This window comes from Podarcis vaucheri, assembly GCF_965113315.1.
Source record: "Podarcis vaucheri genome assembly, chromosome: 8".
Classification (NCBI taxonomy): domain Eukaryota; kingdom Metazoa; phylum Chordata; class Lepidosauria; order Squamata; family Lacertidae; genus Podarcis; species Podarcis vaucheri.
In genome coordinates, this window is record NC_138766.1 from 56,980,023 (window position 1) to 57,040,989 (window position 60,967).

General features: G+C 41.5%; 2 protein-coding genes across 6 annotated transcripts; one reads left to right on the plus strand and one right to left on the minus strand.

The window, feature by feature from the left end:
• The first annotated feature begins 11,610 nt into the window (after positions 1-11,610).
• UBXN2B (UBX domain protein 2B) lies at positions 11,611-28,643 on the plus strand. 5 transcript variants are annotated; one of them, XM_082233924.1, is made up of 10 exons: positions 12,408-12,489; positions 12,529-12,573; positions 14,742-14,845; positions 15,402-15,452; positions 17,828-17,993; positions 20,885-20,971; positions 22,541-22,650; positions 24,399-24,536; positions 26,843-27,004; positions 27,174-28,643. In XM_082233924.1, the coding sequence occupies exons 3-10, from the start codon at positions 14,772-14,774 to the stop codon at positions 27,334-27,336; spliced, it is 951 nt and encodes a 316-aa protein (XP_082090050.1). In that variant the 5' UTR covers positions 12,408-12,489; positions 12,529-12,573; positions 14,742-14,771; the 3' UTR covers positions 27,337-28,643. The 5 variants fall into 5 exon arrangements, with proteins under 5 accessions (XP_082090046.1, XP_082090048.1, XP_082090047.1 ...); XM_082233920.1 differs by lacking the exons at positions 12,408-12,489; positions 12,529-12,573 and adding an exon at positions 11,611-12,322; XM_082233922.1 differs by lacking the exons at positions 12,408-12,489; positions 12,529-12,573 and adding an exon at positions 11,614-12,251.
• Positions 28,644-38,304: 9,661 nt separating this feature from the next.
• Positions 38,305-46,191, minus strand: CYP7A1 (cytochrome P450 family 7 subfamily A member 1). The gene is made up of 6 exons (XM_082233859.1): positions 46,058-46,191; positions 44,162-44,402; positions 41,284-41,900; positions 40,168-40,298; positions 39,617-39,792; positions 38,305-39,062 (listed from the first exon to the last, which is right to left on the minus strand). The coding sequence occupies exons 1-6, from the start codon at positions 46,135-46,137 to the stop codon at positions 38,763-38,765; spliced, it is 1,545 nt and encodes a 514-aa protein (XP_082089985.1). The 5' UTR covers positions 46,138-46,191; the 3' UTR covers positions 38,305-38,762.
• Positions 46,192-60,967: the final 14,776 nt, after the last annotated feature.

The window sequence follows — 60,967 nt, forward strand, 5'->3', positions numbered from 1 at the left end:
ATTAGTAATGGATATGAGCTCCACTATTTTTAAGCAGCATTTGAACATGGTTTGGCATGGAGTCTACTTGTTTCGAACAGTCACTGTTGATTTTTGGATCCTTGGACCACACTTGATCCAGCCCACCTAGCAGTTTGAAAGCACGTCAAAGTGCAAGTAGATAAATAGGTACCACTCCGGCGGGAAGGTAAATGGTGTTTCAATGCGCTGCTCTGGTTCGCCAGAAGCGGCTTAGTCATGCTGGCCACATGACCCGGAAGCTGTACGCCAGCTCCCTCGGCCAATAAAGCGAGATGAGCGTCACAACCCCAGAGTCGGCCACGACTGGACCTCATGGTCAGAGGTCCCTTTACCTTTACCACACTTGAATCAGCGCCTGAATGAGCTTCTCCATAGTCGTACAGTCTACAGCACGGAGGCGACTTTTGCATATAGCCCACAAGTTCTCAATGGGATTCACGTCCAGGGAATTCCCTGGCCAATCAAGTATCTGTATTTGCTGCTCTGTCATGAATTTCTTCACCACTTTCGATGTATGACAGGGGCCTAGGTCCTGCTACAATATCCCAGTACCATCAGGACACCTCTTTTCCAGCTCTGGAATAACTCTTTTTTCGTAGAAACTCAATATATTGTGGCGAGCACATCGTTCCTTCTATTGGCTGCAGGCTTCCAACACCATAATGATCAACTGACTTTTCGTGTTTGTTTTGAGTACAGGATTATGAGTAAGATAGAAAACATGCTTTGTTTCAATTAATTTGCACAAGGGTGTAGGCAACCCTATATAAGTATACTTACAATCCACAAATTACTTCTGAACAGAACAGTTGAGTGATTTCATATGATTATTCATTTGATTGGATTCTGTATTTACTTGTGTTCTGCATAATTGTGTGATACACCTACAGCTATCTCTGGCATTGCTTGACCTTTTTGCCTCCATACACACATATGCTGATCACACACACACACACACACACACGGATAGTGCTAGCTATAAACAAGAAATAAATCACACTTAACAATGTTACATTTCACCTAAGACTAAAAGCAAAACTATTTCAGTGATCATAAAGTGCTTATGTAATACAACATCCAATTATAGAAGTTTAACTTTTGTAGTCTCTATTGCAATTATTGCCTTATGGCCTTTGTTCTCCATTGTGCACCATTCATTTTTAGATGTGAATGTTGTAAATTAATACAAAGTACGCTGTCTGAATTTGTGATGTGCTAGTTTGGTAGATCAGTTTTTCATGGCTATTACCCTAAGAAACTCATGCCAAACTTCCAGGTGCCTGTTTCCTTTAAGACACCAACATTGGCAATAACCCCAAGAGACCTAGCCAATGGAAAGGAAACAGAAGAGTTTCCTCTGGTGCACATGATGAAGAATTGGCAGTCAGCTATTAAAGATTTTGCAGAGCATACTGTAATACTTCTAACCTGTGCTGTGAGCAGCTTTTTATTGGAAACCCATCACAACCAGAGATCAAGAACACCCCATCTCTGCTGTCAGGTTTCAATGTTGTCAAACATCCAATGATGCTTTTACACTGAAGAGTGAAAGCCAAGAATGGATAGATTCTAGATTGTTGTTGTTTGTTGTTTAGTCGTTTAGTCGTGTCCGACTCTTCGTGACCCCATGGACCAGAGCACGCCAGGCACTTCTGTCCTCCACTGCCTCCCGCAGTTTGATCAAACTCATGCTGGTAGCTTCAAGAACACCATCCAACCATCTCATTCTCTGTCGTCCCCTTCTCCTTGTGCCCTCCATCTTTCCCAACATCAGGGTCTTTTCCAGTGAGTCTTCTCTTCTCATGAGGTGGCCAAAGTATTGGAGCCTCAGTTTCACGATCTGTCCTTCCAGTGAGCGCTCAGGGCTGATTTCCTTCAGAATGGAGAGGTTTGATCTTCTTGCAGTCCATGGGACTCTCAAGAGTCTCCTCCAGCACCATAATTCAAAAGCATCAATTCTTCGGCGATCAGCCTTCTTTATGGTCCAGCTCTCACTTCCATACATCACTACTGGGAAAACCATGGCTTTTACTATACGGACCTTTGTTGGCAAGGTGATGTCTCTGCTTTTTAAGATGTTGTCTAGGTTTGCCATCGCCTTTCTCCCAAGGAGCAGGTGTCTTTTAATTTCGTGACTGCTGTCACCATCTGCACTGATCATGGAGCCCAAGAAAGTAAAATCTCTCACTGCCTCCATTTCTTCCCCTTCTATTTGCCAGGAGGTGATGGGCCCAGTGGCCATGATCTTCGTTTTTTTGATGTTGAGCTTCAGACCATATTTTGCGCTCTCCTCTTTCACCCTCATTAAAAGGTTCTTTAATTCCTCTTCACTTTCTGCCATCAAGGTTGTGTCATCTGCATTCTAGATTAATGACCTGGAAATGTGAATCCTGGGAATCTTCTATAATTAGTTCCCCAAACCCCAAGCAGTCAGAGCCTCTGTGTTACAATAGCTACATGGAGATTGCTTTAAACAGCCTACTCATTGGTACTGCTTCATGTGGCAACTAAGACATGTGCAATGTTTCAGTACATGGACTGTTCTCCATCAGAAGGAGAACCTTTTGGTGGGGGCTGTAAGTGGCATACAAATGCCGCTGTACCCAAGGGGGTCAAGTCAGGAAGATGCTCAGCCTGTTAAAGCAGCTTCCATACCAAAACCATTTCAGAGGTTATCCATGTGGCCTTAAACAATAAGGAAACTTGTCCTGGAGGGCCATGCATGTTATATAGTTAGAGGCTGCTGGAATGATGTCTACAGCAGCATTGTGTATATCCTTATTCCTTTTCATCCTTTAGCACTGCTAATTTTATGGTCCAATGTGTGCCTTTGTGTTTTCTTCAGATTGTGCCAGTATGTCATTTAATGCAGCTGTTAATAATTGAATTTGCCCTGATATATCTGTGATCAAGAAAGTGCTACTTGATTGGGGAGAGTTTAGTGAAGTTGGTTACTTTTGCAAATCCTTGATTTCTTGATATGAAATAGAAATGTTTCATTTCCATCATGTTTTTTGGCTGTGCTGTGCACTGTGACTTCATTCTGCCTTCATCAACATTATTGATATTTTTGGATACATCTTGCTTTGCGATGCTGACTAGCTAGTAGTGACTTAATCATCCTGGCTTCCACCAACTGTTTTCTGTCTGCTAATACTGTTGCCCAACAGAACTAATGATAACATTTTCTACAGTCATCTCAGCAGAGACTGCTCCATTGCACATAAGTCTGCTCAGTATATAAAACTCCCTGACATATTCTTGGAAAGGAACAGAACAGATTACTGTATATCTTTTCTTCCTTTGGTGAATGAGGATCACTGACAGAGGAAGAGGAGTGCGGGGGAAGCGCACCGCCCCCGGCAACGCGATCTTGGTGGGGTGCCATCACGGCTGTCCCCCACCCGCGCTGGGCACCATCCCCTGCAGGTGGTGTGCCATGTCCCCAGGGCGCATGCCAGCCCCTCCCCCACCTGTTCTCTGCCCCTCCCCCTGGTGCCGGAGCATGAAGCTCTGCCATTGATGAGGATATGAGTATTTACCGGTAGGTGCAGAGAAACAAACAAGTTTGGCTAGAATTCTGGGTATGCAAAAATCGGCAATTTGTTCAGAGTTCCATGCAATCTTGTTGCCTTGTTTATAGGGTTCTTCATCCATGAGTTGGCTCATAAATGCATGGCATTTGGATGCCAGTAGTATGGCTGCGTTCTGGCTACTCACTGGTATGTAAAAGCTGCATGAGTAACAGAGGCCCATTGTATGAGATGCAGGACTGCACAGTGGTACCTCGGGTCACGTACGCTTCAGGTTACATACGCTTCAGGTTACAGACTCCACTAACCCAGAAATAGTGCTTCAGGTTAAGAACTTTGCTTCAGGATAAGAACAGAAATCGTTCTCCGGCGGCGCGGCGGCAGCGGGAGGCCCCACTAACTGAAGTGGTGCTTCAGGTTAAGAACAGTTTCAGGTTAAGAACGAACCTCCAGAATGAATTAAGTACTTAACCCAAGGTATCACTGTATGAGACACTACTTATTATTTTATATCCCACTCTTCCTCAGAAGACTCCAGCGTGGGTAGCACTCAAAAAACCAGAACATTAAAAACAAATAGCACAAATTTAAAAAGCTCTATTCAATTTGTACACATTAGTGTACAAGCCATTTGTTTTAAACATTTAGGTGGCCATTCAGAAGAGGAGGCAAGTTTTCAGCTGGAAGTGAAAGATGGGAAATGTTGGCACAAGCCAGCATAAGTGATAGGACACTAGAAAACACACACATATAAAGCTTTGAAAAACAGCAACAAAAATACTATGAGCATGTGCAGTTTCAAATTTTAAAAACTTACTTTACTCATCATTGGTCTTGCTCTTAGGGCCTTGGTCCAGTCAGTAACTTTCAGCATAACTAGAAGGAGCAAGGGCTGCAAAAGGGGACTTGGTCCTTGTACTGTAAACATCAAATTCTACTTCCTTTAACCAGACTGATGCATCTTTGTTCCATGTTTTTCTGTTCCCTACCCCCACAAAAAACAACTTCAATCAATCTTACCAGAATCCTATACCCAATTTAACTAAATCAAAGCAAGCCCCATTAAAGATAAAGTGACTTCCTTCCGAGTAGACATATATGTTACTGTACTGTACTATAAGTTAACTGCCTGGACTTTATCCATGTAGAGTTTTTTGCATTTGCCATGAAGGGGGGCATTCTTAAACAACCACCCACATGTTGTAGAATCTTAGAATTGTAACGTTGTATGGGAATCCGAGGGTCACTTAGTCCAACCCCCTGCAATGAAGGAATCTCAACTAAAGCATCCAAGACAGATGGCCTTCCAACCTCTGCTTAAAAGCCTCCAAGGAAGGAGAGCCCACAACTTCCCAAGGAAGACCATTCCACCAGCAAACAGCTATTAATATCAGAAAGTTCTTCCCAATGTTTAGTTGGAATCTCTGTTCTTGTAACTTGAATCCATTGATTGCTATGAAGAAAGGAAAGGCAATGGAGTGGGGGTAAGGAAATCTCTTTGGAGATTGTAAGCAGATACGAAGGGGGGGGGGAGCAAGAAGCCTGTTGTTAGGACTCAGGGATTCCTGTCACCTGGTGTCCAAAGCAGTTCACTCATCACTGCCTTGTTCATTCATTCACCAAAGACATGCAGAAGGAATGGCCAGCATATACTTTGAAGTTTTTCTGGACATGATTTCCTTTTTTTCCCTTTACTCTCCAGAGACAGAATAGCTTGCTTTTGTTTTTAAACAAAAGCTCAGAGTCCAGCAGTCTACCACGGGCCATGAGTCAAACCACTGAAACACTGTGGCTCCAACTCCCATTTCACAGAGTCATTCCAGTCCAAGAAGATATCAAAAGCTGCATAGAAATCAAGCAGATTTATCAAGCTGTCCTTTCCCTGACACAGGTTATCAATCTGGGCAAGAAAAACGGTTCAGAAACCACCCCTGCCTGAAGCCAGAATGACATTGGTCTAGGGAACTGGCTTCTGTTTACAATGCCAACTAACATTTTCAAAGTTCTGTCATTTTGTATATGAAGCAAATCTTTTGTGTTCAATTCAAATTCAACCCACTCTCTTTTAACATCGACAAGTGAAATAGAACTTTATCCTTTGCTGTAGGAAGAGCCATTGTGAAAAGATATTGAGACAGCTAAACTGGCTTAAATTCAAGGTAGAATTCTCGGTAGGTCTTCAATGCTGAGTGTTTCTGAAAAGTCAATCCCTCAAATACTGTCAAGAACAGAATTTTCTGCCATTTGTAAGTATAATATATTATATGCCATCTCTGGTAGTGAGAAATCAACAATTTTTCCAAAGGTCTGAAAAGCAGTGTTATCTACAGAATACATGTTTATGAATTTAACACATAAGTTGAGGTTTTTAAATGACCACCGATGCAACAGAGAAACAACATCCTGTTTGTGAAACAATCTCCAAATAGACTTGTGCAAGTGCCCCCGTATTTCTGGGTTAGGTTATTTCTCTTCCAATAATATCAGTAGCCAATGTGTACATAGCCTTGCCAATCTATGCCTCAAAACCTGCTTCACTATGCAGTTCATACAAATATATTTAGTATGTATTTAGCGTACATTCTGAACACCACAAGCTAAGGCTCCTTTTCATATGTTATATTTCTAAAAATCAGCTACACTGCTCAGAAATAGTCACTTCAGCAGTAGACTGTATATATGATTTGGCTATATTTCTAAATATACTGTTCATAGTATCTATTGGGAAGCTCTTTCGATTCTAGTTCTATAGTGAGCCTTGAAACAGCTTTAGAAATAAAATTGTTTCATTTCATTCAAACCCAATGAATGTTTAGTGGCTTGATTGAGCAAGTCAAACCTGTAGTGATTTAAACAAAACTATTAATTCTCTCCTTTATGAATAAGTTAATTTTCCCACAAAGGTCCAAATGTACCTCTTTATTTGGTGATTTTGTCTGATTAAAACAGCTAACGGCTTCTTTCCACCCAAACAAGATTTATACCCATTTGATTCTATTAAACCACAACAGGCACATCAATCCAAAGTAATTCTAGTTAATTTACATGTCCCTGCCCACTGGTCTAGAAAACTTTACTTTCTGTACAGAAAACCTCGACTTCCAAATTGAATCCTAATGCAAACTTCCAAGGTTCACACCAAGGCCACAATAGATTGCTTTGTAATTGATTGCATTATTTAGTTCAGAAGCTGTCTCAGTATCAAATGTATTACTTTGGAGATAAGCACACACTCAGCTGTGTTCAAATCTATTTTATTGCCTTGCTTTCTGAATTTGCATGCTGTCTATGCAGTCCTCCCTCCCTCCCCTATTCCTCCTCCTTCAACGGGACTAAAAATGCCTTAAACCTGAGTTCCTTGTTTTAAAAGATTGGTAGTAAGAGCTATCTTCTCTGTATCTCACTTATTCAGGTCACATCTTTGGATCATTAGAATATGACTTATGTTTTTATATATGCTGAAAGCTACCCAGAATGCCAGGGGAAACCCAGACAGATGGGCAGGGTATAAATAAAATCATCATCATCATCACTAGGTTCATATCTCACAATGCTTATTGATAAGTTTCTGGTGTTCAGGAACTATGGTGATGTAGCTACTAGGATGGTGTGCACTGAATATAAATGGTCAGGCATTTGTATTTTATTGTTTGATAGCTCCCTGATTGAAAAATGATACTACATTTGTGTGAATATGAAATAATGAGTCCTGATCAGAGACACGTTTGGCAGTAGATATATCAATTTTAACATAAAATATACTTGCTAAGAAATGGTTTTCTCCCACATGAAATCCAAAACTATTTGCAGCATTAACACTCAAAAATGAATTTCTGACAGTGCTGAGCTGATCAGAGTCATACTTTTTGAATGATGGTTCAATTTCTAGAGCCAGAAAGAGAGAGAGAGAGAGAGAGAGAGAGAGAGAGAGAGAGAGAGAAAGGTCTTCGGTGTTACTGAAGGATTGTACAAAATTCAAATAACTTAGATGAGTAGGTTATAGATTCCAACTATCACAGTAAATCCCTTGTTCTATCAGTTCCCATAAAAAGGTTTCTTTGATTGGGTGATTCAGCACTGCACATGTTAATGTGAGCCCACTGAATAGCTCATGAATATATCCCAACCCCATTCAGGGCTTTACTCTGAGACTTGTTTTACTTAATAATGACCCAATATACAAGTTTGGGATATTTGAGTCCCCACCACTCCTTTTATTAAGGACAATTTTGCTCTACTGCAAACTGAAAATTATGACATAGATGCTGACTTGTTTAAATTATATTATTACATCTGAAGACTTTACTTTCACCCTTTAAACCTCACATGTACACAAACATAATGAATGACGTCTGACCTGTCTAATTTATTCAGCCTTATAATACAGCTTTGCATAAGATGTTCAGATCAAATATTAGCTTTGTTTAGCAACTCTAGACCATGTTGGAGTACATTTTCATTGTTTTAAGATTTAAACAATTTTGCCAGGGGCACAGAAACTTCTCGATCTCGGATAGATCAGTTGTATTTTTGCCATCTTGAATTACGTCATTTCAGATGTTAAGGACAAATTTTAACTCACAAAATTTACAAATTATGCAAATTGGGAAGAAATGTACAGATATGGGGAAAATTTAGCTGTATCGTATTATAATTAAAAACAATCTTGACAATTGAAATCAACAAAACAAAATCCAGGCTAGATAGATACTGTTCCGATTTTATTCCCATTACATACCAGGCAGAGGGCTTTCTTGGCAGTGGCACCCACCCTGTGGAACGTCCTTCCACCAGATGTCAAGGAAATAAACAACTATCTGACTTTTAGAAGACATCTGAAGGCAGCCCTGTTTAGGGAGCTTTGTAATGTTTGATTTTTTGTGTGTGTGTTTTAATACCCTGTTGGAAGCCGCCCAGAGTGGCTGGGGAGGTCTGGCCAGATGGGCGGGGTATAAGTAAGAAATTTATTATTATTATTATTATTATTATTATTATTATTATTATTATTATTACACAAAGGAAGAGCCAAATGTGCATTTATAAAATAGGGAGAGAAAGTAGGGGCCAGTGGCGTAGCGTGGGGGGTGCCAGGGGTGCCGGCCGCACCGGGCGCAACATCTGGGGGGGGCGCGCTCGCTCCTCCGGAGTCGCCGAAGAGCCTCGGGCGCAGGCTGTAGCGGAGCCGCATTCTCGCGGAACCGACGAGCTGTGCGCGCGTCCGGGCTGAAGGCGCCCGGCAGGCAGCGGCTCTCAGCGCTCGCCGCGGAGGACGCGCCAGGCAGCCCCTCCTCACAGCCCCGCCTCCGCCGGTGCTGCTGCAGCTGCTGGACCGTTGCATTTTCCTCGCCTCTCTGCCCCCTCCTCCTCCGGGCAAGCGGCGTCGTTTGGGCGGCAGCGCCAGCGGCAACTCGCAGGTTAGGGGTTGGGGGGGGTGCAAATTACTTGCCTTGCCCCAGGTTAGGGGGCGCAAATTACTTGCGTTGCCCCGGGTGCTGACAACTCACGCTACGCTGCTGGTAGGGGCAGATGGGGGCGTGGCACACCGGGCATCAGGGGGGATCTCAGGGTGGTATGGGGGGCTGTAGGGCAGCACGGTGCTGCAAGGGGTGGAGCCACTGCCTGTCCCTCAAAACACCAGCTACGGAAGTTTTGGCAGCTCTGCTAAAAATAGCACAAGAACTTTGGTGGCTCCCCTAAAACAAATTTGGTCCGACCCAGGCGCTAACAGGGGTTGCTATGCCACTGCAAGCTGAAAAGGATTCCCCACCCCTAATCTAGAGTGTGCAACAGATTCCAAACTGAATTTAGACCAGGAGTGTGACATTGTTGCCACTAATGCCATGACAGGGCTGGTGCAAAATCCAGTCACACACAGACACAGTTTACATGACTGAATGCAACAACCTTAGTGCATGGGAAGAAAGTAGCAGAGTAGCCGATGCATCTGGTCCATCTGCCATGCAGAGTTCCAAAGTAAAACACACACGGCGGCAGAATTCTTCAGTAACAGTTTGCTGAGGTTTAAAAGTGTACAGGTCTTACTGGATCCCCAGGAAGGTTCACAAACTTCAGCTCCTAAGAGCATGTCCAGTTACAGAAGCAAAGAACAGGAAAACAGAAAGAAAAAAAACCTGACTGATAAACTGAGCTCAGAGGCAGGAGATATATTACCCACCGCTGGGTATATGACCTTGAGTCTCACATGACTGGCCAGATTAGTGACCCATAAAGCTCACAATCCTTAACATACCAATCCTTAAGAACCCCACTGTTTCTTCTCAAGCGTGCGTGTGTGTGTGTGTGTGTGTGTGTGTGTGTGTGTGTGTAGACTTTGCAGCTGGCTCTGGAGGAAGGGAGGGCAGGTACATTTAGCCAATGGGGCCAGACATCTCCCCCGACCTAAAGAAGACCCCTGGGAATGATGCTATGTCATGACAGAGCCCTCAAGATCCCACCAATTCTGGCAGTGGTGGAAAGAAGAAAAAAGAAAGAAGAGCAGCTCAGCGCACTGGTGGGGATGTGAACTGCCCTCACTGGTCATGAAATTGATTGTTTGAAGAGTGGGTGATAGTTACCTATTCCTGAGTAGATCTGCTTGGATCAAATGAGGGCTGGGTGGCTGTGCCATGCGTGTGTGTGCATGTATCATAGCCACTTCAGTTGCTCACACACAGCCTTGGAGGGTTGCCCAAGTGTAAATTCAGCCCTTATGACAAGAAATGTTCACTACCCCAGCTTAGTTTTAGCATGGTCCATTTATGGGCATCATCTGCTATAAAGGAGCCTTCACAGTTTTTAATTGTTCATTTCAGCCTGAAGTGTCTGGAACATCTTTTTCCAACCCTATTGGGTAAGCTCTAAGTAACAGAGTCTGCAGTCTGAAATATTTGCTATTTAGCACCTTTGTAATATTCCACATAGAGTTCATATTTCACTTGAACCCGATCACAAATCTTGGCATTCTTAGGGGTAGATGTGGTCCATGGAGATCACATAGGAATGTCTAACTAAAAGATGAAATAATCAAAGCATCTGGTAGCCAGGGATGAACAAAATCGTTGACAAAATAATCCAGAACTGTACTGTGCCTTATGTGATAAATTTCAGGTGATGTTCACAACCCCATTAATTCCATTAATTCCAACAAACCGTGGGAAATATTAGCTTAAGATATAATGGGACACTTTCATGACCAAGCTGCAAAACAAAGATGTATTATTGTGATGGTGATTTACTATTACAAAAGGGCAGAAGTTTCATTTTCTGACAAAACTGCTAGACGTAATTAAGTTTATGTCTGCAGTCTTTCCAAAGAAGGTCCTCTCAAGGAATTAGTGTCTGGCAAAGGTCGACAGCTTATCTCATTTGAAATGGGATACACTTCTGCAACAATGAAATAAAACACAGAACTCTTTTTATGTCTGAAATGTGTGCCCATGCTAGTAGTATCAGCAAAGACTTATGGGAAATCAGCTATCAGTTATTTGCAATACAGGATCCACTATTTTGGGCTAATTTCCTCTGGGTTTCTCTGTCCCAATAATTAAACGCCTCTCTGTGAAACACACCCTTTCCCCTTTGCAATGTGTCCCTTACAGTCCAAGATAGCAGTAAAATGTCAATTTATTTTAGGAACGGAAGCCTCCATAACCTGTTGGGTGCCTATCTGAAATTATTCAGTGAGTACTAACAACATCTATAGTACAAACAGACCAGAACCAACATGGTGTATAATTCTGAAGCAGCCTTCTGGTACTGAACCACCAAGAATTTGATCTGGCAAATATGTGTTCTTATTTTCAATGAGCCATAGGAAAAACAAACATGGTAAAGAAAAAAGTAAAATGGGTCAACACCATCAGCCATTTAAGTGCTATTTCAGCACCACCTAGTGGCAAACCGTTTCTCTGTAAAAAGGGTTTTAAAAAGATACAGTAGATGAAAGATATTTTATTGGAGAGAAATGATAGCAGTTTACAAAAAACAGCAAAGTTATCAATAAAAACAGTTAAAAATAACAATATAAAACATTTGCAAAACTAATTAAAATCAACGATCAGCTAAAAACCAGTTTATAGCACCTGCCAACATTCTGTATGTCTGAATAGACTTGCCTAAACAAAAATCTTTTCAGCAGGCACCGAATACAGTGACAGCAGCTGCCGCACGTCAATAGTCAAGGGAGTTCTAAAGCGTGGGCGCCGTCACACTAAAAGATTAATTTCTTACAAGTGCATCACGAATATTCTGTGGCACCTGCAGCAGTGCCAGTTTCGCAGATCGGGGTTATGAGGCGAAAGAATAATAAATATCATTATCCCTTAACCGGAAGCAAGATTGGCCGCTGCACCCTTTTTTTTTTCTGGCACCACCTGACCCGATGGAGAGGGACGGGGCAACGAACGCAGACTGCGCGTGCGCACACTGAACGGAATGGGGCCAGAGTTCGAGGCTTAGCGAGGGGCGCGCGAAGAATTGGTCCAGCTCCTGAGATCTCGTTGCCATAGCTACACGCGCTGCCGGAAGTGCTCCTCCATGGTCCCGCCCAGCTCCCCGAGCCTCTCCGTAGCGCAGAACTCGGGCTCCTGGGAGAGACTTCTTGGCCGCTGAAGATGGCGGACGGCGGGGCGAGCGCCGAGCAGGAGGAGCAGCAGCAGCAGCAGCAAGAGAAGGCGGAGGACGAGGATACGGGACCCGGCACGAGCGGGATGCGGCGGGAGAAAGGGCCCCGTGGAAGCGGGCGGCCCCCTACCGTCAGGGACCTGCAGGTACGGGGAGCGGAGTGGGGCGGGCGACGCAGCCGTCGGTGTCGCCTCCCCTTCCTGGGAGTCGCTCCGCCTCGTAAACCGAGGGTGGAGGTGCTCCAGAATGGCCAGCCAGGGTGGTGTAAGAGAGCAAGCTGGGAGCTGTCGCTTTCTGGGAGAGTTTATAGCAAGCAGGCATTATTTCTTGGCAGCCGCCGTGTGCTGTCCCCGCACCTTCTTTTCCTCGCAACTGATGGCGACACGCCTTGCCTTAGGTAAAACCTCCGCCGAGCTCACCGTGTTGCCAAACACGGGTTGTACCGGGGGGGGGGTGGCTGTTAAATATAGGTTAAGAGCTGGAAATGTCGTTTCCTCATCAGTCTCTAGTGAAATGAAATGGCATGGGGAAACTGCTCTGACAGTGCATTCCTCTGCATGCCTTTTCAAAAGTAAGCATCGCTGAGCTCAGTGGGGCTTGCTCCCGGTAAGAGAGTGCATATGGTTTTGGCTGGAGATATTTGCCTCAGCGATTCAAGTTTGTGTCTGCTTTTTTTGCACACCAGGCCAGACACCAGGAACGATTTTCCGAAATAAATCAAAGTAACCATATAGAGTTGCCTGTTGATGTCAGAATCTCTTATCTAAAGTCTCAAACTGTGATATGTTATTTGTGGCTTCGCAATTCTATGGAGCATTAAAATGTTTATGAAAAACATGTTCTTGCCCTAAATTTTGTGCCCTCGCCCTGAAGCAGCTTGTCATTGAAATGGCATCTGGCCCTCTTCATAGAAATGATGTTGTTTCTAATCCAGATTTTAAAAATACATTGCAGTGAAACATCAATACTCAGGGAAACAAAATTAAACTATAATACTTTAGGTTTTCAGTGTAGAAACAAACCATATAGCAGAATTTACTTTAATTTTTGCTTCTTATTCTTTGGGCCACTTAATTGATATTAATAAGATCTATTATGTAAATTACATGCAGCTTTTTTACTCTCACATCTTTGCCAAGTGCAAACCCACATCCACCATTCATTGAAAACAACAGAGAGGGCAAAAAATACACATGCAAAAATACAGCATGGACATCTCTGTGTACTTTAATAATCATGAAGTTAATCTTCATAGGCTTTAAATCAAAAAGTATTTTGATAATTGCCTAGTTCGTGAGCTGAGATAGCTCAGTCAGTAGAGCATGAGACTCTTAATCTCAGGGTTGTGGATTCGAGCCCCACATTAGGTGAAAGATTCCTGCATTGCAGGGGGTTGGACTAGATTACCCTTGTTGTCTCTCCCAACTGCAATTTTATGATTCTATATAGCAAAGCTCATAATATTTCTGCCTCTTGCTTGGACTTCAGTATATATTCTGTAATAATTGCTTAGACATATCATTAACCTCCACTGTGTCTACAGCAAGAAATGAAACCTGTGGCCCTCAGATATTGTTGGACCATTGGCCCCACCCAGCATAGCCAATGGTCATGGAAGATGAGAGCTGTAGTCCCCAGTTCCTGGTCTAGAAGTCAGTAGAAGTTGGCCTAATTTGCTTGTCATGTTAAACCATAGTTTAAAACAAACTATGCTGAAAACAAACCATAAGCCCAATGTTAGACAGCACCACACTTGTGGTCAGCAGGAGTTAGAAGAAGCACCATGCACCAACATGCTTCTCTTTCATTTATATTAAATTAAAAATGGTTTTATGTAATACAGTGGTGCCCCGCAAGACGGAAAACTCGCAAGACGGAAAACTCGCTAGACGAAAGAGTTTTCTGTTTTGGAGGTGCTTCGCAAAACGAATTTCCTATGGGCTTGCTTCGCAAGACGACAATGTCTTGCGAGTTCCTGCTGGTTTTTTCCCCTCCCCCCCTTTTCTAAGCCGCTAAGCAGCTTATCAGCTGATCCGATCAGCAGATAAGCCGCTAATAGCGCTAATCCGCTAATCCTTCAATGGGCTTGCTTCGCAAGATGAAAAAACCGCTAGACGAAAAGAATCACAGAACAGATTCTTTTCGCCTTGCGAGGCACCACTGTATGTGAGCTAGATCATTGTGTCTAAGCACATGCTTCTTGTTCACTTATTACATTATCCTTACTATACTGTTTTATTCTGAAAGTAAAATCATGTTCAGTCATATAAGGAAAGGATTTATAGCTGTCATGAAGAAATGTTATTAATTGTTGTGCTATCAAGTGTTGCTCTTTTGTGACATTAGTAATTTTTACTTGGCAAACAGCTGTTCTTTCAGCATGTGATTGGGAAAAAAGGTTATTTTTTTAAAAATAGTTCTCATAACCATGCCTGCCCAGTGATCTGCATATCTGACCGGTATGAATTAGTCACCTCTCTTTTAAAAGAGAACTACATGTAGAATACATGTAGTTAGTTTTTTGGGTCTGTAGACATTGACTAAAGCATCTGGTGTTTGGTATAGCTGGCATTGGCTGGATTGTATGAAGATGAAATGAAAAGACAACCGTCTCATTCTGAGAAACCAACAGCTACAGTAAGCAGTCATCCGAGATTACCAGTGCAAAGGTAAATAAGGGCTTTTATTATTTTTATATGACACTGTCAAACAGTTCAAATTAACTGTGATAGTTCCTATAAGTGTGCATTTCAAAAATGCAAATATTAAGCAAGCATTTTAAAAATGTAAAGGAGTCTCTTCCTAAATCCCTGAAGACGCAATCCTATGTACACTTGTATGGGAGTAAATTCCATTGTGCACAGTGGTACTTACTTCCAAGAAAATGTGCATTGGATTGCAGTGTGAGTTGCTGTCTTTCATCAGGGAACCAAAGGGCCATGGAGAACCTTCTACATAAGCTCTACTGAAATGCATGAAAGTTGATGAGCAGCACTGGGGCAAGGTGATTATAATATAAAATTTGTTGTAGACTGGTTCTTGTACAGCATTTGCATGCTATTCCTTTATTATAACAAGAGTCTTCTAACTTAGATTTGACTGTCACAACCTATGAACTCTACAGAGGTTGGATATCACAAATTAATTTTCAATATAAAAAAATTAAGATTGGTGGTGTAAAATTAATGGAAGTTTAAATGAATATTTCTTGGCTGACTTCTTCAGAAGCTTGCGAAAACCAGAAAGAAGTATGAGTGATGACAAGGATAACAAAAGGTACCATAAAATAAGCATTTAATTGATTTATAATATTCATAAATAGTGTGTTTAAGTTTTTATGTTCCTTTCCCCCTTGAACTTTTCTTGTCTTTTTATTATTGTTGTCATCATCCCCAGCGGTAATAATACAGTGGTACCTCGGGTTACATATGCTTCAGGTTACAGACTCCGCTAACCCAGAAATAGTGCTTCAGGTTAAGAACTTTGCTTCAGGATGAGAACAGAAATCGTGCTCCGGTGGCGGGCAGCAGTGGGAGGCTCCATTAGCTAAAGTGGTGCTTCAGGTTAAGAACAGTTTCAGGTTAAGTACAGACCTCCGGAACGAATTAAGTACTTAACCCGAGGTACCACTGCAGTTGTCATCCTCAATTGTTGCGGATCCTCTCACGTTGAACGTGGGGTTAATATCATAAGCTAACATGAGAAGAGACAGTGGAGGTATAATGGCTTTGAGGGCCTCCACAAATTAGTCTAATCCTCTTCTAAAGTCATCTAAGTTGGCAGCCATCACTACCTCTTGTTTGAGTGAATTCCACAGTTTAACTGTGCTGTGTGGAAAAAGTACTGTCTTTTGTCTATCCTGAGTCTTCCAGCATTCAGCTTCATTGAATGGCTGAGTTTTCATAAATCATGCACAATTTTATGCCCACCCACTCCCGGCTTATTTGACTATTTTTCTTGAAAACAAAACAAAAGTCCCCAATGCTGTAACCTTTCATCATGGAGTTGTTACTCTTAAGTTTGACTGGGTGCCCTGCAAGACACCCTTCCAACTCCTTTGATTCTAAACGATGATGCTTTTTCGTTAGTAGGAAATAATGACAGGATAGGTGGTTGTTGGCATCTGTCTGTGTTGAAAGACAATGGAGTTCTTGTCCAGGGGTGAAATCAAATCACTGGAGAATCGCAGCGCCCGCTGTGGCTGCAGAGACTGGTAACTTGTAACTGCTGCCTCTTGCATTGTTTTTGCTGAGTTAGCAAGCCTGGGCAGTGTGTATGGAGAGCCAGGGCTGCCCAGACAGCAAGGCCTCCCTCTCAGCCTCACTAATGTAGTCCAAAGGAAAGCAGAGCAATACATTTGGTACCAGCTTGGCTGCAGGGGTTGCTAGAAGGAGGCGTACAAGATGCCATCCAACTATCCCTAAGACATTCCAATTTTTTTTAGCGTTTACTCCTTAGCCTGTTCTTCCTCTGAAGATGCCCCATAAGGTAGCAGGTAGAATAGGTTATACACTCAGCCTTTATTTCTAAAATATGCTTCTTTAAACCAACGTCCAATATAAGATGCACATCTTACATGTTGGAGGTATAAAATCAAAATATGAAATAATTCGTCTAATTTTTCACCTTTCTTCAGTGTTTTGGTTTTGTGTGGTTTTCGTCTCTTCGTCCCTGGGGAAGTTTTTTCAAGGGCATGTCTGTGGGCCATAAATGATATCTCAATTGCATCTTGGAACCTTACACAGGTGCAAACACCCAGTCGTGATTTTTGCATGCTGTCAGATTTCTCCAGTTCTTCAGCAGCAACCTGTGCCCAATCACTTAGTGTTGCTGAGGATCTTCTGGTCTTCAGAAAACTTTAAGGACGGATGGGGTTCAGGGAATTCCCTTGTGTGAAACTCCCTTCTATTTGCATCAGGGTTGTGTGAGAGTAGTCCTGCTGAATCACAGCAAAAATGTATCCAGTGCAGCATTCTGTTTCCACAGTGGCCAGGCAGATGCCTGTTAGAATCCCAGAAGTAGAACACGCAATAGCCCTCTCCCATTTATTGTCCCCAGCAACTCAGATTCAAAGGCATATTGAATGCACCCTATTATTTTTTATGAATATCTGGACATCTTAAAGAAGTACAGATAAATTTGGAGTTCCTGACTGTGTCAAAACTCTCTCAATCTTTTAACAGCACATAAGCAGTAATGTGGTTCTAATCAGAATATGAAATAGTCAGGAAATTAAATAGTATGGGAGGGTGGCTTTTCTTAAAATGAAGATATTAACCAGAATAATATTTTTTCCTAACATTACCTGGTAAGGTTCTTCCAAAAATATTGATTCCAGCATGAAGTAAAAATAATTCCAATATAAGGCATTAAAGGGATTAGATATTGTACGTAAAAATAAAAACTTAATTTCTAAATTTAAAACTATATTTACTTGTTGAAGTTATTAAATGTCTATCTTGCCCTTTCTTCCAAAGGAAGTTCCCGACTTAGAGAGCTTACAGTCAAAAGCAGGGTGGAACAGCCACTTTCCCTTCTGAAACAGAGTGCTGTTTCTGGCACTGCACAAACTAATGGACTTCTGTTTGAAAATTTCTTAATACTTATGACCAACAAATGCTGTTTGCTTTCTTTATTTTTTTTAAAAAAAGATTTTATTCAGGTGATTCAGAATACAGAGGGCTCAGTGTTGTTGCCTCATCCAATAATATAGCATCCAGTAAAATTGTCGCTGAACTTTTCAAAGAAGCAAAAGAACATGGGGCAGTCCCGTTAGATGAAGTATCAAGAGCATCGGGGGATTGTCATAAAGCTAAAGTAAGTACATGCAATCATTTTTTTATGGGTAAAGCACAATTGTTTTAATGCAAAAGTGCTTTTATTTAACAAGTATAGCACTTGATTCCTTTTTAAAAATTACTTTTGATTACTTTCATTACAAAACGTGAGCTGAATTTAGAGAGGCAGCGGGTAAAGTGTACTCCAATTCATAATATTTGCCTGCTTTAAACCGCTTTTCTGCCAGACAGGAATTTACGGCAATTAACGCTAGATGGGTGGCGCTGTGGGTTAAACCACATAGCCTAGGGCTTGCCGATCAGAAAGTCGGCGGTTCAAATCCCTGTGGCAGGGTGAGCTCCCATTGCTCAGTCCCTGCTCCTGCCAACCTAGCAGTTCAAAAGCACATCAAAGTGCAAGTAGATAAATAGGTACCGCTCCGACGGGAAGGTAAACAGCCTTTCTGTGCACTGCTCTGGTTCACCAGAAGTGGCTTAGTCATGCTGGCCACATGACCCAGAAGCTGTACGCCGGCTTCCTTGGCCAATAAAGCGAGATGAGTGCCGCAACCACAGAGTCGGCCACGACTGAACCTAATGGTCAGGGGTCCCTTTACCTTTACCTAAAGCTAGATGCTGGTGTCCCAGGTTGGGAGGTTATGGGAGAGGGTCATGTGAAAGAAAAGGTGCGGCTCCAGTATCCTTTGTATGAAAATAGTATGGAAACACTGCCTACAATTGAATACAAAGTCTAAACTAGTCCACATGATATGGTAAATATCTCCTTAGCAACTACTAGCCATTTCATTACATTGAACAAAATGAAAGCCACCGGATGTAGTAGATGGTGACCACCCCCAGGTTCATGTTCAAACAGTGTGTGCTGGCACATGTCCCTGACAACTACTTTTCATACTTTGCCTGACTTGAGCCATTGCACCAGCCCATACTATATGCTAACCATTATTTAGAACTCAAACCAGGTTGTGGATTTGATTCCTCCTACGGGCCATCTACTTCAACACCGCATTGCAGCAGTGTTGGACTAGATGATCCTCAGGGCCCCTTCCAATTCTGCTATTCTATGATTTATTAATTTCCAGATACCCAACAAACAAGCCATAGTTTAGAGCTGCTTGACTGCTTTTTGTTTTCTGTCTGCTTGTTGTTTAGTCGTTTAGTCGTGTCCGACTCTTCGTGACCCCATGGACCAGAGCACGCCAGGCACTTCTGTCCTCCACTGCCTCCCGCAGTTTGATCAAACTCATGCTAGTAGCTTCAAGAACACCATCCAACCATCTCATTCTCTGTCGTCCCCTTCTCCTTGTGCCCTCCATCTTTCCCAACATCAGGGTCTTTTCCAGGGAGTCCTCTCTTCTCATGAGGTGGCCAAAGTATTGGAGCCTCAGCTTCACGATCTGTCCTTCCAGTGAGCACTCAGGGCTGATTTCCTTCAGAATGGAGAGGTTTGATCTTCTTGCAGTCCATGGGACTCTCAAGAGTCTCCTCCAGCACCATAATTCAAAAGCATCAATTCTTCGGCGATCAGCCTTCTTTATGGTCCAGCTCTCACTTCCATACATCACTACTGGGAAAACCATGGCTTTTACTATACGGACCTTTGTTGGCAAGGTGATGTCTCTGCTTTTTAAGATGTTGTCTAGGTTTGCCATCGCCTTTCTCCCAAGGAGCAGGCGTCTTTTAATTTCGTAACTGCTGTCACCATCTGCAGTGATCATGGAGCCCAAGAAAGTAAAATCTCTCACTGCCTCCATTTCTTCCCCATCTATTTGCCAGGAGGTGATGGGCCCAGTGGCCATGATCTTCGTTTTTTTGATGTTGAGCTTCAGACCATATTTTGCGCTCTCCTCTTTCACCCTCATTAAAAGGTTCTTTAATTCCTCTTCACTTTCTGCCATCAAGGTTGTGTCGTCTGCATATCTGAGGTTGTTGATATTTCTTCCGGCAATCTTAATTCCGGCTTGGGATTCATCCAGCCCAGCCTTTCGCATGATGAATTCTGCATATAAGTTAAATAAGCAGGGAGACAATATACAGCCTTGCCGTACTCCTTTCCCAATTTGGAACCAATCAGTTGTTCCATATCCAGTTCTAACTGTAGCTTCTTGTCCCACATAGAGATTTCGCAGGAGACAGATGAGGTGATCAGGCACTCCCATTTCTTTAAGAACTTGCCATAGTTTGCTGTGGTCAACACAGTCAAAGGCTTTTGCATAGTCAATGAAGCAGAAGTAGATGTCTTTCTGGAACTCTCTGGCTTTCTCCATAATCCAGCGCATGTTTGCAATTTGGTCTCTGGTTCCTCTGCCTCTTCGAAATCCAGCTTGCACTTCTGGGAGTTCTCGGTCCACATACTGCTTGAGCCTTCCTTGTAGAATTTTAAGCATAACCTTGCTAGCATGTGAAATGTCTGCTTAGCACTTATTAAATCTACTCCTATTTCTGTGGAACAGGAACTTCTGGAGGTGGAGTTGACAGCTGGGACACTGGTTTGCTTTTCAATTTGAGCATCATGCCAGTGCATACTTTGCAATCCAACTTCAAACTATGCTTTCAGATCCTGTTTTACTGGTTGATCAAAACAACATCATTTGGCATGCTTGAGTTTTTCTGTGTACTATAGGAAATTACTTTCTGCTCACCAGAAGAGAAGAGTGTCACTATCTATAAAAATATTGTTTTGAGTTGCTTATTACTTAATTGTGTGATTAAACCAGTTGTCACTGACTTTTGCCAAATCTTCCCCCCTGTGAAGACTTTCTTTCTAAGCTGCAGGGTGCATTTTTTACAAAGTATTTACTTAACTAAACAGTGATCTGTTAATATTACTAGTAGTCAGTTGGTTTAAAATAAATTCAAGTAGTTACTGCAGCTCTGTAACTCAGACCTGTATTTTAAATATTTTATTAGTCATTTTCTGGTGGTGGATACAGATTGGGGAAGTCAACTATGAAGCGCTCTGAATATATCTATGGAGAAAATCAGTTTGGACAAGATGTAAGTATAAATACGATGAACATAATTTCCTGTTACATGCAAGAGATAATTAACTTTAGGAACCCTGTGTGCGTAACATATGACATACCCAACTGCAAGAGAAATTCCTGATAGCTTGTTCCTTATATCATCAATATATACCTAGATAATTTTATAGAACCATAAGTTACATTTGACAATAATAATTTTTTGAACTCCAGTGATGCAAAAACAAATATTTTAAAGGGAATGTAATTATTTCTGTACTAGGGACTCAGAGTGAGTTTTAGAGCGAGTTAGGCGAAAGGAATCAAGGTGCTTCTCTTATTGATCAGAGCTCCTATTTGAATAAAAGCTTCACTTTAAGTGATATGTCCAAAACATAAGATCTTAGTCCTTAAGCCAATGTATATGAAGTGAAAGATACAAAGTGATAACCTCTAACTCAGGGGTCAGCAAACTTTTTTAGCAGGGGGCTGGTCCACTGTCCCTCAGACCTTGTGGGGGGCAGGACTATATTGGGGGGGGGAGATGAACGAATTCCTGTGCCCCACAAATAACCCAGAGATGCATTTTAAATAAAAGGATACATTCTACTCATGTAAAAACACGTCCATTCCCGAACCATCCGTGGGTTGGATTTAGAAGGTGATTGGGCCGGATCTAGCCCCCGAGCCTTAGTTTGCCTCCCCATGCTCTAACTAGACAGCATGCCGTATTTGTGGTTTCTTCTGAATGAACAATAGAATACATTACCATGTGTTGCCTGACCACATCATGGTTGGCACTAGCAAATACCATCCCATTGCCGTCCTTGTTGGTTAGTGTTCCACAAGGGCAGTGTGGATTCATGTGTGAGAATTCCCATGCAGTGAAGAGAGTGAGGCAGTCCTTTCTCATAAAGAGCTACAGAGGCACAGCAGAGCCCTTCTGGACACTGAGTTGGAGCTAATGTGTCTTTGATTACATTCTGATGGCATAAATTCATAGGCAAATGCAACACATTCCTTTTAGACTGTGGGTTGTACCCAATGTTAGTTCTACACATAGTACGCATAGTAGATGCATTGAAATTAATGGACATAACTCACTTGGGTCCATTACTTTTAATGGGTCTGCTCTTTGAAGGCAGCCCTGTTTAGGGAAGCTTTTAGTGTTTGATGGACTATTATATTTTAATATTTTGTTGGAAGCCGCCCAACAATATTATTATTATTACAGTGGTACCTTGGGATGCAAACGGGATCCGTTCCGGAGCCCTGTTCGCATCCCGAACGGAATGCAAGACGCGACAGCACGTGTGCGTGGGTCTCATTTCGCCGCTTCTGTGCATGCGTGTGACGTCATTTTGAGCGTCTGCGCATATGCGAGCGACGAAACCCGGAAGTAATGCGCTCCGTTACTTCCGGGTTGCTGCGGAGCGCAACTCGAACACGCTCAACCCAAAGCACGTTCAACTCGAGGTATGACTGTATAGCTGAATAGAATGTTTAGTATTGTAATACTGGAAAACAAACCAAGATGAATATAATGATCAAACATCTGGTGTTACTTTTTTACATTTTCAAAGTGCATCTGATTTATTCATAGGTTCAAATTTTACTTAAACTGTGGAGGAACGGTTTTAGTTTAGATGATGGAGAGCTGAGATCATACACGGATCCAGTGAATGCAGAGTTTCTTGAGTCTGTTAAAAGAGGGTAAGTTTATGGTATTTGTGGCTATAGGAACACATTGCTTCCAGTGCAGTGGAAGAAACTGCAGCTGGGGAGGAAATCCAAAAAGCCTCAGTAGCTAAGTAGAAGTCCTAGGATCAATTAAAGAGATGCTGCTTGGTTTGGAATACTCCCTTTTCCACAAGGTCTTCTGTTTTAAGTGATGGCCTTAGCAGTACCTAGGCAAGGCGTCAGTGGTACCCTAGACAGATCCATGCAGAAATCAGGCTAGATCATAAGACCTGAGCTCAGATATTGTTTCAGCAACCAAGTCTCAAATAGAGCTACAGCTTCTATTTTGTCTGCCTTTGAAGAGAGGAGCATCTTTACTGTAGTAGTAATTGACTCTGATGGAGCGTAGGAGGCTGTGGGTCCACTAGGGCAGAGGTTGGGAAACCTCAAGCCCAGGGGCTGAACGTGGCCCTCCAGGCCTCTGTCTCCATCACCATCACCAGGCCATGCCCCATACCAGCCCCATTCCTCGCCGTCCTCAAGTACTTTCTCCTGGTTGAAATGTGGCCTTAAACTATGATAATGCATCCTGCTTACCTGGATAAAGAGATAAGCCTCTTAGCTGCAATATAGCCTACTCTACAAAGGTGAGAGCCGCATCTGTTTTTTCCAGCCTCACCCACAACTGGGATGCAGCTCCTTCAAGGTTGCCCATGAGGCAATGAAGCTGTAAAACGTTCCCCATTCCTGCACTAGGTCTTCTGAACTGAGTCTGAGGAAGGCAACATGGTGTCCTCACACCCCGTAGAGGTATTGGCACAACCAGCTCTTCTGGTGAAGTGTTTCTGTTTGGCTGTTTACATCTTGAACTGGGAGCAATTCTCTCCCCAAATCTCCAGCTGAACTGCTTGAAGAAGAGTTGTTTTTTTAAGAGTGAGAGATTGGTCTCAGGATCAGAGGGTTTAGCATTTGGAGCACTGGTCCAGTTATCGTCAAGAGAACGGTTCTAACTTATGAGAAAATGTAGGCTGCAATAGACCATTTTGATAAGGAAAGGATAAATATTTAGGGAAGGGATGGTAATTTGCAACCAGCTGGCACCAAAAACAGCTGTTTCTAGATCAAGGAAATAGATCACAATTACTAGAGAAGTCTATATATCCCATAAATGACATGTGAGGAAGCTTGTTTATTATATATGTTGCTTTATGGAAAGGTTGGTTTTGATAGAGGACTTTTTTATTAAAAATGTACCAAAAAGGATATTCTGTTACTAGGGGCTGTATCATCCTCAACCACTGAATAGGATATGAATACCCAGCCCTGTAACATGGTGATGACTCTTCTAGACAGTCGTTTATTTTCAGCCTGCGGCTTCAACATGTAGCAAGTGAAGTACATATAATTTTGCCTTTCTCCCCCCGCCCCTTCCTGACCATAATTTTGCCTGTAGCATTTCTTATGTAAGCCCGATTAACAGCACAATACTATACATGTCTACTGAAATTAAGTCTCTTTGGTTCTTATTCTGTGGTAAGCGTGTATAGGATTATATATTAAACAAGCCATTTTATCTGCATTGTGGAATGTATGTGCTGATAACAGAGAAGACTAGTGCATAGTGGATCTGAACTATTGTTGTTATCATTATTTCATATTTTAATGACGTGATCCAGACAAGATTGAATACTTTTCAGTTTCATCACTTGCTCTTTATGCTCTTGCATAAATCAATAAAACTGCTTAAATTGGATATTTTCCCTTTTGTTTCTGCTGTTAAGAGAGATTCCTGCAGAACTTCAACGTTTGGTGCATGGAGGCCAAGTTAATCTGGATATGGAAGACCACCAGGAGCAGGAATATGTAAGGCCTAGATTGAGATTCAAAGCTTTCAGTGGAGAAGGCCAGAAACTTGGAAGGTTAATTTTTTTTTTCAAAATCCTTGGTTTATAAAAATACAATTATTTTGTATTCTTGCCATTGATACAGTTGATGATTGGAATATAAAATACCAAAGGCCATTCTATTATCTTCCCCACCCCGCTGCTGAAAACCGCATTAACTCAGAAATCTATTGGGGACTTTATACCAGTAGTGAACAGGGCTCAGAGCTGCAGTCAAACCTCAGTTCCCATACTCCTCCCTTTTGGAACGTTTCGGCTCCCGAACGCCGAAAACCCAGAAGTAAGAGTTCTGGTTTTCGACCGTTTTTCAGAAGCTGAACGTCCGACGGGGCTTCCGCTTGAGTTCAGGAAGCTCCTGTGGCCAATCAGAAGCCGTGCCTCAGTTGTCAAACCTTTCGGAAGCCGAACAGGCTTCCGGAATGGATTACGTTTGACAACCAAGGTTTGACTGTATTTCCCTCTTGCTCATGCAGACCCATGTCTGACATGCATTCATTCCATTTTCTTTTGCCCCTCATTTATCTGTGTCTCTCTTCCCCAACTACATCCTCCTTCTCACCTCTTGTTACCCCATGCAGAAATTAGACTGGAAAAATAGCTTCCACTGGCAGCTATGAAACCTTAACTCTCTCCTCATTGTGTCTTCTCACAAAAGTCTCCCCCCACCCAACAAACACCCATTGCTGAGTGGAAGGGGAGGCAGGATGAAAGTGTAGGCCCTGCTGGCCACATCTGGCCTACAGGCTGCAGCTGCCCCACCCCTGCTATAGGTCTTCTGCATGCTATGCCAACTATATGCTTCTCACTTGCCACCCCATTCCAACAGTTTGTTTTAATCTTTTAAGTTAATCTTAGCATTTGAGTTTGGTTACTCTACAAAAGCAATTAGACTAAGGATGCTCAGTGGGACTGAGTAAACATGCATAAGATTGGGCTGTTCCTCATTTGGAGCTTTTTTTCCTCCAAGCTAATGGTAATTATATGCCTGGTATTGCTAAGTGAAATACATTTCAATTGCTCTGCTGTTTTTCCTTTATTATTGAAGGCTGGCAAGTTATGGATGTTGGGTTGGATCTAGATTTCCCTGGAGCAGAGTTCTGCTTCAAGGACGCTCTGCTGGAGGAAAGGGACTAGGAATTTATTTTGTCAATTTCTTCTTCCTCTTGAAAAACTGTTCCAGAGGATTGGGGGACCCTCTGGAACTATGTTGTAAGTATAGTGGTACGTCAGGTTACGAAGTTAATTCATTCCGGAGGTCCGTTCTTAACCTGAAACCGTTTTTAACCTGAGGTACCACTTTAGCTAATGGGGTCTCACACTGCCGCCGCGCTGCCACTGCACGATTTCTGTTCTCATCCTGGGGCAAAGTTTTTAACCTGAGGTACTACTTCCAGGTTAGCGGAGTTTGTAACCCAAAGTGTTTGTAACCCGAGGTGTTTGTAACCCAAGGTACTACTGTAGTTCTTGGAGCTGAAGAGGGAATTGATGAAAATTGGCTTCCCTCTGCTGGAATGGTAGTTCTTCCATTAACAGACAGAGCCTTTTTTCTGTTTGCAGAAGGGCATGTCTGAACATCTTTTTATGGCTGTTGGAAGTTTACATATACTGGTCCAGAATATGCAATAGCACTATGTTCTCTTTGACTGCATTCTGTCAGTGTTGAGATTTCTTACTGCTTTCTGACATATTATACAATAATTGACACTGTGCTTAATTACAAAATGCAATGTTAGAAGTGTGGAGAGGTGCAAAGAAGAGCTAATTTGTCCATGGCTAGGGGCACAATTTGGACGGGGCGCAAGATCACCTAGCTATGGGTCTGGTGGTAGAGCATCTGCTCTGCATCCAGGACATCCCTGATTCAGCATCTCAGGGTACTGCTGGCAAAGGCTACTGGTTTGAAACCCTAGAAAGCAGCTGTATATCAGTGTACACAGTACTGAGCTAGACGGACCAGTGGTCTGACTTGGCATAACAAGACAGTTATGTATGTTCTTATTTTATTTTATATTTTGTGAGTGTAGATTTACTTATAACCAGTCCCTTAAGCGACTGAAATGTTTTTAACATCCAGTTCAAATCCTTTTCTTTGTATTAAACTAATACAAAAGCACAAAATTTAACTAATTATGTTTTGTTGAATTGTATGAGGTACTGAGGAAGGCAAGAGAGCATTTTTAGAAGGCACCCTTGCACTCTCTTTGTAGACACATTCATTTGCAAGTAAGCCCCATTGACTTCAGTGGTACTGGTTGGCTTGTAGATAAAGTCTTTAACATTTCAGCTGTCTTTCAGCTGTTTCACTTGTTTCTTAATTTTAGCCTTACGCCTGAGATTGTCAGTACACCATCTTCCCCAGAGGAAGAAGAAAAATCCTTCCTTGATGCTGTGGTTCTGATCGATGACGCTGTGCCAACAACTAAGATTCAGATTAGGCTAGCAGATGGAAGTCGTTTAATACAAAGATTTAATCATACCCATAGGTAAGCTTAACTGTACTGAAACATTGGATCTTAGTTCCAGATTATCATAACTTGTCATCTGAAGGTTATTGCCAGTATTTGGAGCTGATGAGTGGTTTGTTTTTAAAGTGCACAGCATATTGTATTGATCCAAAGACTAAAATATACATTGTTATACTTTTGTCAATAGGATTATAGATATTCGGAACTTTATTATCCAGTCTCGCCCTTTGTTTGCCACCACTGACTTTGTGCTTCTGACTACATTTCCACACAAAGAGCTTACAGATGAAAGCCTGACACTACAAGAATCAGATATTCTGAACACTGTGATTCTTCAGCAACTAAAGTAAATCTTGAGCCTTTCAGTGCAATATCGCTTCTGTGAATGGATAATGTTGCATATTGTTCCTCAAAAATGCTTCCAAGGAGAAAGGGGGGGAAATGACAGAGAGAAACTAACCGTTTCCCACTTTAATGGATCAATTGGCATTTAGTGCTGTTCTGTCTTCCAGCGATAATTCGTCTGAATTGGAATTCAGAGATATGCTAATAAATATTAATTGATTTTTGTATTCTTTCAAAACAGCCTGTATAAACTGGTGTGAATTCAAGTACTTCTTTTATTGGGTGGGGGTGAGGTGAGGGTTGGGGGTAATTTATAAGGGTGCAGAAGCCATTTTCGTAGAAAGAGAAAGGGCCTCTTTTCTGGTAAGACTTGAACTGTGGAAGAATTTTATGCTGCATCAGCCAACAGCCATTAAGAATTTAGGGTTGCAATCCTATGCTCCTTTATTTGAGAGTAAGCTCATTAATCTCATTGGGATTTTCCTCTGAATAGACACTAACAGGATTGCACTATTTTATCAGCTGAGATATGTGTATGCCCCAACATATGAAATATTCTGTTATATAGGTTGTCTTCCACATATCTAGCATAATATAAACACATTCTTTAATCTAGTGCTAGTGAGATATTTGGCCTGTTGCGCAGCTCTTATGTCTGGGAATTCAACAATATATGGTGGGACACCACTGTCTCTGCTTAAATAGAAGTCCAATTTGCACCTTATCGTATTCAAATATCTGGCCAATATGTTGCTTAAAGTAACTTAAAGTTTTAACATAAAGACAATTAGACCGATATCATTTCTATACAGATTGTTAATAGTTGGCTTAATTTGAATCATGAGACTCTTTTTAGAAAAGTAGTCTTTTTGGAGAACCTTTAGCTATATATCTCATGCTCAGTATTATTTGAATGATGAAAAATGGCACTTCCAGTATAGCTTGTTGCTGTTTTTCAAAGCAAAAATGAAGAAGGGGGATACATGAAGAGAAGTGTGTCTTACGTCAAAATTGGTGTGTGGGTTTTTTTTAACTATAAATATTTTTTCTGACTAATTTTGTGTTGGTCAACCATGTTTTTTCCCCCTTTTGATCTGTATAGCAGCTTCCCTTGAAATTCACACATGTATATATATATATATATATATATATATATATATATATATACATTTGAGAGTTACAAACATTTCAAACAAATATTTGAAAAGGTTTAGTAGAACTTGGGGGAAGATTTTGTAAATCTAATGTCTGCATGATTGAACCAATTGCAAATTCTCCTGTGGTAATCAATAAAAAGAACGTTTTAACTATATGGCTTCTACATGTTTTTTATATTTCATTTTCTTATTTAAAAAAAGTGGAAATGTGCCTGTGTCTGAGTATGTGCCTGCTTTGAATCTGAGGAACAGGTAAGTGGAACCACAAGACAGCTAATGGGTTTTAAGTTAACTTTTTGAAGACAATGGTACTTGAGTGTATCCCATTGTAACCCAAGTGTTACCATTCAGATGAACTAGGTACATGCCCAAGATTCCATGCCCCAGGACCTGACACAAGGGTAGGACAATATTGTGTGATTGTGTGTGTAGAGGTCTGACGCTTTGTGCTGCTGCTGCTGCTCCTAACATCTCCAAGTAAGATCTATTTTACTCCCTCTTCTGCCCATCCTCAGCCTACTGGTGCTTCTAAAGTGGGTAGAACCACCACCTCTCCCTTTTGCAATTCAAATTCCAGCCTTGGGGCTTTCTGAGGTACTTAGAATACAGCCCAGGTGCAGACACTTATAGGCTTGTGCTGTAATGTGATTGAGAGGAAAAGAAAGCAATGTTTTCAAATGGCTGCTTGTGAGGTGGAACTGAAGATAAATTTGGGTGGGATTCCTTAACTAACAAAGTGTCTGTTTCAATTGGGGTATATTAAAACATTTTTTTTAAAGCCCCATGCTAACTTGAGTAGGCATGGCCTGTAAAATGTTAGCAACAAGCTCGTTAACTTTTCAAACAGTAAAGCGGTGAAAACCAGTCATACTGGAGAATAGTCCCTTTAACTTTCCCTTTAAATTTTCGTCTCCACTCAAAGGCAGGTTAGGAGAAAGAAGCTTTTGTAAAGGGATGCAAACAGGTAAAAGCAGACAGGACAGAAGCACCTTTAACATTTCATTTCTACTACAAGCCAAGCTGTGTGGTGAAGGCTGGAGATGGAGGACAGTGCAGGTAAAGTAAAGTTTTTGCTTTACATTAACCAAAACAAAATCTGTTTTTCTAAGTCACTCACTAGATATTTTATTAATGTATTCATTTTGTTTAAATAAAAATAAGTGTGGTCTTCTTGGTTTAGCAGCCAGCAAGCTTCTCAAGAAGTCCTTACCTTGAAATAACCCTTGAGGCCTAACTTCCTACCTTTCTCGCTTACCAAAAGGGAACTTTACCTCATATGCCTTAAAGCATTTCTCCCACAGAGAGCCTCAAGGTCCATAAATAGCAACACCCTAGTGGTCCCGGGCCCTAAGGAAGTTGGATTAGCTTCAACCAGGGCCTTTTCAACTCTGGCTCCAGCCTGGTGGAACTCTCTGCCTCATGAGACCAGGGCCCTGCAGGATCTGATTTCTTTCCGCAGGGCCTGTAAGACAGAGTTGTTCCGCCTGGCCTTTGGCTTGGAGCCAATTTGATTCCCTCCCTCTCTTTCTTTTTTCTTTTCCTTCTCCTCCTGCGATGAGGCATTTTAATATTTTAATGTTTTAATATTTTAATGTATTTTAATTTTGTTTTAAGTTGTAATCATTCAACTTGTTTTTATTATTGCTTGTTAGCCGCCCTGAGCCCGGCCTTGGCTGGGGAGGGCGGGGTATAAAAAAAATATTATTATAATTATTATAAATTCATTTTGAGAGAATATCTTCATTATCAATTATTGTAAGGCCTTTTGTTTTGGTCAAATACCAAAATTAGAAATAATCCAAATTACAGCATTTGTGACTTGCAGAATTTGGTGTTCATGATTTCTTCTGAGCTAAACCTGGAGAAGATTAACTGATAAATCAGTTAGTCAGGGATAGGAATTGTTAAGTAGCATTGGTCCCATGATTAACCAGTACTGCTTTACTTGGATTTAAGCCAATCTACATAAAAAGGTGATATCCAGCTTGGAGGCTGTTTTCAACCTTTAGTCTCTTGCAAAACCATTGATGTAGAAGAACACAGTGGTTAGTGCAATGAGCATAAAAAAGTAAACAGAATTAACTTTAAATTAGGCAGGCTTTTTGGATAAGAAGGATATTTCAGCTGAATTCTTGCTAATTATTTAACAACTTCAGTAGAATGTTGCATATTACTATCAATTTCAGTTTTTAATAAAGTTGATTTAGCATTCTCCCCTGTCCAAGGGGCCTCTTTGACAGCTGTGTCACTGTGATTTCTTATTCCTGCCACAGTGCTACAGTGACATGAGAAGTTACGTCAGCTGATCACCTCTCTGCCAAACACCTATTAACCATGAAACTCTTTAAAGCCACTGTCTGGGTACTTTAAAGAAGCTGCCTACTAATGATGGGATATCATATGTGGCAAGTATGACTCTATTGGTGCTCATTCAAAAACATCCAGGAACTTAAGCTTGTGCTTTAAGATTGTACATGAAGCGCATACACAGGAATAAATAGCACGAGAGAGAGAGGGGGGGAGAGGGAGCAATGCTTATAATTTCCTGCATGTCACTCCTCCTTGATATTATTAGGTGACATGAAATGGCAGAATTCATAATCACATTGGTGTGGTGCAAGATACAACACAGATTACTTAAATGCTTTTGATACTAGGAAAATTCATGAGGAATTTAAAACATTTTAGCAATCCTTATATTCTCCAGTCCCTAGAAATTAATCTGACACACAAAAAAACTTATATCTGTTACTATCTACAAAACAAAATATCTTCCTAAATTCTAGAATTACTGAAGATGAAATCAATAAAACTTGTGATATGAGATCATCTCAAATAATTTACAAAATTGTTGCCAACTCTTATAGACCAATCAATTTGTTAAATCAAGATTAAAAAAATTCATAGCTGTACAGTCATATCTCACGTTACGTCCGCTTCAGTTTGCGTGTTTTCGTCTTGTGTCCCGCAGCAACCCCGAAGTACCGGAATGGGTTACTTCCAGGTTTCGCCGCATGTGCAGAAGTGCCAAATCACACTGCGCACCTGCACACATGCGGTGCTTCGAGTTGCAGGCTTTTCATGTTACGGATGGGTTTCCAGAACGGATCCCATCCGTAAGACAAGGTACCACTGTACTTGCTAATCACTTGAGTACAATCCTACCATCATTGGCCCATCAAGATCAAGTGTGGTACATTAAGGGTAGGCAAATATCAGATCCAATTCACAGACTATTAAATATTATATGGCATAGCAAACAACATGGAATACCTTTAGCTATTTTAAAATCACTGTAGATGCATTGAAAGCTTTTGATTCATTAAACTGGTCTTTTAAACTGCAGCATTAGAACAGTTTCATTTTAGAAGTATATTCTTAAAGACTATTCACAAAGTATATTATAAAAGCATAGCCAGCATTAGACTAAATGCCTTTGAAAATGGCTACATTAAAATTGGAAGAGGTACTAAACCAGACTGTCATCTTCCTATGGAACCTCTGGCAACAGCAGTGAGGTTTCATAGTAAGAATTCAGGCATTAAGTGTTCTGAAATGGTTGGTGTACAACAGGGATGTCCAACTGGTCGACCGTGATTGACTGGACAATCCCCGGATGACGATTGCAGTTGATCGTAGGATCCCTATTGATCTGCAATAGTGATAAGCAGCGGAGTTTAAGTGCCTCCCCCCGGCGTCAGTCTTTTCCTCCGTTGTTTCAAATGGGTGTTTTGCCAAGTAGTTTGAAAATGAAAATAGTCGTTACTGTTGCATCTTTTTTTTTTAGGCGAGCAATGTCTCCCCCCCCCTTGTAAAAAAAAAAGCTCCTTCTCCCTAAAAAAAAGCACAACAACTTAATGGGTAGATCACTACTAGGAGTAGATTGCAGTCTTTTGAGAGTTGGATGTGCCTGGTGTACAACATAAAAGTTTGTTTGCAGTTTATGTAGCTCTTTTGATTTCAGATCCAATTTCATCCATCGCTAAGATTAAAACTTTATTAATTCAATATGGACATCTATCTGGTTTCTGAGTCAAATACTCTAAAGTACATACTGACAATGTAAGCATTACATTCTAAGAATTCCTCCATTTCAATCACCTGGCAACTACGTGTGGCTCAATAATCAAGGTCTTTTTATATCTGTAAGGTGTTGCTTATATCTCTATTTCTTAACGTAATATATTTTGTACTGTAATATTTCTGGGCATCTATTTAATGGAAATGACTTCTGTTGTTCAAAGGTTCAAGGATAATTGATGGTTCCATTTACTATACAAGTGATTAAAGATACCTGGAGTACTGAAGGCCCTTGACCAGTGCTAGTCAAGGCTATATTTTCAAGGCTGACTGTTTATACTCAAGGCTGACTGCTTATCAGCTAGCTACTTACAATACAACTTATCTGGTATATTGTAAAATACGTGTTCTTCTGTAAAGCTGATGTTGATAGCCTGAGGCTCAAACTACACATGACACGGTGGCAGATCTCTGTGTTCAAACTTGAATCTGCCCCAAGCACATAGAAAGCAGAGTTGGGAGAAAAAGCAATGGGGCCTTCCTCACCTGAGGCCTCACATGTCTGATCCCAGAAGTGAATAAATCTGGGATAAAAGCACATAGGCAGAGGAGCTGCAGAGGCTTAAGCAGCAAGCAAGGAGAGTGTTCCTCACATTTCACCCACAATCCCCCTTTCTGCTCTTTAAATTGGGCTGCCTATGCCATTGCAATAGATTCAGGTTAAAAGCATGTGTAGTTTGAGCCCGAGTTAGGGTGGTGTAGTGGACAGGGTGTTAAATGTACAGCCGTACCTTGGTAGTCAAACGCCTCAGTTGTCAAACAAATTGGCTCCCAACGTTGCAAACCAGAAGTGAATGTTCCGGTTTGTGAACGTTTTTGGAAGCTGAATATCCGACGTGGCTTATGCAGCTTCTGATTGGCTGCAGGAAGCTCCTGTGCCTTGGTTTTCGGACCGTTTCAGACCGTTTCGGGAGTCGAACAGACTCCCAGAATGGATTAAATTCGAGAACCAATGCACAACTGAACCCGTGATGTGAAATGACAAAGAAAGCTAGAGTACTTGGTTTTAAAGGAGAATGTAAGAACAGTAAGCTGTTGGAATGGAGAGAATCTTTTGGACAGGGCCATCCCAATACATTTTGGCACCTGAGGCAGACCACAAAATAGTGCCCCCCTTCCCAACAGGGAAGAAGGGTTGAGGGAAAATACACCAGGAACAAGCAGGGAAAGATCTACATTGGGATCTGCTGCCCCTGTGGATTCTGCTGCCTGAGGTGGTCGCCTCACCTTGCCTCCTAAGTGGGCCGGCCCTGCATTTGTTCCAAAGTCTGTGACAGGGTGTGGAATCGTTTTCAGCCAAAGGCCCACAGCCCCTCCTGGGGAAGCTTCTGGGAGCTGCATAGGTAGGCAAGGTCAGAGGCAAAAGTGGGTGGAGCAGTAGCCTTTATTCTGGTCATCCTAAAGTCAGAGGTTTCAGCACATCCAGCCATGCCTGGATCACATGGAGATCCAGGCATGCAAAAGGCATTATCACAGTTCAGGAGCATAACCCAGCCAAGCAAAATACACAAGGAAGGTGTGAAGCAGGGCCAGCAGTCTGGTGTGGCCTGAGTGGGAGAGAGTCTGCAGTGAGTCCCCTGAGCTGGCTAGAGAGCCCTGGAGGGTCATGTATGGCCCTAAGGCCTGAGGTTCCCCACCCCTGACATATAGGAAGAGCAGGGAAAATGTACTGGGTCTACATATACTACAAATTGTTCCTGGGATGGGAGAGGCTGTCCCCTTTAGTTCAGGCACTGGGGACTTCAAGGTTGGATTATTGCAATGCACTGTGTGTAGGGCTTCCCTTTCACTTGGCCTGCAAACCCCAGTTAGGGCAGAATGCTGCAGCCCAGTGCCAGGCCTAATTTAGTGTGTGGGGTGGAGGTTCCCATTGCTGATTGAAATAAAACAAGGTAGGGTGCTTTAACTTTTCCACCACAGGACATTTCAAAAGTTGCCTGGGCACACGCCATTCAGCCACTGTAAAAAGGCAGTGTTTCCTGAGTTCAGATTTTTTCTGGAAAATGTTTGCATACTGTATGTCCCAATTCTCTTGAAGAAGCAATGAGCACAGAGATGGCTTTAATGTTTGCTAGTCATACTTGCCATGTAGTGTATGCATTCAGATAAAGACTGCTTGATAGAACACCTGCATAGAACAAACTTGCAAAAGGCATGTTCCAAGTTTTCACACTGTGTGTGCTCTGAGGCAGTTCTTGTAGCCTGTTTACTGTGCTGAAGTCCACAGGGGGTTGGATGGATTGCGCTCCTTCTCACTGCACATAGGTCCCGAGCACCTAAGTTCCCCACTGTGTGGTCACAGGAAGGTCATGAGATAGCAAAGTTGGTGGAGCATTAGAACATGGGACTCTTACAGTTGTGGGTTCGAGCCCCACATAGGGCAAAAGATTCCTGCACTGCAGGGAATTGGACTAGATGACCCTTGTGGCTTCTTCCAACTCTACAATTCTGCGATTCTATGAGGAGGTCTCTAGCCAATCAAAACTCAAGGCCAGGTGACAGAGCTGACCCTCGTCAAAAATGGTTGTGATGTTTCCCAGGAAATGTAAATTTAGATTTAATCCCAATTATGAAGAGTTGGACACGACTAAACGACTAAACAACAACAACACCCATGGATGGAGCTTTCTGTTTCTTTCCCAGAGTTAATAGCTAACTAGTGGTATATGCTTGCATTAGTTATAGTAAAGGTTCTGTAGACTTTTATGGTAGACAATTTCCTTCTGCTGTGGGAGGCAGTTCAGACAGTGTAGTTTTCCTGGTCCCTTTGCAATTCATTGCTCAGAGAGCAACACATAGTTGTAGGACATGTGCAGTAACTGAGCTACAGGGCAAACTGGGTGCTCCCTGTGACTTTGCTAAATCTGACCACCCCTGGCATATCTAGTTATTGCTTCTGTTATCTAGTTAATATGGCCTGCCAGAGGTTTGAAGGAAGTCCACAAGGAAGTGATAGCTCTCCTCCAATATTTGCCAAGTGGTGATTGTTATTAATTAGCTAAGCAGAGCTTGCAAGTTCTGAGGCACTTCTCCTATAGACAGACAGTGACTGCATTATGCACACAAAATGGCACCATCTGCACACAAGATGGAGGTACCAGGAGGCTTTGGAGGTGGGGGTGGAGCCCCAAGGCTTGCAGGAGCACACAAAAACCGTCAGGGTGGAAAACTCCAGTGGAGCAGGGGAAGAGACAAAAACCAGCTTATTGAGGACAGAACATGGTCGATGTGCATGGAATGCTGACTGACTAGGGGAAAAATTGAAGAGGAGGAGGAGGGATGTAATGGTGTATTCTGGAAGTGGGTGAGGTTTGCTGGCTGTAGCCCTGAACAGGAACTATCCACACTAAAATAGTACCTTTTCACTAGTGCCTTTTGAATATCAGGTGGTAGGGGGCAGAAAAATGAGAAATAAATACAAGCCTGCTTCTGTGTTTCCCAGAAGCATTGGCTTGGGAATGCCGGGAAATAAGAAACATAACCCACGTGTACAAGGCTTGGGAATTTTCCTTCCAGTTGCAACTGGGGAAGTCAGTGTCCAGTTGAACTTAGGAAACATCTATGTATCAGTAACTAATAAGCAGATTATTATGGCCTATGTTGCTACTTCATAAGTTAAAAGATGAATTTGACACTGTCGGTCGTCTTTTCATGAATTGCACTGAAAAATCCTTTGTATGTTCTCGGGTAATTTGGACAGAAGAGCCTTGTAAACTGAAGTTATTGCAGGTTAAGTAAACAGGAGGGTTCCGTTCTTCATATTAGGCAAACTGGTGTAGTTCTGTTGACTTTAATGATGAAAGGGTCAGGTGCCAGGTGGGAATTAGCCAGAGTGGGGTTACTATTGTCTATTGGTACTCTAGGTCATAGCTGTCAACTTTTCCCTTTTCTTGCGAGGAATCCTATTCGGAATAAGGGAGTTTCCCTTAAAAAAAGGGAAACATTGACATCTATGCTCTAGGGAGAGAACATGGTACATATTTTTAAAATATTTTGCTGTAATAGCGTGCTCAGTTTCTTGTAATATAGAATATCTAAGGTCACTTGCAGATGGGCAATTTCGGTTTGGTGCCTTTCTCACTTTACCAGTTTTAAATTCCTGTTTCTGTGCTTTGAAACACAGCTGCGGCCATTGCCACCAGCCGAGCAGCTTTAATGAAAATTAATCATTTCACTGCAATGTCTTTATTGAAACTCGTAAGTTTAATAAACACATTTTTGTATGTGGTTTTGACAAATATACACATTTTACAAGCCATTTGGAGAGTGACAGTTTTGGAGGAAGACTGTGTTTTAGATCATAATCATGTTTTGAAAATTGTGAATTAGGTAGATTTGCCTTTAAATACAAACTGAGTCAAATTTGTTCTCCATCTCATCTCCATCTCCATCCCATAAATAGTAAGCCTATTTATTGAGCATTTCATCTGATTTCAGTGCATCAAGGAACTGTTATACCACACTTTCCAGTGCTTTTTCTCATCACTTTCCTTATCGCAAAAAAACACACATTTTTTTTGAGAGAAGTGGATTTGTTGTGTGAGACCTCAAAATCAACTTTAATTGCACAACCTGAATTTGCCAGTAAGTGGTTGAATCCCAGCCAAAAATATGGTATTTTGTAAGCACCCTGTTTTTTGTTCTCTAACAGTGTTGCTACATGATTATAAGCAAAACATCCCACCAGCTGTTTGCTCATGAGCAAGGATAGCGCTTTTTCTGAGTTTCGCCCAAGATCGTTATTTGCATCCCCATGGCTGAGTTATTTATTTATTTGCTTGCTTATATATTTCACAAGATTAATCAGACACCTTTGAAAAGTGATTGAGATATTTTATTGAAGAAAATGTAATGAACAGAAATTAACAATGCACACATACACACCTCATTTGGATAAATGTGAAGGTTGGAACATGATACATTTAAGAATCTCGAATGTCAGCATATAGTAGCCTTAAATAAGCACCATCCCTGCCTGCATAAGCATTTCATCCTCTTCCAAAGATCAGGACAAGTTTTGTACCAGCTGCCCTGATGACGCTAAATCATAACCCCTTTTTGTCTGTTTGTCTGCAAGTTTTGTTTGCGGCATTATGCAACCAGCTTCTACAGAAAGAGATAAAGTAACCTCTCCGTCAGCTCAGAAGCTTGGTCACTTATTTACTTACTTGCAATACATATATACATATATTTAACCAAATACCTAAGGTAAAAAACAACACAGAACATTCAAACAGATTAAACAACCATTGGTTTAAGCAACAGTTCCCATCCCATTTTTCACCTGTTACAGCCCACTCACTCCCCTTCTGCCTCTCACGCAAGGGGGGTTCCACTCTGTGACAACAGACTCATGCTGGGACTTTTGAGCAACTTAAGACCTTTCATCCCTATTCTGCAATCCATTCAGGCTCTCATCCTGAGCAGTATTTTTTAATACTTATGAATGGTTGCCTACAGGTATCCACCCCTTGTCTATACAGTGGTGCCCCGCAAGACGAATGCCTCGCAAGACGAAAAACTTGCTAGACGAAAGGGTTTTTCGGTTTTGCGTTGCTTCGCTAGACGAATTTCCCTATGGGCTTGCTTCGTAAGATGAAAACGTCTTGCGCTTTTTTTAAAAAGCCGCTTGAAGAGGCGCAGTTGCGACGGACCGTGCTTCGCAAGATGAAAAACATCGCAAGACGAAAAGACTCGCGGAACGAATTATTTTCGTCTTGCGAGGCACCACTGTAGAAGCAACTGGGCAAAAAAGCAAACACAAAATAAAGAGATGGTGTCAATAAGGCCCAGATGCTTTTTCTCTCCCCTTCTCAATCCTGACAAAAATCACAGGCCTCAAAATCAGTAGTGGGATATACAGGTGGATTTGCTGGTCTCTTCCATCTCTCTTGTCCTTACTAGCCAGCACAAAACTGTGTTCTCCGAACACACATTCCTCACATTGACACCCCTACTATGACTCAAAAGCTCCACTGGAGACCCAGCAGTAGCACATAGAGTAGATATGTATAGTATTTCTTGTTATTTTTGAGCCTATAAAAAAAGGAAACATTTTCTATACAACCATATTAAGCAACATAGTTTCTCCCAGCCCTCATTATTCCTCCTAATGCATTCCATTGCCATCACTGCATGAATTTTTTTACCCCTGTGGGGACCAAATACATAAACAACATTTTTCTTCCACACATTCATAGGCATTTTAATCTGTACTTGAAATCAATGTCACTTGTAGGTTGTAAAACACCAAGTCCAACCCGCGATTGGTCTGAAGACGGGCATGTCACATTCTTGTCAAGAAGCTCCACTTCAAAATAAGATAGCAATAAAGTCAAAAATTGTTTAATTTCATGAACGGCCAATAATCTTCCAGGACATTTTGCAAGTCCCATTCCAAAAGGCATATAATAATATTTTAATTTGCGACCATTGTGGTAAAAAGTGGTCTTTTCCTTTCCATTTTCCTCAAGATAGCGGTCATATTTGTATGTCTGCAAAAAAAAGTCCAAAATAATGCAGTTTTAAACTCAACATCATTTAGGAAGCATAGGATTATTTCAGATTTGCAAATGAAATATTAATGTGTGTTCATCTTCCTTAATACTTTAAATTGGATTTGTATACGAGTTCCTCCAAAAGCTTGAGTTGCCAAATGTTCTACCATTCTTTTTCAATAAAGATAAAATAAATTCATCTCAGTTAATTATTGAAATACAAAATAAATTACAGCTAGCAGTTCTGTAATTATTAAAGTATTAATCAACTCTTTTGTGCTCATGAAATTGGAAAAGGAGAGGGAACATTTTTAATCATAATTTTTTTACCAAAGTTTCTGCTTGTTTGGCATACAACTGCTGCTGCTAAATGTTCCTTCCTTGCTTCACTCCAGAATGCCTCTTTTAAAGAGCTCTGGAATTTATCTAGCAAAAAACCAGCACTTGTGTGCAATAAGAGGCAACAATATTGATGTCAAGTGGTTGGCTGCAAGCACTAAGGCAATTCTGCTGAGGTGTGCAGTTTTGTTTTGAAGCTGTCAGTTACTCACCAGGGGATCAGAGTAGATTTCTGGATCAAAATGCAACAGCTGGGAATAAAGAGCTATGGTGTCATCTTTGCGGATATTGTAGGAGTTGCTGTCTAATTGCAAAACGAAATCTTCCTTAGCAACTCTGACTGTCATAGATGCACTGGAGAGCCTTATTGCTTCCTTGATAACACTATCTGTGTAGGAAAGAAAGAAAGAAAGAAAGAAAGAAAGAAAGAAAGAAAGAGAGAGAGAGAGAAACCGTCAACCTAGATACAGTATACACAGGTGTGCTGCTGCTCAGATTGCAAAATTCAAAGTAATGTGATTGACACAAATAAAAGAAAGTCAATGGGGAGAACAACAAAATTCCTTGGAATTTGTATGCTTCCACCAAACGCTATTGTAGTTAGAAAGAAACTGATTGTTGTCACATATTTAGGATAATGTGACTGTAACTAAGAGCATTAGAGAACTGATCAGTTTCAATCATATAATGGTTCCTAAATATTGGAATATGTTATTTTATCGTTAGTATGTAAAAGTAGAGGATTCAGGTTAAGCAACTATACCTAATATAGGCATGTCATCCAGCTGTTTGCGGTTCAAAGAAATAGGTTTCTTGGTCGAGTCTATCTTTATCTCAGCATCTTCTAACACCCGTTGCACCTCTTTAATAGCTGCTTCCATTGCTTTTGGATTCCTGAAATTAAAAAAGTACAATTTTTAAACTTTTTTTTTTACTTTTACTCTTTTACCTGAAACCATAGTACAATTATCACTATAATCTAGTCCATGCAATTAGTGCAAGAAAAAGAAACTGCAAGTCATTGTCTGCAGGTTCATCCAAAAGCAGGGAAGAGTTGCAGGCAGGCCTGAATTATCAAGGATGGCATGATCATCTAGTTGTATCTTGGAGGCTTTGAGAGATCCAAGCTGGGATTGCCTGCTCTAGGTACCCTGGCCCTAGCACTGAATGTTGTCTTTCATACCAACTCAGTATGAAATGACCACTTTGAACCACACCCTCCAAACATGTAACACCTACCTAAGTAACTTGCTTTTGGCCGAACCCTCATGCCCATCCCCACTCCTGGGAAATATACAAGCAGGACATCAGGGCAATAGCCATCTTCAATTACAGTTGTACCTCAGGTTATAGACGCTTCAGGTTACAGACTCCACTAACCCAGAAATAGTACCTCAGGTTAAGAACTTTGCTTCAGGATGAGAACAGAAATCATGTGGTGGCGCGGCGGCAGCAGGAGGCCCCATTAGCTAAAGTGATACCTCAGGTTAAGAACAGTTTCGGGCTAAGAACGGATCTCCGGAACAAATTAAGTTCTTAACATGAGGGTACCACTGTATTTGTTTGTCCCCGGAATCTAGTTTTTAGATGTGCATCGCTTCTGAACATGGAGCTACCATAACTAAGGACAACTCTGGGATAGCAGAGGGAGAGGTAAAAAGAACAAAAGAAATAAAGGTGCAGTCTTCACCCCACTCACCTGGGAGTAAGCCCCATTGAATTCAATAGGACTTACTTTTGAGTAGACATCATTAGGCTTGCACTGTCCAAGACCAGTACAGGGAAATGCAGCTCATGAGCAGCGACATGTCCACCATGTTATGTTCTATCTGGTAAATGGTAAGCCAAAGTCTGTAGCATGGGAAATGTAGCTACTTACCTAATAAGAAAGAATAAAGTCCAAAAGGTTGCAGGTATTGTGTTAGACTGTGAAGCCCACAGAACTGCAAGGTGGGTCTTTGCTTTTTCCTTTTCATCAAAAGTGGAGAGAGTATCATTGAAGAACATGCGGAGGGAAATGAGCTCAGAGATGTTGTGTCTTTTTTTAAGGGTCTTGTGGAGCAGAGCATCAGCTAGCTTCTCTCGTGCACTGTGGGCACTTTTGAACAGGTGGATTGGTAGGCCTGCCACAAGGGCCGGAAAGACTTGGTCAAATACCTTGAAGTTCTCCAGGGTACTGAGGATAAATGCTCTGTGGGCTTCTTGGTTGGCAGAAAGTCCCTTGTCATGGCCCACTGAGTTAAAATCTGTGCCAAACAGTGTTAGAAACCCAGCTTCAAACATCACACGGCAGCAGAATTCATAAAGTTTATCAGTTACCCAGTCACTGGAGTCAATTCTCGATGCATTTGGTTCTACCATGACATAGTGCAGGTTTTCCATCATGGACTCAGCGAGAAAGGTTAATGCATTACCCTGCAGGTTTCTAGTGAAGGTCTGGTGTATATTCTCAGTGGTGTTTCCATCATCTGGGTCAATACTACGATGTCCAAATGCCTGTTGTAAAAAAATGGGGAATGTTACAATTTATTCACAATTTATTATTTATCCGATCCCTTCCCCCTGCCCACAGCTCTGCCTGCTGGCATGTGGGAGCAAAATAGTTATTCAGGCAGGCAGGCACAGCCCTTTGCATCTCATAGGGTACCATTTATGAAAAGCATTCCACCTCTGAGGGTCTTTGTTGGGAGGCTGCACCTTGAGATACAGCTGAAAAGCTGTGTCTAAGCAGAAAACTGCCTGCAGCGCTTTGGATGCTGCCCTAAGTGAAGAATAATTTACAAGTGAAATCAGAGGCAAAATATTTTCTCCATAATTTAGTACAGGAATAGAAATCATTAAACATGGATGTTGATGGATGTTGACAGATAAAGTATGACCACTTAGAACCCCTATCCAGTATCCATTTAAGGCTTTGTAATTGTCTCCAAGAGGAGTTGGAACAGGCTGTAGTTTTGCCAAGGAGGATGGCAAAATGATATTAAGTACTAAATTTGAGAGTAATCCTAAATCTTTTCTTCCAGATTTCGAAATCCATCATCTTAATAGCTGTCTGGTGAAGACGGTTTATGTTTTAAGGAGGACAGTGAAGCCAATTAACCGTACAAACTTGCTGTTACCAATACTGAGCAATGCACGCACAAACACACCCACCCACCCTGTAGAAATGTACTTCAGCTTTCATAATAACATTCCAAATTTCATAGAAGACAATAGATAAGGCTTGGACACTGAAGCAGTAATCCAGAGCATACTTGACTGGAAATAAGTACCACTGAGGGCACCCTCTTTTCCATGCTTACTTTGAAGAAAGCCCTACTGGACTCATTGGGCCTTAATCTAGGTTAGCATGGATGGAAATGGAGCCTGAATCAATCAGATTTAGGTCATGTTAAGACTCATCTGGTGGAAAGTTAATCTGTGCATTGTTGCTGCCAATATGTATTCATTTACTTCAAATTAAAATAAAACTTACCTAGACATCAAAACAAATCAATTCATAGCAACTATATCATAAACTAATATCTATTCCAGCAATCTGTGGTTCACAATCCTATACATGTTACTCATGAGTAAAGCCTAGGAATTTAAATGGGGCTTGCTTACTGCCAAGTAAGTGCACAAACACTGCAGCTTGATTTTCTTAAATGGACCAATATTGATTCATTTAAATATGTACTTAAAATCAATTTTCATGTACATTAAGGAAGGATTTAAGGCTCATTGTGGAGACAGTTATATTATTGAGATATGAATATTAAGGGAAACTAATTACAACTTAATGAGAACCTTGGGCTCCACTTCCAATTGCACTTTAAAAAGGTAAGAAGGATCTCCCTTAGCTCCATTAGGATCTGGCATGGTTTGGCAGCCCCAGAAAGAAGAGGAGAAGGAGGAACATGGAGGAACAGATGGGGAGGGGAGAGGGCTGAATGGCTAACATGACTCCATATGAGAAAGAAGGGGTAGAAGATTGGCTGGCTCTCTCCACCATCCCTCTCATGGAACACAGAGCTTCAGCAGGGAACTGGGAAGATTTGACCAGTCAGAGACAGAGGCTGATCAGGGCAAGGTGACATTGAAGCTGGAGACAGAGGGGCAGGACACAGTCTTGTCTCCAATAACCAGGTGCCACTATCATAGGTGGGATCAGGCACATCTGCACAGATGGATCATCCGTGTGCAGACATGGTAGCATCATAGTGTGAGATAGTCTTGTGAGAGAGCTCACTCCAGATCTTTAAAAGTTGGTGGGAGGAGCACTTCAACTGTCAGGGCACGTTCATAGCTTCCATTCAGTTATAGACTTCTGGTCTCGCTCGTGTACCTTGGAAACTTGACTTCTGGAGCTTGGGCTTGCTGCCAAGCCTGCACTGTTACTAGTCTGAGTAAAGATCATTTCAAGTAAGAGTCAATTTCGATCTGGTGGGTGGGGAACTTCCGGGCCCTAGGCCAAATTTGGCCCAGCAAGTGCCCCAGTTTGGCCTGTGACGCAAACTACGTCTCACTTGTAATGTCGGCTCAAATTTGCTGTTTGGTGGCACAACTTTTATATTGGGTATTTCTCCCTTCTTGGGGCATTTTAAGTTCAGTAAGCTGATATTTGTTTAGCTTGCTCTGTTGTTTTAAGATGCCCAATAGTCTATTTTTGTACATATTTTGTTGCTGCTGATTTTATTTCATATTCCATAATTCTGGTGTCTGTATAGATGAAGGATAGACCATGAATATTTTTAACAGGTAAAGTTAACTGCTACCTTTGCAGAGATTGCAAAATGGAACTTTTTCCAGTCCAGGTGTCTTCCGTGTCCCACCACTGCATGATATGAAAAGGGGTCAGTGAGAAAATGAACATATTTTCCAGCCAATTTGCAAGTAAAAATGGGACCATATTTTTTTTGTCTTGTCCTGAGGAAGTTGAGAGGATTGGCACCAAACTGCAAAGCACAGCCAAGATACGGCAGTAGCCCATTCTCCAAGGGTGGCTCACTTGGACGTCTGCAAAAGGCAATATATACAAGGTGAAGATTATGGCTGTAAATTAATATACGAGCTTCAAATCTGCTGTGCAAGAATCTATTTATTACACACATCCATCACTGCTAGAAGGAATTGCCCTCCTCTGAGCAATAAATGCACTAAGAAGGCGGTAGATAACTGGCAAATAATGAGTTTGGTACAATACAGAAGCTTGTTATAGCCCTGATAATGAGAATGCATCAGACACACTGTAAATCAAATTTGATGAAATTTACCTTTGCTTTTAAACATATCACTTCTACCTTGTTTACTCTTGGTTGGTGTGTCTCTTTATTTTAAATAGAAATTGTAGTTCATGGCAAACTATGTTTACCTGGATAAGTTTTATTACCAAATGAATATTACAGAGCATGCATGTGTGTTGGGCAGAGTTGAGATATAAATACATATTTTTAAATGTATTTTCTATGTGAAAGAAGCCACCTCTGAGAGTCTGCTAAGCCCAGACTTGGCAGCTGGTTTGCTGCAATAGATGCAGTACCTGTTGGGTTTGAGTGCTCTGCCTTGTTTGCTCTTTGGAACAATAGATCTACTAGTATTGCTGCTGTGTGTGCGCGTCTGTGTAGAAATCAAGCCTGCCAGCTTTAACTGTGTTGACTGTTCTGCATATCTACTACTCAACTACTGCTCTGATTTCAGAGCGAAGATTCTCGTGCAAAAGCAGCTGCTTGCATGTATAGCCAATGCACATGTCCACATTCACATTTTATTGCTAATTCAAGCCTCCTTGAACAGCCTGGTTGAATCTTTAGAAGCCTACACAGATGTGTTCTCTCCCACATCCAGTCATCAATAGTAATGCACATGTAAAACAGCAAGTAGGGAAAATTTAATGCAGTATTGTGGAACGTTACTGATCATTAATCTCATGGGCAATCAAATAATCTGAACCCATCAAAGAAAGATAAACGAATTATTGTTGGCTTCTTTCACACTTAGAGCTTCATATTTGAACCAAGGTTGTAATTTGGGGCAAGGAACGGAAAGCACATGCTGAATTGCTATGTCTTTGGATATATTCCTCCATTTGGATGTCTGCTACAGATTACATTTTAGTAGTACAACTTCTTATCGTTCAATAGAAAGCACACACAGATAACATTCATCTCTCTCTCTCTTTAATCTAACGAGCAAACAACAGAAACAGTATAATGACAATGTAGGAAAAGTCATTAAGCATCCTGTTTACATTATGCAGACCAAACAAGCAACAGTGCTGGCCACTTCTAATAAATTAGACACTCTTTATTCCAATTCCCATAATTAATTAGCTGACACAGATATGTTGCATGCATTTGTTCCTTTTCTTTATATTTATTATGTGCCTAGTTTAAGTAATTGGGAGCATCTCACCTTTTTTGGAAAGCATGTACACATAAAAAGTGAATCATTAAATAAATAAATAAACAAACTAGATACTACTAAACCAGACTGTTTTTCTTAAACATACTAATTTTATAAAATTATACATATGTTATATAATTATACACATTACTAATATATGAAAATATAATATATATCATTAATTTTAATTAACAAACACAAATGCTAATGTATTGTGATTTTAGAGAAGAAAACTTCATGAAATAATGTATGAAAACAATCCTCCTTACCTCCTCCTTATTCCCAGAACAAGCCATAGCATTAAGCACAGAATCACCACTATTCCCCATATCAAAAGCAATGAAACCATTTCAGACAATTATAGTGAAATGTCAAGTATGAAACAATGGTTTACACTGAAGCCCGAGACTGATATAGAAGACGACAAAGGGCCACTTTTTATATTCAGCAGGAACACCTGTTCACTTAACTGTACTTAAGTAACCCATGTAAGCTATTAATTAACCATTTCTGGACAAAATTTCTGTGCCTGCTGTTGGACCAAAATCTATGTAAAGACCAAGAGAGAATTGGATTAGATATCTGAGATGGTGGCCTTGAGCTGATAACCACAGTGTCTGTGAGTGGCCAAAGTAATCAAAGAGCTTTAATAACTGATAATGTAAAGGTCTCTCAGACATGTTTTGATCTATTATATAGATTTAGCAAGTACAGTTTATAGTTCAGTTTTAGCTGTAAGTGAATTAGCTGTTTAATGACCTTACCTCTGTTGTGTTGCCAAGTTTTGATTTCAATTTTTTGTTGTTATGGAAACAGGAGTGGCTAAGGATAAAAGTGATAGGTTGGCATGGGTCCAAGATTCAGTTTGATGAGTCACAGGAGGAGCCTAGCTGAATTGCTGATGCACTGAAATACCAAAGTCATTGCTAGATTAATGCTGATGCAGGAGAAAAACATTCTCATGTAGCCAATAGTGCTTATCCTGTTGAGTTTGTTCAGCTAATTTTTTCTGATTAATTTCTGGAGGTGTAGTGAAACTGAGGGACGCGGGTGGCGCTGTGGGTTAAACCACAGAGCCTAGGACTTGCCGATCAGAAGGTTGGTGGTTCGAATCCCCGCAACGGGGTGAGTACCCGCTGCTCGGTCCCTGCTCCTGCCAACCTAGCAATTCGAAAGCATGTCAAAGTGCAAGTAGATAAATAGGTACCGCTCCGGCGGGAAGGTAAACGGCGTTTCCGTGCGCTGCTCTGGTTCGCCAGAAGCGGCTTAGTCATGCTGGCCAATAAAGCAAGATGAGCGCTGCAACCCCAGAGTCGGTCACGACTGGACCTAATGGTCAGGGGTCCCTTTACCTTTACTTTAGTGAAACTGATGCTCATCACACTAGGAAAATATCTAGAAGCAACTAGGTAAATTATGATTACCATGAGCAATTCTCACTCCTTAGCATGCACAAACTTAGGAAGTGGCCATATTGTGGGGGTAAATATGAACCGTTTGACCCATGTGTGGGGGGCGGCGGTAAAATAACAAAAGAATTGGATAGGTGCCTGGATTCAAAATGCGGGCTAAACTCACTGTCAAGCAGAAGAGAGCCTCCAGTAGCACAGTTTAAACTCTCAAAAGTTTAGCAGTATTAGAACATGGAAATATAGGTTGTTAGACCCTTTTATCCCACTTAGTTGCATAAACACTCCCCTCTTTCTGCCTCTCCTGCAATGAACAGATCACACATTGTTAAGTAAGTTTAAAATTCTTTACTTACAAAACATTCCAAAGGTCAGGTTCATGCATTTATCTAAGCAGCAAGGAGAACACAGGCAGAATATACAGAAATACAGCGTCAAACATGTGGTCTGAGCTTGCTTAGACATGTCTTCCTTGGTCAGTTACAAGATTGGGAAACTAAGATGACCTTAGAAATCCAAACCCAGGTGCAGAAATTGAAAATGTTGCTTTTAAAGAGTGATTTACTTACCAAAAAAAACCCTATAAGCTTTACAGACAAGCTTTTTAGGAAGCATATAACCCTTTCCCTCACATTGGTTCCAATACAAATACCACAAAACACACACACACACACACACACACACACTTGGGGGGGGGTCTGGGAAAGAGGAGGACTATTCAGTTGACTAAAGAGATTTCTAGAAGCAGAAATGCTTCTCCACTTTCTGCTTAAAGCTAAATAGCAATTATTGGTTGTTGCTCAATTGTTCACATCTGGGAACAGCACCCTAAGTAACTGAAGTAGTATTCCCCTGTCTTCGTCTGCCTTCATTTCCCACTTCCTCTGTAGTCTCACATGCATCTTTTTTCAATATTGTGAGCCCCTTTGAGTACAGACTCGCATTCTTTGTAAAGTACCATGTACATTATTTCATTTTAAATGTGTATATTGCCCTTCACTTGTAGATCTCAGGGTGGTTCGCAGCATAAAAACACAAGCTAAAAACACGAAATCCACAATAAAAAGAATAAGAACAAAACAAATCAGTAACACCTCACCCCCAACCCGCTTTCACAAACATCTTTAAAGGAGTATAGGATGTTAATCAGCCAAAGACTGATAATGGTGCTAAATAAATAAATGTTAATAATGTTCTTTCTGAGTTCCTTTCTCCCATGTTTCTGTCTGCTTGTAGCTCTCCCCCTCCCCTTTATCTCCCCCTCTCTCCATCTCTTCATTATATATATATATATATAATGTATACACATATATAATGTGTGTGTGTGTGTGTTCACACACAGTGGAACCTCAGTTTTCGAGCGTCTCGGAAGCCGAACAATTCGGAACCTGAACGCCAAAAACCTGGAAGTAATTGCTTCTGTTTTCAAACGTGCCTTGGAAGTCAAATGGCTTCTGGGGTGCATTTTTAATTTTTTCCCCATTGACTTTGCAGCCAGCCCATTGATCCTCAGTTGTCAAACATTTCGAAAGTCAAATGGTCTTTCTTCCGGAACGGATTACATTTGGCAACCGAGGTTCCATTGTATATGAGACAGTTACGGTTTCATAAGCAGTCAGTTGAAGAGATATAATCTGTAAATATATAGTCCCCAATTATATATTTGGAGAATGATCCTTCCAGACTATAGACCAGGTATAGCCAACAGGGTGTCCTCCCTATGTTGCTGTACTACAACTTCCACAAACCCATAGTTACAATTTCTCAGCCTAACTTGCCTCACAGGGTTGTTGTGAGGATAAAATGGAGAGGAGAAGAAATCGTGTCAGCCACCTTGAACTTTTTGGACGAAAGACAGGATATAAATGTAATAATACATAAAATAATAAATAACCCTCTACCATAGGCCATGGTGTTTAGAGTCGATGGGAGTTGGAGTCCAGTAATATCTGGGGGTGGGGAGTGCCATATATTATACTCCTTTAAAGCCCATCAAATATATACAAGGATTTACACATTACACATACCACATTTATTGTAGGGTGGAGATTAATAAGTGAGAACAGGGTACATATATGTGGGGGAAATGAGGACAATGAGCCAAATGTGTCATTGTTTCTGTTGTTCTATATTTTAAATAATAAACATTCCTTCTCAGGACTTAAATGTAGTATGGAAAAGGTGGACAGCTGAAAGTTTTATAGACAAAGGAATTATGTGTACCTCTTCCAATTTCCAGAGATCCCCTCATATTTTTCTTTCATTTTTTATGTAAATGAACAGCTATATTGAATAATAAAAATGTTCCTTCAAAGTTAAAGTTTTTGAATTCTTCTTCCCCTCCAAACTGGCCCCTCTAGGTTCTACGAATGCATTTTCGATGGTTCCTCGATGAGATAATGAATACTAATGAAGCTTTTACTTGAAGTTCTTTTCTTAATTCCCAATACACACTCCACCATCTGCCAAGTGTGGCTTATATTTTTAAATGATTTTTACTTTTCATAATTAATTTCCCATTAATAATACAGAATAACTAATTTGCATCTGATTAAGCAGCATTTTATTATTTATCATTGTGTGTAATTCACATTATGTAAGTCAAGCATATTCATTTTCTCAAATATTCATTTTCTCAAATATCAAATAACACAAAACCCTAATCTCCAAGCAGCAACAGACTCCAGGGTGTCAAGCACTTACTCAGGGCACAACCTGAGTGTAAAATACCCCCCCCCCCTCTGGATATTGCTTTAGTTTACCAGGAGAGCTCCAAACCCCAGCACAGAGCAATACATGTCTTTATGTATCCAGCTTCCAGCCTGCTTTCAGCGCACTTGCACACAACTCTCACTGTTGTTCTTTTACATAGCAAGTAGGTAAGGGGAAGTGGAAGAAAGACCAACTTATAAGTTCTATGGCACAGAGCAACTTCTTTGGATATGCTAAATTGTGGCACTTAACTAGCCAGTCAAAGCCATTACCTTGACAACGGAATTGGCTTGGCAAGCTTCAACATTACACATTCTACCCTCACAGATACAAGATCACAAGGTTTGAAAGGAGACCCAGAGTTTCATCCAGACTGCCCCCCCAAAAAAAACCTCATAACACTAAACACTAATTAAACACAACTTTATTTACCTGCATTGTCAATGCTTTAAGGACATTTCCACATGTTCCCCTCCTGTAATATCATCAACTGACAGATTAAAGAGCAAGGTAAAGGAATGCTGCAATTCTCTCTATGTGAGCTGAAAAATCAATTTGGAATTTTACGTTATCAGTCATAAACACACATATATCAAATAGCATGAAAAAAATGGGAAGATGTCAAGCTAAGATGCTACACACACCATAATACTAAAATATAATCTAAAGAATTCCAGTAGAGGGAGGCAGAACCCTAAGTCTGCCTTACCATCATGATCACTAATTTTATTTCACTAGCAGCTATTGGCCCCTTGGTCTTTACACCACTGTTGCATTTCCTGTATGCAAGTATACAGTGTCAAGCAAAAGGGAAACATTGAAGGAAAATGCTTTACAATTTAACACTAAAGTATTTAGGAACAAAATTCCAGCAGTTAATAATTAAGCATTCAAAATTCACTGTGTAGAAAAAGGAAATGAAATCCCAGTGTTGCATCACTTTCTAGTTTCTAGGATTTCCACTTTGCATACTGCAACATGTGACTGCTTGTGTTGTGCTTGCTCCAGCAGATGGAACAAGAAGTCTGAAACAGCCCTTCAAAAGCATCCAACCATGTATTTTAATAGGAACAGATTAGCCCATAGCTTTCAGTTTTAATGCTGTGTACGGACAATTTGCCTCTGTAACTAGCAAAGTTGTATCACAATAGTTTTAATTTATAGAATGAAGGTTGGAAGGACCAAAAATACTGGAAAGACCAAAATGTTCCAATACAGGAACATTGTGGTTTGAGGACCCGACCCCCGGTGAAGTGAAATGAAGACACATGGACACGTGATATAAGGTTAATGGGCTAGAAAAGGCCACAACTTTATTGGTTACAGCAATTGAAAAGGTATTGGCTTAGGCATTGGATCGAAACAAGTGGGTTCTTCACCAGTAGGTGGAGCCTGTTGATGCTAATCCAACTATAAGCTCACCCCTGCTGTCACCGAGGGTCGTGCCAAGGCCTCCCGCCAAGCAGGCATCGGACGGAATACACGACCCCCAGATTCCTTTAACGGAATACCCCTAAAAATTGAAGGCATAGGCGATGGCCACACCTAGCACTTCCACACAGCGCAACACATTATTCCAATGCCTAACCTACCCACCAATACCACAAAAGTTGTGACGATTGCTACGAGGTAGGCGAAAAAACCAAAAAGCCTAATGCCAAATGGAAAAACTCCTACCAGGCCCCCCAGCCAACCAGGGCGACCAACCTAAGTTCCATAGCAAGGCCAAAAACCTGAGCCCTAACTAAAGGGAGTGGAGGGTGGGTGACTCGCGAGGGGCGAAGGAAGGAAGAATGAGGCCGGGGGAAGGCTGGCGCTGCAGCAAAATGCTGCTGGACACGCCCCCACCGTGACCCCCGGTTGGTTGGCCCCTGCGGGGGCGTGAGTGCCAGCCAGGTGAGCGGGCAGCAGGGGGCCACGCCCCCTGCTAGCCGGAGCTCGGGCCCCGACCACAACCCCTCCCCTCCCTTTCAGGGAGGAGAGTCTTTTAGGTTGGGATAGCTCAGTTGGTAGAGTATGAGACTCTCAATCTCAGAGTTGTGGCCCCACAATGAGCCAAAGATTCCTGTATTGCAGGAGGTTGGACAACCGGGGTCAGCAACCTTTTTCAGCCGTGGGCTGGTCCACCAACCCTCAGACCATGTGGTGGGCTGGACTATATTGGGGGGGGGAATGAATTAATTCTTATGCCCCACAAATAATCCAGAGATGCATTTTAAATAAAAGCACACATTCTACTCATGTAAAAACACCAGGCAGGCCCCACAAATAATCCAGAGATGCATTTTAAATAAAGGCACACATTCTACTCATGTAAAAACACACTGATTCCCGGACCGTCTGCAGGCCTGATTGAGAAGGCGATTGGGCCGCATCCGGCCCACGGGCCTTAGGTTGCCTATCCCTGGACTAGACATTCCTTGTGGTCCCTTTCAACTCTACAAGCCTACGATTCTATTTTTCTTTTTCAGCAGTGGCATTGTGGCAAACCATATCTTGGTGCCCTGCCGCATCTCCTTCTCTAACACAGACTTGAAAGTTAACTAACCTCACCCCTGTCCACAAGGTCATTATAGACAGGTGAACCATTCCGTATTGGTTTTGTTTGATCCTGCATTGTTAAAAGTCAAAGTATTTATTGTTTTCTAAAATATTTATACCCTACTTTTCTAGCTTCTTTAGTTTCATGGTCTAATTTAGTCTTTAATGTACACCCCACTGTAGTCTTTTGTTTCATGGTGTTACAACATACTCTCATGGCCAATCTTCAATAAAATGAAAGTCAGCTTCTGTTTTGGAAATATAGTTATTTTTGTTGCAGTCTGCCATGAAACATTGCTTGATATCTTCCAGATGCCCAGGGGTGTCTGGCTGAACTCTCACGGAAGCAGAATGCTACATTCTATGAAACATGACCTGATCTGGAAAAGCAGTGATGTTGTTCTTATAGTCTTATATTATTAGATTAGGTGGGTTACTTAAATAGGAAACTAATTAATACTTGGTCCAGTAATTTTTATCATACTATGTTGAGTATCTTTGGGAGCTGAACTAGTGAGATATAAAATAATCAATTGATCAATAAACATGAAGTTCAAACATGCAAACAAAAATGTTAAGAGACAGGGAAGAATGATTGCGTAATCCCATTACTGTGTCTTGAGGTAAAATTCCACTTGAGGTTTTAGTTACGGTAATAGCATGTTTGCTCTGCCCACTTCCTGATAGGCCTTTCCTGTCTTTGATTCTCTGACAGGGTCCAAATTCCTGTTTCTTTTTATAGTGATGCAGAAAGCAGCAGTAAGTGCATTATCATGACCTGCTGTGCTTTTCCTTTCTTTCCTCAACATGCTGTAATTTCTCTGCTGTGTGGCAGATGGAAACGGCAATTCATGACTATATAAATAATAGTTTGTGGGTGATGAGAAAGCCACAGAACAAATGAGCTATCATTGCTCCTCTGTAATAAACACCGTGAAGTCCACAGGCTTTTAGGTGCAGCTATGGTTATAGTAATTTAATTGACCCACTTTCCTAAGTTAAACAGCATCCATAAGCCTTCAGGAGCAACCATCTCAGTCCTGAACCAGTGCTGGACGTTTGTGGACAATTGGATGGGGGAGAATAGACTAGGATGTGATATAGACAACATGGAGGTACGTAATACTGGTAAGGGCAATGTGTATTTTTTTCAGGGGGTACTGAAAAGGACGCAGTACTAGCACCTATTTTGGTGGTGTTGTTGTTAAATAGTGTGGCATTTATTGTAACAACTTCATGGTGAGTACCGCCACCTATTTTTCTAGGGGGAAAAGCACTGGGTAAGGGAATGTCATGCACCTGATAGAAGCATGTACCTGAATCATGGAATCTCTGTGATCTTGATCAACCAAAGAATCTGGGGGAGCATTGAAAACAAAGTTAATGTTGTTCTGAAGTGTATCTTCTTCCATCTTTGGCTAATAATAGTCCCCTCCCCCCTTCTCCCTGCCAAACTTTGTTACACTGGTTCATGTATCTGTATATTCCAGACTTGGTTACTACAATTCACTCTGCATGGAGTTGCTGCACATTTCCAATGTGCTGGGATGCAGGCACATATTCAAACCAGTTTGTGCTAGTTACTCTGGTTTCCAATTTGCTTCTAGACCCAGTTTAAGGTATTGGTTTCAGCTTTCAAACGTTACACAGCCGAGGATGCGAACATCTAAAGGACCTTTTCTTCTCAAATGAGCTCACTTACTAGATGGATATTTCTGGGAACCCTGGACTTAAAAATGTGGTATCCTACAAAGTCATTGGATTTCAAACTTTTTTCTCTGGCTACACTTTCAGAATGAAAATTTGCTCGTGCCACACTGATTTTTTTATTATTATAGGAAATACATTTGGAAACAAAAGAAAGAAAGAAAGAAAGAAAGAAAGAAAGAAAGAAAGAAAGAAAGAAAGAAAGAAAGAAACTCCCAACAGTGGTTAAAAAGCTAACTATCCATATTCTGCAATAATGTTTTTTATATACTATTCTACTATACTATACTATACTATACTATACTATACTATACTATACTATACTATACTATACTATACTATACTATACTATACGTTTCAATGTTCCTTTGACTGTCCTTGAATCTTCACACTTGCCATCCTCTCCTGGCAAACCCTTTGAGAACCACTGTAGACTGTATCACAGTAGACCCCGTATTCGGGGGGAGGGGGGAATACATTCTCAAAAAAGAAAAGGAAAAGACCAGGGCATGTGGTGCAGCCTGATTTTGAATTGGCTAAAAGAAATGAAGTGAATGGGTGCAATTGTACGAAGTCATTATTCTGATGTTCTTGAAGTACGAGAACTGAGGGTGCATTCCGACATGGAGAATATTGGGTTAGTTTTCCTGTTTATAGGGCTAGCTTTCCTTTCACACTGCAGTTGACCTGCTGCTTTATGGAACTGTGGCTTTTTGACAAGCATAACAGCATCTTGCACTAAATTTCATTCACAACAGTGGGCGTGATGTGACACAACAACAAATATCATTGGCAGTGGTGTGCGGTCAATGGACTAGGGGACTAGGTTAGCCCCCTAAAGGGTCCAAGAGCACTCCTGCCACCTCCTCAAAGCCCACCTGGCTTTGGGAAGGTGGCAGCAGAGCTTCAGCATCCTGTCAAGTGGCCTGGTACCTCCTTCCCAAAGCCCAGGAAGCTTCTGCCCGTCTTAGGGAGGGAGGTGTGATGCTCACACATGCAATGTCTGCCCCCAACTCAGTCAGCCTTGCAAGCTGCTGCCTCTGGCCCTAACTGTTCCCCTACAAAAAAAAGTTCACCGCACACCACTGCTAATAACTTTCACTCACATATAATGCACGTATAATATATGGGCAGCATTATCACTCTTTTTATTGCTTCATAAATAGAATATTTTGAGTATTCAGTTGAGTTTAATATTAGTAGTTTTAACAAGGCCTAGCTTTAGGACAGCATCTAAGCAAGTTAGCTTGAGGAACTGTATACTTTTGTGTAATTCTTTTCATAGAATCATTATCTGGATTGTCTCAGAGACCTAGGGTTATTTTTGGCCTTTTTTATGTATGAATATCCAACAGCATTGTTCTTTGTTTAACACTGTATTTACATTTCTCTCAGGTTGCTAAGTCACCTGTCCTTGTGCAAATATTTTCAAAGCCTACATGATAAATGATTGCAAGGAAAAGGTAGGGGAAGGTAGTGCAATGTCTACCTCCAGCCATTTTTGTTCCTCCACTTTTTCACATTTCTTCCTGTCTTCTTGTACACTTAAGGCCAGGCCAAAATAACATTAGCAGCAATTTAATGGAAACAGAAACTAATTAAGAAAAGCACAAACTATCCTACCGCTGAGTGTATTTTGTATAGGTTAAAAGGTAAAGGGACCCCTGACCATTAGGTCCAGTCGTGGCCGACTCTGGGGTTGCGGCGCTCATCTCGCTTTATCGGCCGAGGGAGCCGGCGTACAGCTTCCGGGTCATGTGGCCAGCATGACTAAGCCACTTCTGGCGAACCAGAGCAGCGCACAGAAACGCTGTTTACCTTCCCGCTGGAGCAGTACCTATTTATCTACTTGTACTTTGACGTGCTTTCGAACTGCTAGGTGGGCAGGAGCAGGGACTGAGCAACGGGAATCTCTGTCACGGGGATTCGAACCACCAACCTTCTGATCGGCAAGTCCTAGGCTCTGTGGTTTAACCCACAGCGCCACCCGCGTCCCAGTTATAGGTTAGTGAGTGTATAGGTTAGTGAGGCCTAAAACACAAGTAATTACCGTAGGTTCTCTGTGACTCACAGCAACAGACAGGGAAGACTTGTTCTGTGAGTGGAGCTAGAACATCCAAACGTCCCCTATAGCAGTCAGACTATCTAGCCATTGAGCACAGTATTGCCTACTCTAGCAGCAAGCAATCCAAGGTCTCAGAACCAGCTCTTTCCTGCTTTCCCCAGTCAGGTGCCCTTCAGCTCCCATCATGCCTGACCACTAACAATGCTGGCCGGACCTCATGCGAATCCAACATCTCAAGGATGCCAGCTTGGGAAAGGCTGTATGATCCTGGAGATGCCAATGATTGAATCTGGGGTTGCTTGCATGAGTTCTAACATTCAGGTTGTCTCCCTGTCCCTGTGGGTAGATAGGGAAGAAACAAATTGGCATAGATCCTATTTGCATTTGTCCTTGATGTTTTTTGTTTCAGTGTTTCCAACTTCAGGGTGAAAGTCTAATCATACACCCAAAAGTCTCGTTGAAAAAACTGAGATTTAGCAAATTGAGATTTGCCTGCAATATATATATATATATATATATATATATATATATATATATATATATATATATATATATGCTTTCGTAGATTTTCACGGGTACAGGAATGCAGGTTTTGCTGTCTTCGGGTGTCTTCCCGTGTAAGAGTCGGGGTGTCTGTGCGACGTTTCGACGAGGTCTCACTCGTCATCTTCAGGCTGGTGCTTTCGGCTTCTTGTTACTGGAACAGAGCAGAGTCTGGTGTTTGAGTTCCTATAAATACTGTTGAGGGGTGTGGTGTATAGCCTCCAACGTTCTGGGCAGAGAGGAAGTTCCTAGATTAGTGTGCCTTTTCTTCTTTTGTTCCTTAATTACTTGAGGGATATCTTGGGTGATTTCATGAGTGATATTCTGAATACCACTGGGTGGGTCATTAAGTGTAGATTAGTTGCTAAAGCTTTCGTGTCTTGACCTCTTGAGCTTGTGAAGAGTTTTTCTGAGAAGATGGCTGTGCTGCATTTAGTTGTGCTCTGGCTTGGCTTCGTGTATAGGGGCGAGCTGTGGTTTTGTGCCTTGTGCCAGCCAGATCTGTGTAGGGATTGCAGGGGGGTGCAGCATCCGGAGGTGCCACTATAGTTTGGCTACTGGATGGAGTCTGTAATATGTCTGTGGAGAGGGTCTGGGTTTGGGTCTGGTATGGTTGATTGGTGACGGCGTTCTGTGTGCCTCTGGTTCTGGTGTCGGTTTTTGTGGGGAGGGCTAATTTCCAGATGTCTGGCAGGCGGGACGTGTCGTCACGCTTGTTCATGTTGTGAGGGTGCTTCTCTATCTCGATGGCTTCCATGATTATTCTCTTGTGGTGATGTTCCATGTTAAAGAGCAATTTGGAATCTGCAAAATTAATTTCGTGTCCTGTTTCTTTCATGTGTTGGAAAAGAGAGGAAGTTTTTTCTTCTTTTTTGACGGCATTCTTGTGTTCTGCGATACGTGCATTTATTCGTCCCCAACCAAAAAATAGCCAATATCCTCAGAAACCCAAAAGACAAAATCCAGCTGGAAAACCAAGGGGTCTATGAAATACCCTGCAAAGTCTGCCCAGCCACGTACATTGGACAAACAAACAGACGAATAAATGCACGTATCGCAGAACACAAGAATGCCGTCAAAAAAGAAGAAAAAACTTCCTCTCTTTTCCAACACATGAAAGAAACAGGACACGAAATTAATTTTGCAGATTCCAAATTGCTCTTTAACATGGAACATCACCACAAGAGAATAATCATGGAAGCCATCGAGATAGAGAAACACCCTCACAACATGAACAAGCGTGACGACACGTCCCGCCTGCCAGACATCTGGAAATTAGCCCTCCCCACAAAAACCGACACCAGAACCAGAGGCACACAGAACGCCGTCACCAATCAACCATACCAGACCCAAACCCAGACCCTCTCCACAGACATATTACAGACTCCATCCAGTAGCCAAACTATAGTGGCACCTCCGGATGCTGCACCCCCCTGCAATCCCTACACAGATCTGGCTGGCACAAGGCACAAAACCACAGCTCGCCCCTATACACGAAGCCAAGCCAGAGCACAACTAAATGCAGCACAGCCATCTTCTCAGAAAAACTCTTCACAAGCTCAAGAGGTCAAGACACGAAAGCTTTAGCAACTAATCTACACTTAATGACCCACCCAGTGGTATTCAGAATATCACTCATGAAATCACCCAAGATATCCCTCAAGTAATTAAGGAACAAAAGAAGAAAAGGCACACTAATCTAGGAACTTCCTCTCTGCCCAGAACGTTGGAGGCTATACACCACACCCCTCAACAGTATTTATAGGAACTCAAACACCAGACTCTGCTCTGTTCCAGTAACAAGAAGCCGAAAGCACCAGCCTGAAGATGACGAGTGAGACCTCGTCGAAACGTCGCACAGACACCCCGACTCTTACACGGGAAGACACCCGAAGACACCAAAACCTGCATATATATATATATATATATATATATATATATATATATATATATACACACGCACGCGCACACACACACACACACACATATATGGAATATATATGTGTTATATTGTGTTCTTTTTCACAAGAAACAGCAGGCTTTTGTTGCCCACCTCATTTGCATGTTGTTTATATATAGAACACATCTATAAATTTAGCATGTAGCTAAAATCATCAAATAAATATTTACGCAAGCCTCCCTCAGACTGTGGGTTTACTGAACAGACTTTTAAAAATAAACCATCTACAAGTGTCCTGAATTCACTTTTGTGGTGGTAGAATAGTTCAAATGTGACATACTCAAACCACAAATGTTACAATGTGTCTATGGTTCACTCAAGAGCTGCAAACTCATTGATGTAAAATATTTAACAGAATGCATTATTAAATAATGGAAATGGAAATAGAAGCACCAGAAATTTCTTAAGCAAAACTAGTTTCAGAATCAGAAGGAAAGAAAAGGGGTGACAGGACACAATAAAGGAGAAAGAAAATATGTAAATAGGTATCAAGTTGAATTCCATAAGACTTATAGTATTGAAGAGCATGTAAATACCAAATTCTTTCTGACCAAACATTCCCAATAGATTACGGTAGTTCAGATTTTTATCATGATGATGATGATGAACACTACAGTTTCTAATGTGACAGAGATGCACTGTGTCAGAGGTTTCAGAAGGACAAGAAAGATGTTTAGAGATACAATTTCAAGTACTGAAGGCAGGCAAGCTAGTTCTCAGGATGAGTCACCAGGAAGGCTGATCATAATGAAATAGTGCAGTATCCAGCAAAGTCATCCCATCACACAAGGACTTCCGACCGTGCAATGGAAATTCCTTTCCTCTCTGTGTACCCTCTTCCACATCTGTTCTGGAGAGTTGGGAGAACCCCAAGAACAGAATTGGGGAGTGCACAGGGAGAGGAAGCCCCATTGCATGATGGGACAATTTCAATGGGTACAACCCAGAGTTCAGTTTTTGTAAGAAAAATCCAGATTCTTCTAAGAAAAATGTAATTCTGACTGCAATATCCAGTAATGGATTAACATAAATAGCATTTTCTCCTGACCCTCAAAATTGAATATCATCACTTCGCCATCAAATACAACTGATATCTCCTGCACAAGAACATTGGTGCCCCAGAACTGTGATATAATTTGATCATGAAGGAGTTTTATTTATTTATTGAATACACTTCTACAGCACCTTTCATTAAATTGATTCCATGAATAATACAGAACAAATTAAATAAAATCTGCCATCAAATCTAGAGGACAGCAGTATCTACAATAACCAACAACCATCAAATGCTTGGGCCAAGAAGTATGTTTTTTTAGCAAGCTGGTGCTTATCTTCTTTCCGAAAGGAGAGGATTCTACAAGCTGGGCAACAACTCAGAAAAGACCCTGCTCAATATGAACACCAGCAATCTGCAGCACAACAGGAGGGTCTCATCCAAATCACTTAATGAATGGAAAGATATATCAGGGAGGCGCCCAAGTTGTTTAGGGCAGATGTTTTCAACCTTTTTTGAATTCACGGCTCCCTTGACCAACTACATTCTTTCTGTGGCACCCCTGTGGGACTCAGGAGCCCAGTTATGTCACCCCTTGCCTCCAGAGCTGGCAGCCTCTCACCCTCCCTTGTGGAGTGTTCCCTCAGCCTCCTCTCCCCTCTTCTTGGGAGTCCTCTGGGCAGCAGCTGCTGCCATCCCTGGTCTCTGAGCTGCCCCTCCTCCGTTGCCCCAAAGAGAGGTGGCTCTCAGAGGCACCACTCGCCTGCAGAGCCTACAGCCAGGGCTGATGGAATAAACAGCTGTGCCTTTGAGAGGCAGAGATGCAAGAGGGTGTCAGGAGGGAGGGAAGGAAAGAGGGACAGTGTTGCTCATGGCATCCCTGACCATCATTCAAGGCACCCCAGGGTGCTATGTCACACAGACTGAAAATCACTGGTTTAGGGCATTAAAAGTCAATAACAAAATTGTAAACTTGGCCTGGTAGTAAATTGAGATGCAGTATTGTAAGTATGAAATCAATTTTTTGTTTCATGTGTGAAAAAGAATTCTCTAAAATGGCTATACTGTGGAGATGAACTGACATCAACAGTGGGCTGCTTCTAGAAATCCATGACCTTTAGAAATCAGCTGCTGTTATGAAAGTTCTTATTTGAATGATGCATAACACGCATGAAATTTGAGGAACTTTGCCGCTTGTCATGAGACTGCTTTATAGAACTTATGGGAAATTGCAGAACCTTAGTCACA

Coding starts and splice junctions, on each gene's coding strand:
- UBXN2B (XM_082233920.1), top strand. CDS start 12,167: ATGGCGGACGGCGGGGCGAGCGCCGAGCAGGAGGAGCAGCAGCAGCAG. Junction 12,323..14,741: donor CTACCGTCAGGGACCTGCAG/GTACGGGGAGCG, acceptor TGTTTGGTATAG/CTGGCATTGGCTGGATTGTA. Junction 15,453..17,827: donor GATGACAAGGATAACAAAAG/GTACCATAAAAT, acceptor TTTTAAAAAAAG/ATTTTATTCAGGTGATTCAG.
- CYP7A1 (XM_082233859.1), bottom strand. CDS start 46,137: ATGGTTTCATTGCTTTTGATATGGGGAATAGTGGTGATTCTGTGCTTA. Junction 41,901..44,161: donor ATTTTGCAATCTCTGCAAAG/GTAGCAGTTAAC, acceptor TTTTTACAACAG/GCATTTGGACATCGTAGTAT. Junction 40,299..41,283: donor ACTTTATTCTTTCTTATTAG/GTAAGTAGCTAC, acceptor TTTTAATTTCAG/GAATCCAAAAGCAATGGAAG.